The sequence below is a fragment of the Choloepus didactylus genome, chromosome 9, assembly GCF_015220235.1.
Source record: "Choloepus didactylus isolate mChoDid1 chromosome 9, mChoDid1.pri, whole genome shotgun sequence".
Lineage (NCBI taxonomy): Eukaryota > Metazoa > Chordata > Mammalia > Pilosa > Megalonychidae > Choloepus > Choloepus didactylus.
In genome coordinates this window covers 99667826-99739914 of record NC_051315.1, presented here as the reverse complement: position 1 = coordinate 99739914, position 72089 = coordinate 99667826, and the positions used below count along the sequence as shown (strand labels likewise).

At 40.1% G+C, this 72089-nt stretch overlaps 1 protein-coding gene and 1 long non-coding RNA gene across 2 annotated transcripts in view; one reads left to right on the top strand and one right to left on the bottom strand.

Moving 5' to 3' along the window:
* LOC119544713 overlaps positions 1-2717 on the top strand; it is a 5659-nt gene extending 2942 nt beyond the window's left edge. Inside the window, exons 2-3 of the long non-coding RNA XR_005218906.1 lie at positions 2035-2120; positions 2694-2717. This is a non-coding gene — a long non-coding RNA (uncharacterized LOC119544713). The remainder of the gene's footprint in view (positions 1-2034; positions 2121-2693) is intronic.
* A 27710-nt stretch (positions 2718-30427) lies between these two features.
* On the bottom strand, positions 30428-57450 carry CPO (carboxypeptidase O). The gene is given in 12 exon segments (XM_037850394.1): positions 30428-30652; positions 30655-30729; positions 31556-31632; positions 37456-37666; positions 39477-39526; positions 39528-39565; positions 40955-41028; positions 41031-41082; positions 43978-44082; positions 46545-46646; positions 51760-51859; positions 57383-57450. Coding segments are annotated over 12 exon segments (1125 nt in total). The 3' UTR covers positions 30428-30479.
* Between the last annotated feature and the right edge of the window lie 14639 nt (positions 57451-72089).

Genomic DNA, 72089 nt, shown 5'->3' with positions numbered 1-72089 from the left:
AGCTATTGCTTTCCTGGAAATCCATTATGGCCCTGTTCTGAATTTTATACCCATCATTTTGCTTGAAAACTCAAAGAAATGAAAAACCATAATTGTTTTGCTTATGTAATGGGAAACGGTCTTTGTATTTTATAATCAAAACTATACTTTCAGTGTGTGTGTCTTTGAGGGGTAATAATATTAACATGTTTTCGACACTTATTATATACTAGGCACTCATAAGCATCTTATATGCAACTTTATCCTCAACAACAATCATATGTGGTAGGAATGAGTGTTACCCTCTTTTAACAGAAGAGTAAGTAGAGGCACAAAGAGGCTAAATACCTTGCCTGAGATCCCATGGCAAATAAGTAGTAAAGTTGAAATTTGAAATATCCGAATTATACCCAAGGGCTAACCAGGTTGTGCCCTCTGACTCCCTGAGTCCAGTGATTACAAGCAGGACTGTTAAATCATGCTGTAGATCGCCCACCCACCACTAATCTACCAGGCCCCTGGTTGCACAATCCAGAGGGTCTTTCATACCTGGAGTTGTACAGCTGATGGCCTTATGACTCAAGTACTTTCTATAAAAAGGAACCCCTTAGAGAGCATGACTCTTTAGTGTAGCAGTCAACAACACATGTGGAATAAACCACAAAAATGTCACAATGAAATATGCAAATCACATAAGAAATAAATATCACCCACTGTGATCTGCACTGGCCTTGCAGCCCTTTCCTGTGTATTGACCTCACAGTTCTCAAGTTCAGAAAGCAAGGACAAGGGCTTAAATAAAAGCCCTCTGTGTTCTCATGGCTATAAAACCCTGGAAAGGTTCAGCTGAAGAGACTAGGTAAACCTGGAGGAATATTTTCTCTTCTCACCCGGAGTCATGAAATGTTAAAGTTGGCAGGAGCCTAGGAGGATATTTTACAGACAAGGCAACTGAAACCCAGGTGTAGGCACGGATGCCCCACCTAATGAACTGGTGAAGGCAGAGTTGAGTCTAGAGCCCAGGCCTTGCCATTCTCCAATACAATGTTCTTTACACAGCATCAGGGGCCTCATCTGGGCAGGAGTATCTGCTCAGAAGATGATCCCACTCTACCTTCTGGCTGCAGGAGCAGAAAGAGAGCAATGAGTACAGGAAGAAGAAACAGACAGTAGGAGAAGAATGATGACTCAATCACGAGCCAAAATACCAAGTTATAAAAAATAGATCTAACTTTTCCTCTTCTATTAGCACCCAAACTTTCATAGAAATTTCCAAGCTGTCTTTAGGAATGGGAAGCAAGGGTAAAAAGAGAATGTTATTTTATTTTGTTGGTTACATTTTAATGATTGGTGCCAAGAAGCTGAGGAATTAAATTGGGAGGGTCCTGAGGAGAACACACTCTGTACTCTACAGAACACCTCACTTGTTTCAGTACTTTGATAAGTCACCTGCAATTTGAAGTTCTTTCATGTATAATGTCTCATTGTCATAATTGTGCAGATTTTCCTAAGGTTATATAACTAAGTTCAGAGATAGGACTTGGAAATTGTGTTGTTCCCTGTGCATTTTCAGTGTTTCCTTCTATGGATCTGCAACCATCGAATAAAATATATCTAAATTTAAGGGAGAAGTAAGTATGGGGATGCAATTTGGAGTAGTGGAAAGAGCTGGGATATTCTACCCATAGACAAATGTAGGCTCACTAGCTATATGATTCTGGCCAGCCACTCAACTTTTCTAGAAATTCATTTTCTCATCTGCAAAGTAACAACAATATTATCTGCTTCATTGGACTAATAGAAGGATTAAATGTTCATCCTTTACATTATATAAAATGGTTTGCATGTAGTAAGTGTTCAATAAATGTTAGTGCTTGTTCTCTACAATTTACTGTGTTGACACTGAGAACATTCAAGTGTAACAAGAACAGAAAGATCTGTAACTCGTTAGGTCTAATAAAGATATCAACAGAAATACCTAACCATGACTGCAGAATGCCCTCTCTCCAGACCTCTCCATGTGTGATTTTTTGTTCTCTTTTTATGACTTCATAGATGTTCCTAATGTCATGCAGTAAAGCAGAATATGGCTCTTTAGCATTTCCCATCTCCCTGTGATTCCAGAATTAGAAATCATTCAGGTAAACTTTGTCTCTACTAATTTTGATATGCTAAGTTGGTATGTATATGGGTTTTAAAGAGAAAATAGTTGAAAGGAATAAATATTATAGATGGGCCCTTCTTCTGAGGGCATAGACTTTGGGACTCAATGTCAGTAACAGTCTCATGAGTTGAAGATTTTGGAAATTGGAAAACAGAGTTCCAAGAGGTTAAAGTTGTACATGTTAATGATAAAGCATAAATTGTAGTTAAGGATAAGGATTTCTTTTATGGATTTGAAACCACAGAAATGATCATAAATGGAAGGATCTAGTAAACTGCCAAGAATGAGTATAACCAAACTTAGAATAGAAGACTTTTGGTGTGGCTGTCCAGCTTCCACCTCCCCCCTTTTCTGAGAACTGTCCACCCATCGAAATGGGTGCGCTCTTGTAGCTAGAGTTGCACTGACATCTTTACTGGTCCCAGGTGATTGGATCAGAGAAGGACACCCCACCCAATCTGGACCAGTGAGATTCTCTCCTAAGGGTTTGGACCTAGGGTAGTAATCCGTTAGTTGGGAGCCATGCTAGCAGGAGATGATGTGGTTCTAGGGCTTGACTGGTGGTGTTCCACTGTGTGCAAAAGGAGCTGGTGTGAAGAGAGAGAGAAGTAAATGATATGGAGAGAGAAGTAGAGGCAAGTGTTCCCACAGTCCCAGGAAAATCGGCAATACCCTTACTGATCGCCCAGTCACTATCTCCTTTTCTGGAACCTCAGGTTAGTTGAATTCTCTGAGATAAACCTGGATCCCTTCAACAAATGCTCATTTTCACACATGCTAGTCTATTTCTGTTACAAAAAGTACTTTTGCTGAGGCCTTGTCTATGATTATTAAGTGGTTGAGATTATTACCCAGGCACCGTGTATTGGAATGTCTTCTTGGGAAGGATGGGTTTCTCATGCTGCAATTTGAGGCAGTGTGGCTACTGCCAGAGTACAGTGACACCAATCTCTTCATTTAAGTTCTCCTGCCATGTCATTCTATTTTCCCTTCCATGTACATGTACTACTCCACAACTAAACTGGAAGCTTCTATAGTGAGAATATTTCCTGATTCATCTTTTCATCCCCTGTAACACCTGGACTGTGATGGTTATTGAATTTGCTGATGGTTCTTATGTAAAACGAAAAGAAAAAAAAAAAACCTTTCTACTTCAATAGTTTTCCATTTGGGCAACACTTCTCTTGCCTCGATTTAGGAAATAATCACATTTCTTTCTTTTTCTGTTGTAACCAATCTCTCTTCTCAGCTTTGTGTCAATGAGGAGATAGGTTTATTTAGTTGGTAATTTCCACTGCAGAAAATCTTGGTCCCAGATTGCCCTGCAAAAGCAATATGTTCTGTTTTATTTTTATATTACATTATATTTATTTTAATTGCATTTTCCATCTGGTCGAAGACAGCATTAGGCACTGCACAAGGAGAAAAGAAACAAAGAGATATCTAACCATGTAATAACAGGGATTATTACTTTAAAAAATCATCTGGGGCACTGTAACCTCCAGGAATGAGGCAAATTCCATCACCCTCATGGTAGAGACTTCTAGGAAGATTTTGAAGAGAAAGAGAGATGAAAGGAAATGGGCTGAATCCTGACCTCCCCTGGAAGGCCGTGAGTGGACCCTTGTAACCAGCCCATACCTGGAAACAGTCCTAGGGCAGTGTGGGCCATAGTGCGAAATGATGCATGGAATCCTGAGCTCTCTTGAGCACTTTTCAAGTTTCCAAAGTAGTTTCAGGAAGACATTAATGCACACTTTCAATCAAATCATTTATTAATAAACTTTAGAAGAGATCCCATGGGAGAGGTCATTTTCTTCTCATTTCAGGAGATACTTCTGTGCAGCTTTGCTAACAAACAGTTGGAGATCTTCCAAATGAAGCTGATGGCACAGTGGTTTAGCGTACCAGCAACCAAGCCCTAACATCAGGTGCCTGCAATGGAAGGCTAGGTGCTTAGCATCCAGGTCAAGGTGCTTTGCAAGGGGGTAATCGGGGATGCTGAAATGTCTGTTCCTCCTTTTAAATCAGAACAAAACCTCAAGGGGAGGGTTTACACATGAAAGTATGCCAAAAAACGAGTGGGTGGTGACATTCCCTGACTGTAATCCATTCCTCCTCCCACTCCCTGCAGTCTATCACTTAGGATAGTTTATGTTTCAAAAAACAAAACCCATTTGAAACTGACTTAAGTATATAACGGAATGTACTGGTTCAATCTGAATGATTCAGGGGATGCAGGGCTTCAGGTGTGGTTCGATGCAAAGGTGCACCATATCTTCTGGGGTTTTAATGATCTGAGGGCCTTTTGTGATGATCTCAGGTACCAGCTCCTCTGGCTCCTCTTAATTTCAGAAATGGTCCCACAGCACCAAGCATCCTTCCCTAGTGTCAGTCAGAGGAAGAGAAAGCATCTTTCCTGGTCTTTAATAAGAGCATAAAAGCATTTTCCCCGACACTCCAAGGAAAAGTCTCCTTGGCTTGGGTCGTGTGCCCATCTCTAAGGCAATCAGTGTACCTGGGAAGGGGTGGATGGATTTTGCAGATCGGCTTAAGCCAGTCAGAGCTCACCCTCGGAATAGAGCAGTCACTCCTGCATTTTAAGCCTTAACTCCTGATTGCCTACCCCCACCCCGTCTCCTGGTAACCCATATTCTAGCTCCTGACTCATTTCCTTAATCTAATAATTTCAGTGAGCTCATACAATTAGTTGTCTTTCTGTGTCTGGCTTATTTCACTTAACAGGATGTCTTCAAGTTTTATCCATGTTGTCGCATGTATCAGAACTTCATTCCTTTTTATGGCTGAATAATATTCCATGTGTGTATATATACCACATTTTGTTTACCTGTTTGTCGATTGATGGACACTTGGGTTGGTTCCATCTTTTGGCAATTGTGATTAATGCTGCTATGAACATTGGTGTGCAAATAACTGTTGAAGTCTCTGCTTTCAATTTTGGGGGTATATACCTAGAAGTAGGATTGCCAGGGCATATGGTAATTCTATACTTAACTTTCTAGGAGCTGCCAAGCTGTCTTCCACAGCAGCTGCACCATTTTACATTCCCATAAGAAATGAATGTGTCCCTATTTCTTCACATTCTCTCCAACACTTGTAATTTTCCATTTTATTAATAGTAGCCATTCTAGTGGGTAGGAAATGGTATCTCATTGTGGTTTAGATTTGCATTTCCCTAATGGCTAATGATGTCGAATGTCTATTTATGTGGTTTTTGGCCATTCTTATATCTTCTTTGGGGAAATGCCTATTCAAGTCTTTTGTCCATTTTTTCTTGTTGAGTTGAAGGATTTCTTTAAATATTGTGGATATTAAGTCCTTATTGTATATGTGATTTCCAAATATTTCCTCCTGTTCTGCAGGTTGTCATTTTACTTTCATGTTAAAGTCCTTTGATGCACACAAATTTTTAATTTTAATGAGGACTCATTTATCGATTTTTTCTTTTGTTGCTTGTGCTTTGGGTGTGAAGTCTAAGAAACCATTGCTAATACCAAGTCCTGAAGATGCTTCCCCATATTTTCTTCTAGTAATTTTATAATTCTGGCTCTTATGTGTAGGTCTTTGACCCATTTTGAGTTAATTTTTGTATATGGTGTAAGATAGGTGTCCATCTTCATTTTTTGCATATGTAGATCTCATTTTTCCTGTACCATTTGTTGAATACACTATTCTTTCCCAATTGGGTGGTGTTTGCTTGCTTGTTAAAAATCAGTTGGCCATAAATGTGAGGGTTGATTTCTGAACTCTCAATCAGTTTCCATTGGTCTATGTCTATCCTTGCACCAGCACCATGCTGTTTTGATTACTATGGTTTTGTAATAAGGTTTGAGAACAGAAGTGTGAGTTCTCCAACTTCATTCCTTATTTTCAAGATTGTGCTGGTTATTTGGGAACCCACCCTTGCATAGAATTTGATGATTGGCTTTTCCATTTCTGTAAGGAAGGTTGTTAGAATTTTTATCGGGATTGCATTGAATCTGTAAATCCCTTTGGGTAGAAATGAAAGGAGGGACATTACTACCAACCACACAGAAATAAAAAGAATTTTAAGAGGATGCTATGAATAAATGTAATCCATGAACAGAGTGTCCTCCCATTTTTTAGGTCTTTTTTGCTTTCTTTTAGCAATGTTTTGTAGTTTTTTGTGTACAAGTCCCTTACATCCTTGGTTAGATTTAATCCCAGAGATTTGATTCTTTTAGTTGATATTGTAAATGGAGTTTTTTTTTTCTTCATTTCTTTTCCTAATTGTCCATTACTAGTGTGTAGAAGCACTATTGATTTTAGGGTGTTGCTGAATTCATTTATTAGCTCCAGGAGCTTTGTTGTGGATTTTTCAAGATTTTTTGAATGTACGATAATATCATCTACAAATACAGAAAGTTTTATACCTTTGTTTCCAATTTGGATGCCTTTTATTTATTTTTATTGTCCTGTTGCTCTGGCTAGAATTTCCAGTATAATGTCAAATAACAGTGGTGACAGTGGGCATCCCTGTCTTGTCTCTGATCTTAGATGGAAAGCTTTCACTCTCTCACCATTAAGTATAATGATAGCCATGGGTTTTTCATATATGCCCTTTATCATGTTGAAGAAGTTTCTTTCTCTTCCTAGTAGAGAGTAGTTTTATCAATAAAGGATGCTGAGTAGTTTTATCAATAAGGGATGCTGGATTTTGTCAAATGCCTTTTCTGAATCAATTGAGATGACCTTGTGTTTTTTTTTTCCTTCATTCTGTTTGTGTGGTATATTAAATTAATTGATTTTCTTATGTTAAATGATCCTTGCATACCTGGGATTAATCCCACTTGTTCATGGTGTATAATTCTTTTAATGTGCTGTTGGACTTGGTTTGATAGTATTTTGTTGAGGATTTTTACATTTATGTTTGTAAGAGATATTGATCTGTAATTTTCTTTGCTTGTGGTATCTTTATCATGCTTCATTATGAAGGTGACATTGGTCTTGAAGAATGAATTAGGGAGTGTTCCCTCCCCTTCAATTTTTTGGAAAAGTTTGAACAGGATTGGTGTTAATTCTTCTTGGAATGTTTGGTAAAATTCCCTTGTGAAACCATTTGGTCCTAGGCTTTTCTTTGTTGGGAGGTTTTTGATTACTGATGTAATCTCTTTACTAGTTATCAGTTTGTTGAGATCTATTTCTTCTTGAGTCAGTGTGAATAATTTGTGTGTTTCTATAAATTTGTCCATTTCATCTAAGTTATCTAATTTGTTGGTGTACAGTTATTCATAGTGTCCTCTTAAAATTCTTTTTATTTCTGTGTGGTTGGTAGTAATGTCCCTCCTTTCATTTCTGATTTTATCCACATCCTTTCTCTTTTGTTCTTTGTCAGTCTAGCTAAGGGTTTGTCAATTTTATTTATCTTTTCAAAGAATCAACTTTTAGTTATTTTGATTTTCTCTATAGTTTTTTAATTCTCTGTTTCATTTATCTCCACTCTACTCTTTGTAATTTCCTTCCTTCTGCTTGCTTAGATTAAGTTTGATCTTCTTTTTCTAGGTCCTCCAGTTGTGAGATTAGGTCTCTTATTTGAAATCTTTCTTCTTTTTTAATGTAAGCATTTAGAGCTATAAATTTCCCTCTCAGCACTGCCTTTGCTGCATCCTAAGTTTTGGTATGTTTTGTTTTCATTTTCAATCACCTCAAGATATTTCTTATTTGTTTTGTGATTTCTTCTTTGAGCCATTGGTTGTTTAAGAGTATGTAGTTTAATTTCCATATATTTGTGAATTTTCCAATTATCTCCATTTCTGATTTCTAGCTTTGTTCCATTGTGATCAGAGAAGTTACATTGCATGATTTCAAAATGTTTGAATTTATTGAGACTTGTTTTGTGATTTAACATATGGTCTATTCTGGAGAATGATCCATGTGCACTAGAGAATAAGGTCTGTTCTTCTGTTGGTGGATGAAGTGTTCTATATATTTCTGTTAGGTCTAGTTGGTGTATAGTATCACTCAAGTCTTCTATTTCCTGATTGATCTTTAGTCTATATGTTCTGTCCATTATTGAAAGTGGTGTATGAAAGTCTTGTACTCCTAATGACAACCATCTATTTCTCCCTTCAAATCTATCAATAGTTGCTTGGTATATTTTGGAGCTCTGCCATTAAGTGCATATATGTTTATAATTTTTACATCTTCTTGTTGAGTTGACCCTTTTATCAGTATATAAAGACCATTTTTGTCACTCATAAAAATTTTTGACTTAAAGTGTATGTTAACTGATACTGGTATAGCTACCCCAGTTCTCTTTTGGTTACTACTTGCATGGTATATTTTTTCCCATCATCCTTTCACTTTCAATTCTTGTGTCTTTCCTTTCAGTCTAGCATTATTGTAGAGTAGCTCTAGTGGTGATGGTCTCCCTCAGCTTCTGTTTATCTGGGAATATCTTAACTGTTGCCTGCTCTGAGAGTACAGGATGGGGGATGATAAACACCAAATGGAAAGAGCAATTTGCTGGTATTTACCATAATTTACCAGCCTCTTCTTCTCACTCTTCCCTGGATGCTGTACAGTGTTCTATTGAACTCTGGTGTTTTGATATAGTTTGATTCAATCAGTTCCTGCCTGTTTAATAGTTATTCTGGTGGAGGCACTGATTTCTAGAGCTTCCTACTCCACTATCTTCCCACAATTCCTAGGCTCTTTGCCCTTCCTTTGGATTCCCTCACTCCCTGACAGCTTTTCCCTGAAGAGCACACCCTCAATAAATTACATCCCCTGAATCTCTGTCTCAGGCTCTGGTTCCAGAGAGCTTGATGCACAGCAGAGGTCACTTGGCTTGCTTGGAAAGGGAAAAAGAACACAAACAAATAAATAAATGGAATGCAAGTTGGAGCCCTAGTTCCAGGTTTGATGAATTAAGGGTTACCCGGATTAGAAGGCAGTGAATTAATTAGGATTCTTTTGTTTCTAATAAGAGAAACACTCCTAAAATGAATTAAACATAAAAGGGAGTGTTTATTACAAAGATATGGCATGTCACAGAGGACCTAAGGACTGCAAGCAAGCCCCAATGAAAGCCTTTCACAGTACCCTCAGCAGCTGCTCCTCTCCTTCTCTCTCTCATATCTGCACCTGACTCATCATTTTCTTCTCCACTCCCAAACCATGTGGGGAAAACACAGTCATGTCAGAGCTCTGAATATTTCTCTCTCTTCCACTGAGGAGATTAGACTGTACTTCTTTGTCACAATTCCATGTTCATGGAGAAGGAACTCTGATTGGCCCATTTAGGTCAGGTAAGCCCTGGACCAATCGATCTTAGCCAGGGAGCAAAGATTTGCAGTGGATGTGGCACTGTAAAACCACATCCTGGGAGCCTGTCCTTGTGACAACATGAAAGATAGGACACGGTTCTCTGAGAAAGGCTGTTGGCAGACAATGTTGTAGTAGAGGCATACACTGACTCAAAAAAAAGGTTTTGCCATTTTAGCCCGCACTTATAAAAAATCAGAGATGGGGGGACAGAAGCTCTGGGAGGAGGTGGATCCTGTGCTCTGCACTTGTCACACCGAAGGTGTGTTCAGTTCTAGGTGCCATACTTTAAAGGCCTTAGAAACCCGAACTCAGGAAGTGGAGGAATGCATACTTATTTAGCACCTAATACTTGCAATGCACACAAATAGAGAGATTCAAAAATAAAGTCCTCGGGTTAGATGGGTTATCTGGAAATACAACCTTATGAGAAAGGGAACTGGGAATGTTTTGACTAGAGGAGGGAAGACCTAGAAGTAACAAGATAGCTGTGTTCAGATATTTGAGAAGCTGTCATGTGGAGGAGGATATAAGGCTGTTCTCTGCTGTTCCAGAGGGCAAAAGAAGTACACCAAGTGTCAAACAGAGGCAGATTTGAGCTGAATGGATTTTTCAACTTGCTAATGATTAGGTTGTCCCATGTGATGGAATAGGCTTGCTCCCCAAGTGGTGAGCCTCTGTAGTCCCTCGAAGTATCCAAGAAGAGATTGGAGGTTGACAATGGTAACACGAGTGACGATTTATTGAATACTCCCTACATGCCAGGTTCCATGATAGGTATTTTATATGCGCAATATCAAATCCTCACAATAATCCTGCAAGGCAGAGAAACCATTATTTCTATTGACAAATGCAGAACCTGGGGTCTAAAGGCGCATGCTTAAAATCACACTACTTATCAGTGGCAGAGCCTGGATTTGAACTCAAGTCTGTCTAATTCCAAAGTAGGGATGTTGCCAAGTAGATTCCTGCCTTAGAAGGAGGTTGGATTGGACAACTAATAAGGATTAGTAAAATTTGGCCTGTTTCTTCCCAGTGAAGTACATGATCTCTGAAATCTTTACCAAATATAGCATACCATTATTCGAAGTAGGAATTTTTTAGAAGACACCAGATGTTCTTCCTCAATGAGGTCAGAATAAAAGAAAATAGATCTATCAGTAAAGACTGGCTGGTTTAGACTGTAGTAATAAACAATTCCAAAATCTCAGTGGCTTAACCCAATAACTCCAGCAGGAGTTGGCAGGGGAGCTCTTCCCAATCAAGTCAAGGACTCTGGTTGACAGAGATTTTGTCTCTTCATGTGCTTGCATGAGTACAGCAGCAGCAGGTGGAAAGCATGGTATATTGCACAAATCTTCTGCCCAGAAGTGATGTACATCCCTTCCACCCACACTTTTTTGGCCAATGGAAGCACATGTTAACAACTAACTTCAAAGGAGTTGAAGAAGTGCCATCGCATCACCAGACCCTTGGAAAGCCATAAGTATTTGGAATTGCACTAATGATTTCCACAATAATAAAAATTCAGAGTTTATATTTAAATTATAAATATGATAGTCAAGAATTCCGAGAGGAAATTGCTGTGAGACTATCATTCCCTGAAAATTTGGGGGATAATAAATTAGGTCTCATCGTACAAATTTCCAGAAGATGAACCATATTAGTGGTTTTCCTATTGTTCCATGGAATGCCTCAGATACTTCCATAAGGGATTAAGGATGGGGTTACATATTCCCCTCCTTTTCTCTCAGCACCAGAACAACATTGCTTCCATCTGCTTTATTTGGTGTGTGTGTGTGTGTTCAATGGATTTTGGCCTCTCAACCTCTATTCCTCCTTTCCAATAGCACCCCAATTTCCATTTGAAGAATTACTTTCTTCATATTGTCTGTAACCTTCAAGATGTCCTGCCCACTGGCTGCAGAGTTACACCAGCCACCCAGGTACAGTCAAGCATGACTCAGGCTTACTGAATCACACTCTTTCTTCCTAGGTTTTAACCCTTAGGCCAGTTACAGGGGCAAAAGAAATAGAGTTCGTTCATTCATTGCCTCTTTGGTTCCTGCTCCCTTGTATACTCCAAGACTCATGCTTTTATCCTCCCTTCATTCTTCCGAGGGCCCATATCTTTCCAGTAAATTCCTTTATGCTTTAATTAGCTCATTAGTTCCTGTTGCCTATCACCAAAGAACTCTAAGTGATATAAGATTTCATTAAGATTTGGTTTTGCATTTCTTTGTTTTTGTTTTTATTTTTTTTTACAAAAGGTTCCACTGCTAAAATATTAAAGTTAGGACCAGATGACTTTAGATGTTGCTTCTAATCCTGTGCTTTTAAGCTTAGAAACCAACAACAGAACAAAATGCTTACCGCAGATGAGCCAACTGACTCAAGGCTAACATTACCACCGACAGGAACCACAAAACAAACCCAGGTCAGTAATATGTTCACATAAAAGATGTCTCAACATGTTTCCCACAGATCTGCCTGGCACTTGCCTGTGAAATTTAACTCTTTCTTAATATCTGAACATTTAAAAGTAGCCGGACTCAAGACAATACCCAAACTTGTGAGCACTGGGGTGTGTGAAGTTTTGTGAGCTGAATTCACACCATACATCTCTCCTATAATGGAGGAGAAAGACCATTGTCCCATGCACTTGCTGACTGATCGAAGTGCTTTTTACTTTTGTGACATTTCTGTAAAATGGTAACATTTTGGGTGAATATTTTTTATAATCCTGGTAACCACCTCATCAATCTTCCTGGATGATATTTATGAATTTAAATATGGCTAATGTTATAACATTCCTACCAGAAGATCAACAGGAACTACCTGGATTCACATATTTGAGCATCAGACAAGTGATTGATTTTTTTCAATTGGAACTTAAAACATAAAGCCATTTTTGGAAAATAATTTTATTTTAGAATTCATAAACATTGCAAGAAGTAAACAGAAATGACCAGTCAGATAAATGAAACAAGAATGAGCATAGCTTAAACCATGCATTCTTTTCTCTATGGCTGGCAATTGATGTCTCTTTGGGGCTAGTTCATGTCCTGGAATTCTATTTGTGTGTTCTGGGATGGCTAGCACTATGTAGGTTGCAGAGAGTTAGCATGCATCTCCTTTGTGATCTAACCAATGTCAGTTATTCTATTTATAGGCCTGTGCTGTCTCACAGTAAATGTTTATGTTTTCCTGATCATTTTCATCGCACCACGTCTCCATTGCATTCCTCTTGTAAGTTATTCTTTTACGATATTCTGATCATTTTGCTTGCATTCCCCAGAAGGATCTTTATTTTACGCCTGCCCTCTCCTGAACGTCCACCCTGAATGTCCACTGTTTCAGTCCTTCTCTCTGTCTCACTCTCCCTGCCCCCTCACTTGATTGATAATGTTCCCTTTGATCTACCACTGCCCATTCTAAGTGGCTCCGTTCAGCCCTCAGTGAATCCTTCCTCTTAAAAATGGGCATTGCTTCCTATTAGCCCAAGAAGTGGCTGGGTTCCTGCCAGGAAGGACTAGTCTCTTGGCAGAGGGCCATTGGGAAGGACATCCACCCTAGCACTCAAAACTGAATTTTATCTGTGAATTTTGTTTGTTTGCTTTGTTTTCTAACTTTAAAGCATCATCTGGCTGTAGCAAAGGCAGACTCATTTCAAGTGATATCACCAAAGCATAGCAACTCCACTTCTGTGTATCTACTGTCTGCTCTTCACAGGCTCCAAGTGGAGATTGCTCTTAGAATTAGGTAAGAGAGTAGATAAAGAGTTTCACAGAAAAAAAGGATTTGCAGGGAATACAGAACGAAGATCTAGTGGAAGAGGGTTATGGAATACAGGAAGCAAATTCCTCAAAAATTAAAGGGAAACCACATGCAGACTCTGGAAAGGTTCAGAGACATTTAAAGACTGCACTCTTTTTCTGTAAGTATTATTTTCCTTTGCACAGATTTCCCTCTCATAGCCGTATGGAATTCTCTGGCAATGTCCAAGGAGCTATAAACAAAAAATACAAATAAGAACCCTGTAAATAGAAATGTAGTCTCCCAAATTCTGAACAAATCTAGCAAGTTAATATGAGAGTACTGAAGAGTCACTGAAGTTCTCCTTGCCCTGATCTTATGGGGCTCTTGCCGTCCTATAAATGGCCCCACATAAATCAGGAACTCAGCCTCTTTCAGGGGAAAGACATTTGCTTACCTTCCCCTTCATTCCCCGTCCCTTGGTCTGTCCTGAGATGCCGTTTTCAGTTCCTGGGCATTATGGTATCTCTCTACCCCACCAACAATGCTGTCACAGAGTACATTTCCTACATGTGTGTCTTACACTGTGATTCTGGTTGATGACCCGTGTTCTCCTTTCTGCTTCTTCCTCTGTGGCCCCCATCACCCACATGTCGCTGCTCTCCTCGTGGCTTGGAAGCTGCGGCCAGCCTTGGGAACAGCTTGCCTCCCAGGGGAGAGACTGATTTGCTATGCTTTTCACCCTGAACAAGGAGACCTTTTATTTAAAAAGGGAAGATGTTTTATTTCCCCCTGAATTAGAATAATGAAATATTTCTTGTAAACCTGGAAATTAAAATGCAGACAATACATGTCCTTCAATTTCCTTTTATTGGTCTTTAGAGGAGAACCAGGAATGGTTGTAAATATGCATCAGGGTAGCTCCTGACTGGGAGGTATTGCAGCTCCGTTCACAGCAATGCCATGTGTCACTGTCTGATTTGTCTCCAGGAGCCCCCTCCAATTTCTCCCACTCTCCATCTCCCTTCCATCTCCCCACCCTGGTTACAGTGACTTTGAAACTGGTAAGAAGCATTCTGAGGTGACACTTGAGCAGCTGTGTGATCTGGAATGCATTATAATGTTATGTCTCAATTACACTATTCTTAGGTTGAAACAGAAGGCACTCACCTCCAGGATCCAGCCTTAGGGTGCACTGCCATCTCCTGGAAAACCCTCCATACACTGGACCTGCTGTCATCTCTTCTCCAGCTTCCCCAACAGAAAAGCCAGGAGTTGGTGGTGGACTTCTATCTTTAGAACCAAAGATCTGGGTGGCAGAGCAATCTTCCCCTGCCCCTTCAAATTGGAAAGCACCAATTCCTGAAGGAAATGAAAAGGTGTTGTATTGTCATCTTAATTAAAAACAAATAACTAGTTTGGGGAGGCCACTGGTGCCGAGAGCTGTGATCATTAGTCCCACCTTCTGCTCCCGAGGCTGGTAACAGACGCTGCTCACTGTAATTGAGTGGCTGGCACCAGTAGGATCCTGCCCTTGGGATCTCTGGAAGAAGCGGCAACCTTATTTACACCATTGGAGCAAAAGTCCAATGTAGGCAGAACACCGGAGTAGAGCCAGCCCTGAGCTCCTCAGCCATTTGCTCTCTGACGATTGTTTATTAATTCCCCCTTACTGGCGTCTTGGTATAACTACCATATTTTCAAAAAGCATCGAAGACACAGACAAGCACCTATAGGCTTCTATTTAAATTCGCAAGCATATGAAGGTCAGCATGTACAACCTGTGTCTTAGAGGCCCAGTGGAATTTTTAAAACACAGTTTACTGATTAGGTTAGGTTAATTGTCAGGTTTTGCTGGAAGAGCAAAGTACATCTGAAAAGATATCAGACTGATCATCATGAAAAAGGATGGTGTAACAGATTTCTCTACCAACAGCTTTCTTTTGAAATAACAAAAAGTAATCTTCATAAAGATAAACAAGAAAATATTCTCTTTAATTGATTTCAGTTAATTAACAATTGTTTAGATTCGATTTGTGTCCTTCTGAATCAGTAGTTCTTATCTTTTGGAAAGGAGGTTATAAACCCTTTGAAACTGTGGAAATCCAAAAGTGTATGTATTCTTCCCCCAGAAAAAAAATACATTCACATTTTTGTGTATTATTTAACAAAGTCCATGAAACCCCATCAACACCATTGCTAAAGCCAAACTGATCTTAACTGCCCTTAAGTAAATTAAAAATGCCTTTTGCAGCTAGACTTCTTTGCAAGCCTGAGTATGAATTTGGGGCATACTGGGTATTTGGGTGGGGAGAGGGTGCCCCAGGTGTATTTGCAAATCGGCAGGTCCCTGGGATTGGCACCTATACCGGTTTGTATATATTGTGTCTCCCAGAAAAAGCCATGTTCTTTGATGCAATCTTGTGGGGGCAGACATGTTAGTGTTGATTAAGTTGGAACATTTGGATTGTTTCCATGGAGATGCACCTCACCCAACTGTGAGTGATAACTCTGATTGGATAATTTCCATGGAGGTTGGCCCCACCCATTCAGCATGGGCCTTGATTATAAGAGACCTATATAAGCTCAGACAGAAGGAGTGAGCTTGCTACAGCCAAGAGGGACACTTTGAAGAACGCACAGGAGCTGAGAGAGAAGCTGCAGCTTACAAAGACATTTTGGAGATGGCCTTTGAAAGCAGTCTTTTGCTCTTGAGAAGCTAAGAGAGGAAAAACGCCCCAAGAGCAACTAAGAGTAACATTTTTGAGGAGCTGGATCCTAGAGAGGAACGTCCTGGGAGAAAGCCATTTTGAAACCAGAACTCTGGAGCAGATGCCAGCCACATGCCTTCCCAGCTAACAGAGGTTTTCCAGATACCATTGGCCATCCTCCAGTGAAGCATTACCAAACCGGAACAGCACCTATGAGAAATGTCCAGGGATATTTCCCTTTCTCACCCGTTTCCTGACCTCATCTTGGAAGTAGGTTTAAATGATCATCCTTTGAAAACTCTGGACTTTCAGAGGTGCACATCTGAAAAGCTTCTGTAACGCCTTGGTTAAGCCTGGCTCCAGGAAAACAAAGCTGAATCAAGGGTTCTGTCATGGAACCTATTTGGACCCATCCTTTGTCCTTACCCCTAGAGAAAAACCTTAATGAAAGCGATAGGGAAACACAGCCCTCCACGTGGCAGAAAGGTCAGACACCACCTCTTCCGACAATGCCGTGGTGGGAGTTCTGAAATCCTCCCAGGGGGCTCTAGTGTATAAAAATCAGGCAAATTTCATGGCACAAAGTCTGAAGTGAATCGTAAGAACTACATTAAAATAGCAATAAAATACTGATATACAGGATTCATTCTAGGTTGACAATCCCTTAACTTTGGATTCACATTTCTAACTAAAGACTTGTGTATTTGGCTCCCATTTTTGTCTTTTTCTTCAGATCTTGGAAGGGAACCTTTTGTCTTTCCTTCTGAATCTGTTGTCAGAGGCTATGTGGTCCTATGGGTATCATTACAATTCAAGCTTCCAAAAAAAATATTCTCCCTCCATCTTCTCTTCTTCTCCCTGGATCAGGTCATTGGGAACACATTCTTTTTTGTCTGTCTGAAAGGGATGGGAATCACATATGTATAGCATTTTTAAATTTTTTGAAGTTTAACATATTTAAACTTCATCTCATATAGCAGATGGGAAAACTGAAGCACACAGAGATAAACATAATGAACATAACCTCTTGGTACACAGTAATAGTAGTAACAGGTAAGTACTGGTTGGTTCTTGTGTATTAGCACTTTGTTTAGCACTTCATATGCATTGTCTCATTTATTCTCCCCAACAACTCTATTAAAAAGGTATAAGAATGAACCCTTCTTTTCAAGTAAGGAACCAAGTGAAGGTATCAGTTAACTATATTGATGCAACAATGCTGTGTAACAATCACAAATCCTCAAGGCATACAACAATAAGTACTTATTTAGGCCATGCATCTGTGGGTTGGCAGGAGTTGGCTGCTCCAAGCTGGACGCACCTGGAGCAGCTCTGTTCCTGTGTCTTCCATCCTTTGTAGACCAGTGGACTAGCTGAGGCATGTTTTCTCCATGGTGATGGTAGAGAGGCAAGCAGGAAAGTGGAAACACATGAAGTCACTTAAGCTTTTGGCTCGACATTAGCACATGGATACTTTCACTCACGTAAAATTAGCCAAAACAAGTCATGTGGGTGAGCCTAAAGTCAAGGAGTAGAGAAGTACACTCTTCCCAAGACAGAGCCATGGCAAAAGTGGAAGCAAGGAGGGTGAAGAACTGAAACCCACCCTAGCTAATGTATAGGGTTGGAATTTGAACCAAGACTGCCTGATTTCAAAACCCAAGTTCTTAACCACCGTGTTACATTAAAGGACTTAACAAAGGTTTACAGTTGTTATCTAAAAGCTCAGCTTGTCCTTCTGCAAATGGGTGGGTTAATGTGGACAAACAGATGAGATCAGGAGAGGAAAACTATGATGACAGAGGAAGAAATGGGACATGAGAAAGAGGAGGTGACTACAGAAATAACGCAATTGCCCAATGTTCATTATTTATAGAATACTTGCCTGTATTATACTTCACCATTTCAGAGCAAATACATAGAACTTTCCATTTCATCTTCTGAGAATCTGTATTAGCATGTGTCAAATGTTTTGAGACTTGAAGTAACTTTTGAGCAGTAATTTGGGAGATGTGTCCCATTGTAGTATCATGCATAACATTAGATAAGTCAAGGGCACTATGCTTTCTTTGAAGGTGCATGGGGACCAGAAACATCAGGGTCTGACCTCAAGAGGATTCACAGAAGAGGAAAACCAACCTTTATGAACCAGAGGAAGACAAATTGAAGGAAATGGGACAATTATTTAAGATGATGTTTGAGGACAAATGAGATTGGAATAAAATAACACAGGTTATGGTTAAAGAGTAGATGGCTGGACATGTTAGAAATCTTTGCTTTCCAGGGGAAGGATGATATATTTTCTGCAACTTTGGACCTCAACGTGGAGCCAGATTGCTGGTATCAGGAATAGATTATCTCATGGGAGGGTGATCCTTGTCACTCGCCAGCAAGAAGCCAGTAAGAGTTGGAGAAGAGGTCATTGCAAAAACAGATGACTGGGAGACTGCCCTGATCATGATGGTGAAATGAAATGCTTCAAGCCTCTGTCCCCCAATAGAAGCTTTGAACAACCAGCAAGAACTGGCAAAAGATCTTTCCCAAATCTCCAGAAAATAGTTAAAGGACTGCAGTAATGGGAAAGAAAAAGGATACTTAAAAGCAGTAGGATCTTGTGGTACTCTGGCTGGCCCCTCTCCCATCCCACACCAACATGGCACAGAGCTGGTCCATGCTTCCAGTGTGGATCCCTGGTCCTGGTTTTGAAGGGAGAAGACTAACCCTCATGTACATACTGGGAGCACATACGTCTGGCCCAATCTGTCTGGTGTTGACCTGAGGGACTCACCATCCCAGAACTTACCTTGACATGGAAGACGGCTCATAGAGCTCTCCTATAGGGAGGCCCCTAAGCAGACCAATATACATATTGCAGGAGTCCCAGAAGGAGAAGAAAGAGAGAAAGGGGCAGAGAGAATATTCAAAGAAATAATGGCTAAAAATGTCCCAAATTTAATGAAAGACATGAATATACGCATCCAAGACACTCAATGAACTCCAAACAGGATAAACTCAAATAGACCCACACCATAGCATATTATAATCAAATAAAGAATGCCAAAAAGAGTTCTGAAAGCTGCAAGGGAAAAGCAATGTGTCACATACAATGGAGCTTTGATAAGATGAAGTGCCAATTTCTCATTGGAAATCATGGAGGCAAGAAGGCAGTGGGAAGACATATTTAAAGTGCTGAAAGCAAAAAATTGCCAACCAAGAATTCTCTATCTGGCAAAAATGTCTTTCAAAAATGAGGGATAGATTAAGACAGTCCCAGTAAAACAAAAACTGAGGGAGTTCAACACCACTAGACTGGCTCTACTGGAGATGCTAAAGGGAGTTCAGTAGTTTGAATGGAAAGGACAACAGATAATAAATGGAAGCCACATGAAGAAATAAAGATCTCCCATGAGGGTAATGACTTGGGTAAATATAAATACCAGTACTATCATATTTTGGGTTTGTAACTTCACTTACTACTTCCTACAGAATCTAAAAGAAAATGCAAAAAAAATTGATGATAAATCAGTGGTTTTGAACTCGATGTATAAACATGTAATTTGTGTCAAGAATTACATAAAGGAGGGGTACGGAGGGGTCTAGGAACATACTTTGTGTATATTTTTGAAGTTAAGTTAGTATCAAAGCAATGAAGATTATTATAGATTTAGGATGTTAAATTTAAACCCCATGGTTACTACAAAGAAAATATTGGAGACCATGCAAGCTCATAAAGACAGAAATTAGAGTACAGGTTGCCAGGGGTGAAGGGCAGGGTGAATGGGTAGTTAATGCATATGGTTGTAGGGTTTCTGTTTGGGGAGATGGAAAAGTTCTAGTAATGGAAGTTGGTGAGGGTACTGCAATATTGCGAATGTGATTAATCCCATTGAATGGTATGTTTGGGAGTGGTTGAGATGGGAAAGTTTATGTTGTATGTATATTCCCACAATAAAAAAAGAAAGAGAAACTAAAGAGGCAATGACAATTAAATGCAATACGCAATCCTGGATGACATCTAACAAGAGAGGAGAAAAGGCTCAAAGAGACATTATTGGGACATATGAAAAAATTGGACTGTAGATTGTCCAATATATCAACGTTAAATTTCTTGAACTTGATAACTACACTTGGGGTGGTTACATAGGTGAGTATCCTTGTTCTTAGGAAATGTACATGACTATATTGGGTGTTCGAGAAGCATGATGTATATGACCTACACTCAAGTGTTGAGAAAATGGATGGATAGCTAGCTTGCTAGATAGACAGAATGATATGGCAAGTTTGGCAAAACATTAAAATTGGTGAATCTGGCATCTGGGGGGATAGGGATATGTTGGAGCTCTCTGTATGGGGTTTGCATTATTTTTTTAACTATCATGTAAGTTTGAAAGTAATTCCAAATAAAATGTTGGGAGAGGGAGCAGGAGGGGAGGAGGAGGGAAAGGGGTGTGTGTGACCGACTCCCCAGCTGTCTATTATCTTCCCATTGGATTTATGAGATTCCCCCCTTCCCTCTCTTTGGGGAGTGATCTATTTGGATAACCTGAGATAATGATCCTGTTCTCCATATCCTTTTTTTCCTAATCTGAAATAATATTTAAGGAAAAAATGACAACCTGTTCTTTGCTCTCACTGGACCTGTGTTTGCCCCATGGCTGTAATACAGAAACCTGTTTTATAGAGGGGAAGCAGAAGAGAGCCCATAGAGGACCAGAAGTTTCTTCCGTGTCAGCCAAGGAAAAACCCAATAATGAGGAAAGGGACAACTGAAGATTCTTTCCAAAGGAGAGAGACAATCTGCCTCATCCTGGCAACATCAGAGAGGCTTGGCTCTCAGAGGAAGGGCAGAGGCCCAGCAGGCAGCCAAGGTGTGGGGGACCACTGCCCAGCGCATTTTGTAATGAATCTCTCATCCATACTCTGCCTTGCCCCCCACCCCCCAACCCCCAGCTCCAACGCCAGGGGTCTCTCTTGAGGGGCAAACTCTTCTTCAGTGATGCCATTATGAGGAATCTTACTGATCCTAGAATAACAGGAAGATGAGAAACCAGAGCTTGATGAGGGAATTTGGGGAAAATTTGGTCGTTAACAATCACATCAGACACATACCCTGGGCAAGGCAAGTCAGCATCGAGGAGGAGAGCTGGGCGGTCAATATACTTAAGAGTGATTGACTTTTCAATATTACTCTGTGGAAAGAGTTCCCTTCCTGTATTTCAGAGTTTCCCATAAGAGCTGGGGCTGTGGTAATAAACATAGCTAGGCTTAACTCCTCACATTTATTGAGCCTTTACTCTGTGGCTGAGGGAGGTGGGCTAGGGTGGGCAAGTTGTTTGGGCCTGGAAAATCAACAACATTCAAAGATTTTTACAAATATTAACTTGCTTCATCCTCCAACAACTATATGAGGTAGGTCTTCATTTTGTCAATTAGGAAGTTGAAACACAAACAGATTCAGTTACTTGCCCCAGGTTCACAGCCGAGAAGTAACCAAGGTGAGCTTTGAACGCAGAAAGTGGGGCTCCAGAATTTTTGCCCTTAACATTGCCCGATAGTGTCTCACATACACAAAACCAGGGAATGGTCCATGAGAATAATTACCCGAAGAATTTAAGAACACAGAGACATTGTTGTTACAATTAAGTGGACACTGAGTAAAAGGGACTTTGGCTTTGATTTGGGGGAGCCTGAACCTAATATTGGATGCATGCCAGCACACAGTGCAGGAAATATATCTTTTTGCTCGTTTTTTGAATATTTGGTACTCTGAATCTGTTAGGGTGAATCTGAGGCTTGTGCACTTTTCTTGGTATAGTCCTGCCCTTTTCCTGGCACACTGGCATTCTTCCAGTGTGAGCATCCTGATTTTATTCCTCCACTTTCAATCTATGTGGTTTGGGGGAGCTGGACTATGAGTAGGCAAGTGACGCAGGCCTGGGCAAGCAGCATACTCTAGCCCACTGTCCCAAGAGGCCCATTCAGTCCCTATTTATTGGAACTCTTAGAAAAGAGAAGCATGTTTTCTCCCGAGTTGCCGAAAGGAGAGGATGCAGGCCTGGAGATGCTATGAGGGTCACTTTGCCCCCAAATGAGAAGAGCCTGCTTAATAAAACCAGCAGAAAACAAAAGCTTATGCAAAATTATAATCACTAAGCCCTGATAACATTCTTGAAACTCGTGGATTCTTCAGTTCCTGAATTCCCTCTGGACCTCTTGGTTATCTGAACCAATTCCCTTTTTTGGTTTAAGACAGATTTTTCTGGGTTCCATTCCCTTATGTCCAAAGAATCCCCTCTAATGCACCTCTGGGTCCTTGGAAGCAGACCACCCCACAGTTCTTAGGAACTCCATTCCTGCCACAGCAGGGCCTGGGGATAAACTCCTGACACCTGGGACAGCAGCCGGAATCAGATGCTTGATTTTTCTGAAAGGCGACAACCCAGAGACAACTGGGTCTTTCTTGACTGAAGATTTAATTCCAGCCTCTTGTTCTCTACTCTGAAGGAGGGCTTGTTCAGGCGTATGCCCTCCTCCACCCCTCATGTTCCCCACCCGCTCTCCATCCTCACACCCCGAATCCCGCATGCTGACCCATTAGGTTATTTTTAACTACCGAAGCACAATTGAGTAGAAAGTCCATGGCTATTACTGGGATCTCAGATTGAAGAATATGTCTGGCATGGACCATAGACCATTTCCAAGTTCTGCTCAGCCTTGAAGACAGCTAGGTGAAACCTCCCCTAGCACCTTCCTCTCCCCAGCTGAGTGCAAACGGCTTCTTTGCTCAGTTAGCTCCTTGCACGTGGTCTTCATTTTAGTACTTATTATGTGAAGTGTTTGTTTAATTTCATATATTTTGAACTAGACTTTAGGATACTTGAGGGAAGAGACTTTTATCTTTTCACCTTTTACCCCATTTACTCAATAAATAACTCAAGATGCCTCTGTTTATATAGTGGCAACTTTATCCTAATTATGAGTAAAGTTCTCTAGTCCAGTGGTTCCCAAAGTGTGGTTCCAGACCTTAGCATCACCTGGGAACTTGTCAGCAATTTTTACCCCAAAGTGACTGAATTAGAAACCCTGAGGTGGGGCATAACAATCTATGTTTTAACAAGCCTTCCAGATGATTCTGATGTGTGCTAATGTTAGAGAACCAGTGTTCTAGCACGTATAGTCCCAGGACCAACAGTAATCAGCATTACCTGGGAGCTGCTTAAAAATGTAAAATTTCATTACCAACCACAGATCTATTTATGTGGCCCAAGAATTTCTGTCTTAACAAACTTTCCAGGTGATTTGTGTACTCTAAAGCAGTACTTCTCAAATTTTCATATGCATCCAATTATCCAGCCATCTTGTTAAAATGCAAGTTCTGATGTTGAAGAATTTGCATTTCTAACAAGCTCCCAGGTGAAGCTGATGCTATTGGTCTGTGGACCCCAATCCCAGAGAGGAAATGGAAAGGGCCTTCAGAATTGCAGAGAAATTGTGAGGAGAGAGGCATCGCCAGACCCACGTCCCTTCTTCTCCTAAATCAGGCAATTCTGTTCTAATCTGATTTATATATCGGATTTATATATCTTATGTATTTCTATATATACACACACATATAAGATATATCTGTATATATATATGATATATGTGTATACATATATAAGATATGTGTGTGTATATATATATATATATATATATATATATATATATCTCTTATTATTATGCTTCAAGGTAAATTTTAATTTAAAAAAAAAAAAGAGTTCCACTGCAAAGCAAATCTTTTAAGCAACTGCCTTACAGAAAAGAGTCAACCTTTAAAGTGATAGACTCACAAACCTAATTATAAAGCAAATGTCATAAGGTAAATTAGCATATGTACAAGAGGAAACTGGTGGATATTACATCTTTGACTTTTTAAAAGCTTTTACCAAGTTTCCATATTGAATGAAGTTTTGTAACAAATTATGGTGAGATTACAACAAAGGTTGCTTGTGACTACAGACCTGATTTAAAGACAGAAAAGAAACCTTAAGTTTCAAATGAACTTCCAAATGGCAATTCTGCATTTCCTACTTCCTATTTGCAACCAAATGGCTTGTTATTTTCCCCTATTGCTCCCCTTTCTGACTTTTATGAATTTATAAATCCATTTTCAGCATTGGTCTATTACACCTCCCTAGGTAGGGATGTAACACATATGACTTAAGACAAGTTCTCAAGATCTCAAGATACCACAGTTTTTCTAATCAGCCACTCACAGTAATTTCAACCCTCCTTTTTTCACACTTCTGTACTCAAATGGACCCCACATTGAATCTTTCTGGGCAACGTCTCTGATCTCTTTCCTTTTGTTTCCCTTTCTAGAGCCACCAACTCAACTTTGGTCCCTTTCAATGTGTGTGTGCATAGTATGATAGTTTCTGAACTGTTTTGCCTCAGATTTCTTGCCTCCAACTGCCTCACTCTTAATTCATCCTTCCAGACTAATCTTCAGACAACACTTGCTTCATTTACTCTCCCTATACAGAAGTACTGATGCTCCCCAAAGCATACAAGATAAGATCTAAACTCCTGCTGGGCATTCAGGCCCTTTAAAACCCGGATCCCAACCTGCCTCACCTTTGTAGGATTCTCCACCTCATCAGCTGGATTTCTGTGGGTTCAACCCCATGAATACACATTACTCTTTGCCTCCTCTGTGTCTCTGTGGTTGCTTTTGCACTCCCAATATAAAGAGAAAGAACAGTGTTCATCTCTGATTTGCACCATTATTTTGGCACTGACTTTCACAAATGCACTTTTAAAAGATAAAAAATTCTCAGAAAATCGTAACAAGAGCTCCATGAGAAAAGAATACTCAGGTAGGATAGGAGTTAATACACCCACTATTAAAAGCTCTTTGGAGCTTTATTTTTTATTATTATTTTAAATGAATGAACTCTTAAAAAGAAATAAAATTCCCTTTTCAGAGTAGTTAAGAAAAGAGTATGCAGTTTTGATTAGGCAAAGTGGAAAACAGTAATAAGTGGCTATTATTTTCTTATAAAGTCTTGTCGTAACATCAAATAGTTCAAAATTTGCAAGCCCATAATGGCTAATCTGTACCATCAAGATGAGGTCCACTGGAAATGCATATGTATGCACAAAGTAAAAGTCTTATCTGAATTAAGATTCCACATGTTCTAGAATGATAACTTCTTTCTGTCCATACACATTTGTAATTCTCAGGCATATTCTGAATATGAAATAATAATAATACTTTTATTAAAGGTCATTTTAGCAAATTAAGAATTTATTATTTTTGGTAATACTTCCAAAGGGAGCTGTCTTATGTTGGGTTCTGCAGAGGCAGTCCCAGAAGTGAGGATTCATGTGAAAGTGCTATTTAAGGAGTTGTTCCCCAAGAGAAACTGGTAAAGGAGTGGGGAGAGCAGGACAGAACAAGGGAGGAAGCCAAGCAAGGGTGACAATCAGGGAAAGCCCTCTGGAGGGTAACTAAAGCTTTACCCCACAGGATCTGTGGAACATAAGTTACACCTCAGAGTTTTCCCCAACTCAAGCAAGGCAAAGAAAGTGAGCTTCTACACAACTGGAACCATCAGAGCTACCCCCAGAGCAGGGCATGGGGGTTCCTGGTAGTAGAAGTAACCCTCAGACACTGCCAGGTCTCTGTGACTGCAGCTGCAATAGATGCTGTAGCCCAAGGGAAGGTGTCAGAGGAGTAGTCACGTAGGTGCCAGCTGTTGGAGGTAAAATGTGCATCAAAGATGAAGGGGGATGCACAGCAACAGTACAAGGGACATTAAGACCTGTGGATGAAGCACTGACCGTGTCTACCAGAGGGTACTTCTGAAATCCTAGAATCAGGAAATTTTTATCCCAATAAATGATTTGATGAATCAACAGTTATTAAGAACTGTGTGACCATGGGCATATTACTTAATTTCATTTTTGTCTTGGTTTTTTCATCAAATAAATAAAAGTTACCAACTCATAGGACTCTTATGAGTATTATGTGAGGTAATTATACACATGAAGTTTTTACATGACTACACATAGTAATAGAATTAATACTTATTAATTTTACTTTTTATAAAACTCCTTTGTAGTTAGTATTGCAATTTTACATGCTTGGGCAATGAGCTTCTCTTAGTTCCATAATAAATTTATGTCACATTCAAATTATACACATAAGATAAGAATAACATTGAGGTGAGATGAAAAATATATTTTCAGTACTATTTCAGGAGATTGGTAAACTGCGTAAAAAAAAAAAGAAGGGAAATAGGGACTTGGTCATATACAGTGGAAACAAAAATAGAACTGATTTTGATGCCGCAATAGAAAAAAAATTAGAACTAGATGCTTGGATACCATCTGAATTTATCATTTTGCACCACTGTAAACTTCAAATTCACTTGTAAGTCAAGAAGACCTAGACCCTTTGTAGGAATAGATATGGGAAAATGTACCAGCATAGTTCAGTAGGAGGAAAGAAATAGTAACAGAAAATGCAGTGTATTCAAATTGTACAAAAGAATAAGAGAAAAGCTTCATGGAGATACTTTTATCAGTTGAGATAATATTAAGTTGAATCATATAAAATAACCAATAGTTGGTCTTTTTTGATGCATAAAACAGTAACTTCACATGATTCAACCTAATATACAAAGCCTGCTCAGAGGCAATCTCCTACAAACCTCTCATTCTCCTACACATCTTGCTGGCTGTCTAAGAATGCAAAGCCATGACCACTCTTTACTGGGGTCATTTCTCAGGGTTGATGGATAAGGTAAATGTTTCCCTTTCTCTAGAACAAAGAGCAGATATTCCCACTGCTTAGCATATAAGCAGTGGATTACTCAAGCTCAGGTTTCCTTTCTGTAACACAACCCACTGCATATGCTAGCATCATCTGGACTCTATATATATCACCCCCTTGCAACCTGGGAGCGAGGGGAACCAGTGTAAACGTTCTGAGGTGCATGCTGCTGAATGTGTCAGGAGTAGTAATGTTCTTTGTCTCTAACCCAGGAGTCTCATGTCTTCTGCTAATGTCCATGAAACACTAATAGGCCAAATTCTTAGCTGTTAAATAGGGTAAAATCAAATCCCAGAGCTAATAAAGTCACAAGACAAGATACTTTCAAGATTGCATTAGTTGCATCAATTGTGAAGTCTTCCCAAATTGTTATCACTTAAGACCAGGAAGTTGAATGCTGCCTTAAGAAAGATCGATGTGGTCATTCATCATGTTTCTCTCCATGCTCTTAGGATCCTTTCACAGGAAGTAAAAAACGTTCAGCAGAAGTAAAAAGCATGTCATGACCTCCAGTCCCCCATATACTCAGGGACATGTGAAGCCCCCTAAGCAACAATCCACATGGGAGGTTTCAGGCAAGCTGATTGAGTTTTCATCTGTTCCCTTCCAATTAACTTCATTCTACCATGAGCTTGATCTTTAGGTATAAATTGATCTCTGTAGATCAATTATAGTACTATTATAGTCCTCGGAGGTCTGAAATGTAAAAAGCCAGCCCTCAAAACTAAGACACAGGCTAGATTAAAGCTGATAACCTTTGTCTCTAGGCGCAGCTCTCCTGCTTCCTTCTTGAATGTGGCATTGGGTGGTCATATTAGTTTTCTTCCTTCCTAGCCTGACCATTGATGAAACCCAACCATTTTCTCCTGACAATGCCACAATTGTAGAGTAAGTATTTTTATGTAAATAGCTGCTCTCTGATTCATTAAGGCCTATTGACCCTGACATTTTCCTTTCTGACCCTTATCAGCCACAAACTAATAAAACATGAAGAAATAAAGAGGATACAGATAAGCAATAAAAGAATTACAACCAAGAAGTGAATTGTGACTGTGACCAACAAGGAAATTTGGAAATGGGTGACTGAACACCCAAAGATGCCCTGTCAGCCGGTCACAGCTACAGCATTTGTTCAATGCTTGACAAGCACTAAGCACCATTTCAAGGTGTCACATAGAGACACAGAGGAAATGACAGTCATAGCCACTACTTTGAGCATTTACAATTAATAGACAAGATAGCATAATTAAATGCCTGTAGCTCCATAAACACACAATCTGGCTCTTGCTTACCTCTCCACTTGCTCTTTCTTTCTTTCATAGCATGTATCACAAGCCGTAACTATTTAGTTTATTTATTTGTATTTATGATATACTATGGTTCCCCCAGAGCTGAGATTCACCTGGTATGCAGCAGTGTTGCCATTCCAATTATTTATGGCTGCCACTTCTGATCTCACCCACTGGAATGTAAATCAAGAGGACAGAGACTATGTCCATCTTATTCACCATTGTAATCACAGAGCCTAGGACAATGCACCTAGTAGATTCTCAATAAGTATCTTTGAAAGAAAGAAAGAATGAATGAATGAATGAGTGAGTGAATGAATAAATAAATAAATAAAACCAGCAACAGCTATTGACAGAGATTATATAACTTATCTTCTGAGTGTTGCAAGGAACTCAGTAACACACAAAAAAGGGAGAGCCTGGTTCAAAGACACAAGCAAAATTTGCAAAGAATTTAGGTGAGTAGTAATGTCTAGACCCCAGGGCAGGGAAACTATTCCTACCTCATTTTTCCTAGCGAATACTGAGGTCTACAATTAGAAAACATTAGTAGAACACAAAACGCCCTATCAGGATCTCAACATGTGCCCTTTAATAGAAGATTGCAAGAATATTGGGGTTCTTCCCATACTCAGAGACTTTTCAAGGTTTTAAGCTGGATAGGATAATAACAATCTAGTTGACTCCCCTCATTTTATAGTTGCACTATCTGAACCATAAAGTTGAACCAACCACTGAAGTCCAAGGAGGTTACATTAAACACCAGGTAGAGTAATTGCATTGATGGCCACCATTCTTCATTCCACATTGTGTTCCCCCCCCACCCCCTTGACTGAGTTCAGCCGTGTGGCTTTGTTTGGCCAATGGTGTTATGGGGTGAATCATGACCTGCACAAAGACATGTTCAAGTCCTAACTCCCAGACTATGGAGGTGAATTCATTTGCAAATAGGACTTTTTTAAGGATATTATTAGTTAAGATGAGTTCTTAAAAGCAGAGGAAATTTGGAAACAGGCAGGAGGAGACAGGTGGGGAGAGAGATGGCCAAGTGATAGAAGTAGACACTGAGCTATGGATTGCTGGCAAGCCACCACCAGAAGACTACAGACTTGAGAGAAAGTATGGCACTGTCCACAACTTCATTTGGACGTCTAGTCTCCAAAACTGTGAGACAATAAATTCCTGTTGTTTAAGCCAACTAGTTGGTAGCACTTTGTTACAGAAGCCCTGGCAAACCAAGACAAAGAGGACATTAGCAAATATGATGCAAGCAGAGGTTTGAAAAGTGCTTGCACATTGGGACTTGCTTTCTGGTGGCTCTTTCTCCTCCAGCATAGCCATGAGAACATGCTGGAGGACAAGACACATGGGGGCACATGCATAGTTCCTCTTCTCACCTGAGGCCATCCTACACCAGAAGACAGGAGCCAAACCCTAGTGTGAGCCCAGCCAAGATCAACCAGCTGACTGGAAACTACCATAGATCACAAGAGACCATAGCCAAGATCAGCAGAAACTCCTAGCTGACTGTTCTAGTTTGCTAATGCTGCCGGAATGCAAAACACCAGAAATGGATCGGCTTTTATAAAGGGGATATATTTGGTTACAAAGTTACAGTCTTAAGGTCATAAAGTGTCTATCAACAAATGGCATTGATGGCCAATGGCATCCAGAAAACCTCTGTTAGCTGGGAAGGCACGTGGCTGGCATCTGCTCCAAGTTCTAGTTTCAAAATGGCTTTCTCCCAGGACGCTCCTCTCTAGGCCACAGCTCCTCTTCAAAATGTCACTCTCAGTTGCTCTTGGGGCATTTGTCCTCTCTTAGCTTCTCCAAAACAAGAGTCTGCTTTCAGCAGCCATCTTCAAACTGTCTCTCATCTGCAGCTCCTCTCTCAGCTCCTGTGCATTCTTCAAAGTGTCCCTCTTGGCTGTAGCAAGCTCTCTCCTTCTGTCTGAGCTTATATAGTGCTCCAGCAATTTAATTCAGACCCACCCTGAATGGGCAGAGCAAGACCTCCATGGGAACTATCCAATCAAAGTCATCACCCATAGTTGAGTGGGGCACATCTCCATGGAAACACTCAAAGAATTATAATCTAATCAACACTGATATATCTGCCTACACAAGATTATATCAAAGATAATGGCATCTGGGAGGAAATAATATTTTCAAACTGGCACACCGACCTATAGATTCAATGCACTTCTGAGTTTTAGAGTGGTTTGGTTTGTAGTATTAGCATAGCAATAGATAACTAATACAGTACTCTTTTAAGGTTAACACAAGTTAATTACCAGTAAAATAAACATTAAAATGCAAGCATCATTCTTCTTTATTATAATAGAAAGTATTTTTAGTTAAATCATTTGATTCTTATACAACCACAGATAAATGCCTTCCTTACAACCGCATCCTAAGTCACTGGGGTACAGCAGGCCTGGGTTGGATAATCTTTAGTGTAAAGAAATGAAGGGCATTAGCAGGCCCAGAACTACAGTGGTAGCTGTGACCTTCCCGGCACTGTTTGAGTGCCAGTATTTCTTGAACACATCATTCAGGACAGGGAGCACAGCTTCCAGAATCTCCTCACAGGTGGGCTGGATCTGATCTTCTGGCAGAACAAACCATGTGCACCATTGTCCCTTAGCCCAAACATGTATAAGAAGGGGATCCCAGTGTCTCTTGATGTCCCTGATAAGGCATCTATGAATGAAAACAGGACGGCAGAGTTAAAACTCATACTTCAAAAGGACAGAGTTCTGAAGCCATTTCAGTTTCAATCCAGTAAAATAAATAAATCTTCCAGGTTAGGGTCTCATGGATAGCTGTCTCCCCATGCCCCACTGATATTAAGCCCTTGTGGGGCAGGGACTGTGTCTTATCCATCCTCTCCATCCCTCACATTACGTAGCACTGTGCCTGGCACATAGATTTGGTTAAAGTTTATCTGCTGAATCAAAAACAAGGCAAACAAATAAAGCAAAGCAAAAGCGAACTGACTTATATAAAGGAACAGAATCAAAACGATCAAAGGGAAAACACGTATGCAAGTATTATCTAGACGAGCCTCAGGAAAATGGAGGGGTGGTGTTTGGAGAAGGGAGAAAGCAGGATACTCTCCTTTCTCCTAAATTCTTTTCTTTTAGATCCTTTCTCCAAGCCCTACCCTGCTGTGCTATCTTAGCCCAATGGGTCCTCTGGGAACTGAATCAACTGACCAAGGGTCACCAGATAATATCTTTTTGTTAACTCCCGTGCCTTCTAAATTGCTAGCTCTTTATAACTGAAGCCAGGGGAAGTTCTGGGCTGAGCCAGTGAATTATTTTTCCCTCTTAGCTCACAACTTATCTCCAGAGAGCATAATTCTGGATTTGTAGAGACACCCTTTTATCCTTGGTCATTTTTATTTGTACAACTCCTTGTTGATTCCAGGAACACTTCTATCTTTCTCCAGCCCACATGCCTCCCCAAGGTCCACTGACTTCTTTTGTGCCTTAGTTACTATTGAAGAGGCAAAAAAGATACTTACATAAAATATCTGCACTTGATCCAACCCTATAATTGGTTCCATGCTTTCCTTTCAATGCATTTGCTGCCTTCGTCCAGCTTGCATCTATTGGTAGGAAATGCAAAGCCAGATAATCTAATGCTAAAATAAACCCAACAATCCAGAGGATTTGGTATTTTGTCCAGATAAACCTCTGGAGTTCCAGAGTTTCCAGCTTCCTATTGGACATGCACACCTAGGTAGCCTGTTGGTATTCAGACTTAACACACTCAAATCCAATTTCATCTCTCCCACTAATAAGACTATTCTGACTTTCATATTTCTGACCTATCATGCTTCCCCAAGCGTAATCCCACATTCATCTTTGACTCTCCTTTCACAACTCCCCACTCTCAAACGGTTACCAAGTTCCATTTCCAGTGTCATCACCTTAGTTCAGATTCGTTACCTCTGAACTGGACTGTTGTCCTCTTCTAATAAGTTTCCCTTCCTCTCAGCAACCTTCATTCAAATCGATCCTATCTGGCTTCCAGGTTAACTTTTGTAGACTAGAGCTGTCATCGTGATCCCACAGAAAAGCCTAAAAGTCTCAGTTGTCCACTGAATAAAGTACAAACCTTTCAGCCTAGTTTTTGAGATCCTGTACTGTATGGTCTTAACTCACCTGTGGTAGGATAAAAAAAAAATGGCCCCCCAAAATATAGTCACTTCCTAATCCTTGGAACCTGTGTGTATTACCTTATATGTCAAAAGAGTAAGTATTGCCATATATGGAAAAAAACGTGATTAAATTACAGATCTTAAAAGGAGGAGCATGTCCTATATCATCCAGATGGACCCTAATGCCATCACATGTACCCACAGGAGAGAGCAGCAGAGGGAGATTAGACAGAGAAAGAAGATGAGGCAATGTCACCATGGAGGCAGAGATTGGAGTGATGTGACATAGTCACAAGTCAAGGAACGCCAACAGCACCAGAAGCTGGGAGAGACAAGGAATGGAATCACCCCTAGAGCCCCCAGAGGGAGTGCAGCCTGCCAACATCTTGATTCCGGCCTCCAGAACCATGGGAGAATAAGCTTCTATTGTTTTAAGCCACCCAGTTAGTGGTAAGTTGTTACAGCGGGCACAGGAAACTAATACACCACCTTTCCAACCTCATAGTCTCTGCATCCGCCCTAGAGTACTGCCACGCTCAAGTTCTCCCACTGTTCCCTAGACGTGCCTCATGTGCCTCAAACTCTCCATCTTTGCCCAGGATATCCCCTCTACCTGGGCTGCCTCACGTCTTCTCTCTGCTTGTTAAAAATCCACCCAACCCCCTGACGGTGTGATTCTGAAAACCTTGTGGATCACACTCCCTTTATCCAGTGTATGGATGGATGAGTAGAAAAATGGTGACAAAAACTAAATGAAAAATGGAGTGGGGGGGATGATTTGGGTGTTCTTTTTTACTTTTATTTTTTATTCTTATTTTTACTTTTTCTGGTATAAGGAAAATGTTCAAAAAATAGATTGGGGTGATGAATGCACAACTACTGTGAATGATTGATTATACACCATGGATGACTATATGATATGTGAATAGATCTCAATAAAACTGAATTTAAAAAAAAAAATCTGCCCACCCTCAAAGAACTTTCTCAAAGGACAACTTCTCCACAAGGCCTTTCCATCATCCTAACAGGATTCTCTCTCTCCCCACTTTGAAACACCCATAGCTCTTTTTTTCACCCCCTTATTTTACCTTGTTTTATAGGTATTTGATATTATCTCTCGTAGGCTCATAGAATTTCAGAGCTAGAAGTTACACCCTTCCCCATACCCACCACCAAGCCACCTTACTATACTGAAAAACCTCGGCCTTGCTTTTTCCAGAACCTTTCCCGAGATTAGAGTCACTAACTGAGGTCCAATTTTATTGGCTGTGTTTTATGACCTTCTGATAGATCTCCTCACTTACCCTTGTGACAGGACTTCTAAGTACTCCCCACCCCAGGGTCCCCAATGCTTTCTCTACCCACCTGATGGTATATTGCACTATTTCCCCTCAGATTCTAAGCAAACACCTCCAAAATTCCCCTGCCCATTGCAGCTCTAGACTAGGATCCACAATTGCTTTACCCCTCAGGACAGCACGATGTGGGGGTCTCCCCTGACTACACTTGCAGGAGGGTCAGCTCTGCTAACTCCTGACCAGCAGACTGACATTGTTTTAGATCCTTCTCTCATTTCCTTGCTCTGCTGAGCCCAGCTGAATCCTAAGGTGTGGCAGAGTGGGGCTTGGGTAGAGTGGGGCAGGCACAGTGACATTCGGAAGGAAGACTCTGAAAGGTAGTACATGTCAGGGAACAGGGGGTCACATGCAGCAGATATTGGAAGCATCCTTAGAGCATCTGGAGCTTTCTGTGTGAGACTAAGATAAAAGAAAAAAAAAAAAAAAACATTAAATTGAACATATTTGCCAGTTTTTTTGCCTCATGCTTCTTCACTACTGAGAATTATTTCTTTGGCTATTCAGCTTTTCTCTCTCTACCTGAAAAGAGGTCTGAGTTTGCCAGCTCAGTTCCTGGGCTTGTGTTGTCCAGAGTTGAAATAATGGATAGAAAGGGCTAAAGAAATGCAAGGAATAAAGCTGGTTTAATCATTTACATTGGCAAGACGTACAAGGCCTGTTTGTAGAAAGAAGAAGAAAACGTAAGAGGGAGGGGAGAATCAGAAAGGGGATTTCTGAGAGAGAAATTTTAGTAAGAAATTGAGAGTCAGGAGTGGAGAGAAAGAATTAAAATTAGCTTCCATGTGTGAGTTAAAGCAAGAGGCCTGGGAAACAGTTGTTGTGACTTATCAACCATACCCCCTTTTGAAATTCTTTCAGTGTCTCTAGTAGAGATCTGGCTTGCTTTTAATTATTATTAATGCCCGTATGTTTCATTGACTGGAACTCCATGCTAACTGGGCCAAGTCAGGCCTTGGCTTTCATTTGGGTTACATGGATCAACCCTGGACTACATTTTCCATCCAAACGGTTCCCTGAGTTTATTTTTCCTTCCTGCAGCTCACCGCAGCCAACTACTCCTTCCCACACCAGCCTCTACTTATTTTGTCCCTTATATTTCCTGGCCGTGGGGTGGGAAACAATCTCCCCAGTTTTCCCCTTCTTTATTGACACATGGTTTTTGAATTTTCTTTTTTAAGATTCCACTAGCAATTACTATGGGGAATTATATGAGTGAGAAACAATACATGTGAGATGGACATATGTGATCCTTAGCCTACAGGTCCGTTCTGAGAGGATGACACAGACATCCCCTTGACTTCTGACTTTGACTGCTATTTCTGGGGGTGATGCTCCTGCCTATCCCTCTGGCACTTATGACACCACACTGCAAGGCCATGAAGAGCCAATTTCTCTGCAGCCCTTCTCAGAATAAAGATGCTTTCCAGTCCAAAAAATAAATATCCCTTTGCCAGTATTACATAATTTACATTGCTAATGCCCTCCAGGTTGGTTAACAATTCTTTCGCTGGGCCCAGAGAATTTCCTATAGGCATATCTTCAAAGGTAGGTACCCGAAAGGATGACTAGGCCCTGGAGTGTGTGTGTGTGCATGTGTGTGTCAGAGAGGGAGGGGTGGAGGAGATGGGGTTAGGGATGAGGTACTGGGGTTGATAGAGAACGAATGTCAGCATCTTAAAAAATTAGCCTTATTATAGCTATGCTAAATTCTAGAACAGTTTAGGTAGGGGTTGTATATAGTTATGTTCCCCTACATAGTGATTGCCAACTTGACCATAAGGCAGTATAATATTTACCATGATATCTAGAAATTTGGGGTTTTGTAGATTTATAGAAATTAATTACTAGTCTCCAGTGCTTGTGAATAATACTAGAAACGGGAACCTCCTTGGACAGCTGGTTTGATCCTGTGTCTTTGTGTACTCTACCAAATCCTACACTCAAGAACCTAAAAGCACGGCTAGCTAGCTTCAATAAGGTTGATACATGGTAGCAAAATTTTTACACTATATTTGCATTGAAAGGTCTTGGACATAAATATTTGTGCTAACTCTTCAGCTCCTGTGACAGTAAGAAATACAGAATTGAAGCAATCTATCTCAGATCAATTCACCAATTTCTGCAAATAGTATGAAAGAGTTGCCAGTAATTTCCTGCTTAGAGTTACCTTCCATTGTCCCAGGTCATGTGGGTGCACTGCTCTAACCAGACAGCCAGTCAGCTGCACAATGCCCTCTAACTTTTGAATACAAACCTTGCAAAATGGTCACACAGTAAGTGTTCTCCTGAACCAAAAAGGAAATGAAGTTCCCAAGAAAAATACTGAGTTACTACCGTCCTCTTTTTACTCTTGGTGGAAGGCCCTCTTCTTTCAAAGATCTATAATAGCCTTTCTGTGGCAATTCATTTGTGTTGTTCACAAATCCCTTTAGACAGAAAGTAAACATCTACTGCACATATCACAGAAACTGAGGGATTAGGGGAGTTCTTGGCTTCTCAACTGAAATCTGTGTTTCTGCAGCCTTCTCTATGGAAAGATGGAACTTCTGGGGCTCAGAAATGAGGAAATAACGCGGCACTGTTGATTGTGTATCTAAATTGATAAAGGCTCCCGTAGTTGCAAACTCCACTGCCTTGCTTTCCTAGCTAATAGAGGCAGTGTGAGGTATGGAATGAATGTTACTTTTGGAGTCTGAAGACATGAGCTCCAGCCCAATCTCCACCATTTACTGTCCATAGGAGTTTGGGAAATTTATTTAACTCAAGGTCTCAGTTTCTACATCTCCAAAATGGGCTTATTATATCATCATGAGGGTCAAAGGAGAGAATGACTGCAAAATACCTCTGTGAATTGTAAAGTTCTAGGCAAATGTTACTTATTTATACATCTTGCAAGATTATCAGGTAGTACAAGTGATCTTGGAGCAAGAAACGAAAAAAAAAAAAAAAAAATGCAAGAAAGATACAGGAGTGCTGCCAGACAATTTTTACTCCTGGGGGAAAGGACTCCTTCCAGCAATGATCTAGAGTAGTTTTGTTTTGCTGCCCAGGCCTGTGTTGTATGTGTCATGTTCTAGTGGAGAGGGACAAGAGGTGAAACAGAACTGACAGGTCATCTAGCCTCAGTGATCTTAGAGCTAGCTTGGCCCCTGGTCTATCCCAGCAGTTTCTGATAATGAAGAGTTAATTTGAAGAAATGAAAAGATAACAAATTTTACAAAAATTCTAAATATATCATCCTTTTGATTTGTGCCTATTGTTCTCAGTATTTACAAAAGGGTGAAGAGCCCAGTCTTCAGCAATTCTGCCCACCTGTGCTTTGCTAAACACAGCTTTGAAGAAGGTCTCGGGATGAGAAAAAACACAGTTTCCCTGCCCCAGCTTGCATTTTTCTGTTATTTCCCCTTAAGAAGAATCAGAAGCAGAAACTGGAGGAAGAGTTTAGAAGAAAATAAAGCATCGTGCTTAGCAGAGAAGAGAGCAGATATTATTCAGCTGCGTTATTTTAGATATGCCATATTCCACTAACAGCTGGCAAGTTCTTTACAGCACGGTTCAAAAGCTGTAATTGCTGAACAGAGCTTCAAGAGAATTTACAGAAATGAAAGCGCATTCCTGCAGATTATTAACATAATAATCTCATTTATATTATAGGCGAATACCTAAGACGTCTCCCAACTTGACACTTTTCGAAACAGGTAGTTAATTAATGTGGGTAAAGCAGCATTTAACCTGAAACCTTCCCAGCAGGCGTCAGGCGTAGTGCAAAACGCAGGAGAAAGAAAATAACGAGGAGCAGTGAGAACAAAGAGGGGAGGGGCTGGAGCCAAAATCTTGGAAACAGAAATCAGGGAAAGGAAGGCAGGGGTCCTAGTGAAACTTCTCTAGCGGCCTTGGTGCTACGGTTTTACCAGTTCTTCATGGTTACCTGATTTGTTTTGAGTGTAGCCATAAGGAATGAGAATGAGCTGCACGTAAGCGTGTATGGTTGGGAAGCACAAACTGTTCTCCTCCTTGCTCTCTAAAAAGCTAGACATGGTTTTAGTCTCTGGTTCAGACACTGGTCTTGTCCCACAGAATGTTAAATCCTGGCCGTTTTTAGATGCACCAACACCTGGAACACACAGGAAACCACAAAGAAGGCGACATGATCATGACCCAGGGCAAGGAGTCACCCTTGCTCAGGCCATCTGTGGATGTAATCAGGGATCACCCTTTCTTGTCCCAGTTGGTCCTGGCTCACTGGAGGAGAATCATTCAAGGAGGAACTCAGGAAAGCAGGGGGCTGATGTTTGAATTTAGAAACAAAATCCAAGCTTGCATGGCCCAGGAAGGACACAAAATGAAATGGTATTTTCAGTAATCTTTTATTTGCAGTTTCCAAACCTGTTTGATGGGCCCTAAAACAAATAGTTGGGATCTAGTTCTTATGGTTCCTAGGTCACGCTCCAGCATAGCGGTATTGGTATTGGTATTGGTATCTCTCTCTCTCTCTCTCTCTCTCTCTCTCATTGTTTTACTCTTGAGTCTCATTAGGACTGTTTTGCAAGGACATAAGTGGCCCTCCTCATTAATAATAATGAAGATTACTGCTTGAGCCCCTCCTTACATATTAAGCCCTGGGTTCAGCCCCTCTTCCAGGTTGTCTCCTTGAGTGCTCACAACAGCCTGTTGATAAAGTGGTATTACCATGGCCCCCATTTTACATAAGAGAAAACTGAAGCAGAGAGATGAAGCAATTTTCCCAAGGCCACACAGCTACCAAGTCTGGATTTTAATCCTTGCCATCTGGTTTTCAAACAGACTGCTTTTTTTTTTTTTTTTTTTTTCCTTCTCAAACACTTTATTTTACTTTTTTCTTTTTCTTTTTTTTAATCTTCATTTTATTGAGATATATTCACATACCACACAGTCATACAAAACAAATTGTACTTTCGATTGTTTACAGTACCATTACATAGTTGTACATTCATCACCTAAATCAATCCCTGACACCTTCATTAGCACACACACAAAAATAACAAAAATAATAGAGTGAAAAAGAGCAATTGAAGTAAAAAAGAACACTGGGTACCTTTGTCTGTTTGTTTCCTTCCCCTGTTTTTCTACTCATCCATCCATAAACTAGACAAAGTGGAGTTTGGTCCTTATGGCTTTCCCAATCCCATTGTCACCCCTCATAAGCTACATTTTTATACAACTGTCTTCGAGATTCATGGGTTCTGGGTTGTAGTTTGATAGTTTCAGGTATCCACCACCAGCTACCCCAATTCTTTGGAACCTAAAAAGGGTTGTCTAAAGTGTGCATAAGAGTGCCCACCAGAGTGACCTCTCGGCTCGTTTTGGAATCTCTCTGCCACTGAAGCTTATTTCATTTCCTTTCACATCCCCCTTTTGGTCAAGAAGATGTTCTCCGTCCCACGATGCCGGGTCTACATTCCTCCCCGGAACTGACTGCTTTTAACCATCCCTGCCTCTTTATTTGCTTTCAAATCATTGGGCATGTTGGATTCAGCTGCATGAAAAGTCCTTACGGAAAGTTTGTCCTGTTTACTGCCTCCCCCACCATACCTCTATAAAATAACCTGCAATGATAATTCTCCAATTTCTCTTTTCTCTATGACAACTCATATATTTAGAAATAAAGTGATGGATTTCAAATACATACACACTAGTTTCAGTCTCTTTGCCCTGTTTATCCAACTTCACTGAAGGGAACCTTGCATCTGAGTGTTGGTGGTTCTTACTGAATAGACAATAGCATCCTTTTGGAGGAAATAAAACTGGTCAGGAAGCCTAGCGAAAGCTGTATGAAATTAGATGTTTATTCTAAAAAATTAAACCCCTTGTAATTCATTCACCTCTTTCTTTGCTTCTCTGCTCTGTTGTATATTAATCAATTCGTCTACTAAATATGTACTTACTACACCAGGATGCATTGAAATTTCGATGGAGATCTGTTCCAAAACATGTCATTATTATGGGATGAACGGGATTTTCTCCAAAGACGATCCTGCAACAGAGGAATAGAGAATGTTGCCATTCTGAGGTTTCATAAATCACAGTATTGGGATTATAGGTGGTCCTCAAACATGAGAGATGTTTCATAGGGTTGTCTGTCTGGAAACATTACTCAACTTGCCCATGTAATTTTTAGTCTTGCGGATGTGCTAGTAGTGCCCAATAACAGGAACATCGGTGCAACCAAAAGTGTACATGCATGTAAACAATCAAATTGGAGGAGGTAGTTTGGCTTTTTCTTAACAAGTGGATTAGCAGTGTCTTGTGGACATGTGCTGCTTAGTCAGAGAAAGTCATTTCTTAGGTTCAAGTGATGCAGGAGAAAGCCATTTCTTAGGTTCAAGTGATGCAGGATGAAAGGAAAATAGCACGGCAGATGGAAAAAGGCTGTTCCAGGTGCATTAGGGCTCTGCACATTTCTGGAAGCAGAAGACTGATGGATGGAGCTGAGGATAAAGACAAGTTTCACCAGACAGGCACAGAGGGAGAAGCTTGATTCAAACATCAGGCCAGCAGGGCTTTCCGTAGAAAAGGGTCCCACAAAGGGCCTTTGAGGGAGTAATGGAGAAGGGAAAGGAATTAATACACTCTAGGAATCAGGAACCAATAGTAAAATGATATGCTTTAGAAACCTTTTTAAGAGAAAGTTGTCTACTAAATAAAAAGACTTTATGAGATGTTCCCCACCTGTAAGAATAATGACATTGAAAAATGAAGGCCAGTTTCATATTAATACATCATTTATTTCTCCTCATGCTTCTAGAACTGATTTCAGATGGATACAGATTTATGAATTTTATAACAATATGATTCCAATAGGGTGGCAGTCAATTCATAAACTTGAATTTAAAGAGATGGAGGAGGAAAAAAGTTGTGAAGTCTGTCTGGAAAATTGGGAATGACAAAACAACAACAACAACAAAACATATGCCTGAATGTGGGTAAAGGGGGAAGTTTTGGGTGGTATATATGCTACCAGAATTAAAAAACAAACAAACAAACAAACAAACCATAGGACTATACAACACAAACAATGAACCCTAATGTAAACTACGGAACTATCGTTCAGAGTACAATTAAAATATTCTCTCATTAATTGCAAAAAAGGCATCACATTAATACAAAATTTTAATGGGAACTCTGTAGTTCTTCATGATTTTTCTGTAACCCTACAACTTCTCTAACAAAAACAAAAAACAAAAACAGATACTGGAATTCAACTCTAAAAAAGCCTCAGGCCTCCTAAATCCTAAACTTCACTTAAATTGTCAGCTTAAAAAAAAAAGGTGATTTTCATCCCAAATAAAGTTTCTTTACTTATGTGACACAAAAGGAAAAATGAATCTGAGTTGAACTTTGATTCATGAGCTCTTCTGAGGACCAAATTTAATGTACTCTCAATTGTCCAAGTGTAGATATAACCATTTATGTTAAGAACTGGAAGCACATAGAATCCAGGTTCCTAACAAATCTGATTATCCTTGCATCGTCTTTGTAGTTTTGTAGAATCTGGAAATTTGAAAAAAAGAAATATTTGGAATGATCCTGGGAAAAGGTCTGTTCACTCTTAAATTTCTAACAATTTTAACTTAATTATAAAAAGTGACTGTATATTCCACCCCCAACCCCAAACCCTGCCTCAATGGTCTTATTCTTTATCATAGTGGTTTTCAAACATTGGCATGCATCAGAAGCACCAGGACTTGTTGAAATGCAGACTTCTGGGCTTCATTTCCTCTCGTCCAAGTTTATAATTCACTAGGTCTGAGGTGGAGCCAACAAATTTGCATTTCCAACAAGTTCCAGGTTGAGGGTGATGCTGCTGGCCCAAGGAACCACACTTTGAGAACTACCACTTTGTGGGGTTCCTTATGTGTGACTTGCTGAAAAGACTGAAAAAAAAATTTTTTATATTTCTTTTAAGGTTTTCTTATTTCCTTCAAAGGAGGAATACAGATAGTATATAAAAACTCATTGTGCTAGGCACTTCCCATATGCTAAATCTGCACAACAGATCTATGAAGTACTCATTTCATTCTCCTTTTACAGTTGAAAAACTGGGGATTCTAGTATTAAAAATTTGCCAAAGATTATTAGAAAGAGGCAGAGCCAGGTTTTAAACTCACCTTTGACTCCTAAGTCTTCATTTAGAGATGTTTAATTTCCAAGAACAGAATTTTGATGCACAAGTAAGAAATCAGGATATCTGACTCAGTCTGCAATGAAGCTGTTCATGAATTCCATTTCACTTGGGTGAAAGGGTAGTTCAGTAAAGAGTTGCATTATCAGCACATGAAAGAAGCTCTAAATAGCTAAGAAGTGGCAGGTAGGGAACTTCCTCAACGTGATAAAGTTTTCACAGCAAACATCATACTTAAGAGTGAAGTACTGAAAGCTTTTCCCCTAAGATCAGGAACAGAAAAGGATGTCCACTTTCATGACTGCTATTCAACATTGTGTTATAAATTCTAGCCAGAGCAATTAGGCAAGAAAAAGAAATGAAAATTATCCAAATTAGAAAAGAAAAAGTAAAACCATCTCTATTCACAGATGACATTCTTCTTCTATGTAGAAAATCCAGAAGGAAACTACTAGAACAAATAAATGAATTCAGCAAAGTTACCAGGTATAAGATAAACACACAAAGGTCAATTGTTTGTCTGTACCTTAGCAATGAACAATCAAAAAGGAAATTAAGGAAACAATTCCATTAGTAATAGAATCTAAGAGAATAAAACATCTAGAAATAAATTTAACTGAGAAGACTTGTACATTGAAAACTATAAAACGTTGCCGAAAGAGATTAAAGAAGGCATAAAAATGGCAAGACATCTCATGATTATGGATTGAAAGAGTTAATATTGTTAAAGTTTCAATACTACCAAAGTAATCTACAGATTTGATACTATGTCTATCAAAATTCCAGAAGTCTTTTTTGCAGAAATGGAAAAGCTGATCCTCAAATTTGTATGGAACTGCAAGGGGCCCTGAATAGTGAAAACAAATTTGAAAAAGAAAAACAAGTTGGAGGAAACACTCTCTGATTACAAAACTTAACTACAAAGAAACAGTAATCAAAATAGTGTGGTACTGGCATAAAGATAGACATACAGAACAAAGGAATAGAATTGGAAGTCCAGAAACAGACCTACACATCTATGGCCAACTGAGTTTTGACAAAGATGCAATGTACATGCAATGGGAAAGAAATACCCTCTGTACTAAATGGTGCTGGAAAACCTGCATGTCCACATGCAAAAAGAACGAAGTTAGACCCCTACCTCATATCATATAAAAACTCAACTCAAAATAGACCAAGGACCTAAATATAAGAGCTAAAGCCATAAAAGTCTTAGGAGACAACATAAGGGCAAAGCTTCATGACTTTGGATTCAACAATGAATTACTAGATATGACACCAAAAGCAGGAGCAACAAAATAAAAAAATAAATTTCACTTTATCAAAATCAAAATCTTTCATGTATCAAAGGACATCATTATGAAAGTGAAAAGACAATCTATATAATTAGATAAAATAGTAGCAAATCATATATCTGATAAGGACTTAAGACTCAGATTATGTAAAGTACATTTACAACTGAATAACAAAGAGACAAACAACCTAATTTAAAAATAGGCAAAGGATTGAACAGTTTTCTAAAGAGGATATTCAAATGGCTAACAAGCAGATGCTCAACATCATTAGTCATTAGGGAAATGCAAATCAAAACTATAACAAGATACCACTTCACACTCATAGGGATGACTATTATTTTTGAAAAACAAAAAAATATTAAGTGTTGGAGAGGATGCAGAGAAATTGCAACCCTCTTGCATTGTTGTTGGGAGTGTAAATGGTGCAGCCACTATAGAAATCTAAATATAGAATTACCATATGACCCTGAAATTCCACTCTTAGGTATATAACCAAAGAAATTGAAAACAAAGACTCAAACAGATACTTATACACAATGTTTGTAGCAGCATTATTCACAATTGCCAAAAGGTGGAAACAATCCAAATGCCCATCAACATATGAATGGATAAACAAAATGGTGCACACACACAATGGGATACTATTCAGCTGTAAGAAGGAATGAAGTTCTGAGATATGCTGCAACATAGATAGACCTTGAAAACATTATACTGAGTGAAATAAGCAAGGCACATAAGGACAAATAATATATTATTTCATTTATATGAAATATCTAAAAATAGCAAATCTGTAGAGACAGAAAATAGATTAGAAATTACCAGGGAAGCGGGGAAGCAAGAGTTGTTGCTTGGTAGGTATGGAGTTTGAAATTTTGGAAGTTACAAATATAATAATTAATTTAAAAAAAAAAGAAGTAGCAGGCTTTTTCTAGGGTGAATTGCCATTATAAGGAAGTTAAAGGCACTTACTTCTTTCACTAACCATTGGCAAAAAGCTGGGGCAGTCCATTTCCTGGCATGAATCCCACAGTCCAGCCAAATGATCCTCTTGGGGTTATTTGATGGTTGGCTGATCTACAGAGGATATCCGGCTCCATTACCAAACAATAACTTACTATCATAAACCACTAACGTTATCAGCAAAGTTATCAGGTATTTTATTTTCCTAGCAGTCCCCTTCTTACTCTGCTATGTGGTTGCAAGCAGGAAGCAAGGACATTAAGAGAAACACCCACCAATATTATCTTTTCCTCAGATCCTCGTGCCCTCCTGCTACAGCTACCTTGCTTGTAATTCTTAGGACCATGTGCTGGCTCCCACATCACCTATCCAAAGTCTCATTTTCCCTACACCCCAAATTATTCTCTAATTATTAATGAAAGCATAGTCCCCACCCCTAATCTACAAGCTAAAAGGTGAAATCTCTATGAGCCTTATAGAACCTTAATCTACAGGGTTCACCCAGCGAGATAAAGTACACAAAGGGTAACTTCAAGAATCAATTTAGTTAAAAAGGAATCCTAGTCTTTACCTAAATTTCTGGAAACTGTGAAGGAATACAAATATATAATCTCTTGCAAGACTTCTTAAATTTCCCTTGCCCTTAGAAACTCCTCCACTTCCAGCAAACCTAGTCTTTTTTCCTCTCTCCCTATTTATTATTCATGTCCATCAGTTCAGCCTTACTCCAGCAAGAAAGATCTGTTCTCTTTCAGAGGGGTGGGGTAGATAGGAATTAATACACAAATATGGATTTTCTTTGGTCAAGTAGAGGCTGTAAATGCACCAATGTTTGTAACAGCCATGTCTGTTTTGGATTTTATGTGGCCTGGGCCAGTACCATTCATTGAAAGCCTTGATAGCTGGGCCGGTGGAGGCTCTCTCCCTCTATATGAGAAACTTAAAACTTGAGATAAATATAGGGCTTGATCCATCATATTTAAGGAATTTTCTGCTTTGAGCCTCACACATTTTCAGACCTGCAAGCACAATTCCTAATCTACCTGTTATCTTAATCTCTCTTATAATTGTCCCCTTTCATGAGTACACGTATATTAGTTATATGTTTATCTTTATTGCCTCCTTATTATGTACTCAGTCTATTCTTTACATGTGTTCCAGGCAAAGGATAGTCAGATGTCTCTCTCTGCCTGAATAAGCTTAAAGTTTCTTGGTCTATGGAAAAATTATGTAAGCAGGTGCCCCATGCTCAATCAATCAATCAGTCATTTAATCCCTAGGTAAATTCTATTTCAGAGCCAAAAGATTGGTTTGCAATTGTAGATGACTCTGAAAATTGAGGATGTCCTTTTTAATCAATATGTCTACGGTAAGTAATGGGAGGGCAGTTAACTTAGTAATGCTAGTGCTTAATGCCAAACCATTTTGGCAGTGGTTCTTGAAGTGGCCCCAGATTAGCAGTATCAACATTACCTGGGAATGTGTTAGAAACACACTGTGGTACTACAACTAGAGCATCCATCAGAATGACCTGGAAGAGTGCTTATTAAAACACAGATTGCTGGGTTCCACCCCCAGGGTTTGTGATTCAGTAGCCATGCGGTGGGACCAGAGAATGTGCCTTTCTAACAAATCCCCAGGTGATGCTGATCAGTGGTTGTCAACCCTGGCTACATAAGAGGATCACCGGTGGAGTTTTAAAGCATCCTATTGCCTGAGCCCCATCCTAGAACTATTAAATCAGAATTTCTGTGGGCAGAGCCCAGCCATCAATACTACTTGGCAGCTGCCCAGGCAATTTTAATGTGTGGCCAGGATTGAAAAGGAATTTGGCCCCAAACACTTTTCAACATGTCACATGCAAAAGGTGAAGTGCAGCCTGGAGATCAAGCTACTGTCCTGCCTGTGTTACTATTTGGCTGTGTGACCTTGTTCTAGATAATTTACTTCTCTGGTCTTTGTTTCCTCAACCATAAAATGAAGGAGTTAAGTTGTCCGTGGTTTAAAAAAAAATTGTTTTGGAAAAGAACAATATCTACCAAAAAACTCAAACTACTGATGGAAACATGAACAGGGGAATTTCTCCTTACCCAATTCCTCCATTCCCACCCTAAAGGAGGGATCAGGCATTCATAGACAACAGTTTGAAAACCACTTAACTAGAACTTCTAAGGTCCTGTCCAGCCCCAATGTCCTTGATCCTAAATTGCTCAGTCTTGGTGGGGATGAGGGAGGCACAGCATGGAAAAAACTAAGGAATGAGCCCTTCCTCTTCCATGACTTACTGTTTTAAACTTCTACCCCCATCATCCACCCATCCATTCAAATTCTCTTTACCCCAGAACTCGATTCCACTTGGATAATTAGGGCTTAAACATCTGCAAGTTTTGACTTTTAAGAGCCCAGATAGGGGTGGAAAAGGCAGACTTTCTGTGTTAACTCTTCTAACCCTTTTCCACATTTCTGACTAGAGCCCCCGAATAGTAAAAGGAATCCTTGGATGGAGAGGGAGACACTCCCTGATCCCCCCTTTACCACCCCCATCAAGTAAGGTCATTCTCAGCCTTCTCACTAACCTTCAAATAATGCATGGGCCAGGTCTCACAGGTCATGAGGAGGAAATGCTGGGTCACCACTTCCTTGTACTTCTCACTTATCTGGTTTAGCCAGTGATAGATCTGAAACCACAGAGAGGACAGTGGCTAACAATAAGATCCTTTGTGTGCCTTGGCTTAAGATAACTGCTTCTTCGCTAAGATACTGAACTCTGTATTCTTTGCTCTAGATTGCCACATCTGTGCGGTAAACAAAATAGGAAACTAAAACGATAGACAATTACCCTTTCCATTCTTTAAAGATTTACTCTGCCACCACAGCTTAGGGCACCCCATTGAACTTTTTTTTTTTTTTTTTTTCCATTTTTATTGAGATTCTTCAGATACCATACAATTATCCAAAGATCCAAAGTGTACAATCACTTGCCCCTGGGTACCCTCATACAGCTGTGCATCCATCACACTTAATTTTTGTTCAATTTTTAGAAACTTTTCATTACTCCAGACAAGAAATAAAGTGAAAGATGAAAAAAGAAAAACAGAAAAGGAAACTCTAAACCTCCCCTATCCCTAACCAACACCCCTCAGTTGTTGACTCCTAGTATTGATATAGTACATTTGTTACTGTTTATGAAAAAATGTTGAACTACTACTAACTGTAGTATATAGGTTGTAATAGGTATATAGTTCTTCCCTATATGCCCCTCTATTATTAACTTCCAATTGTATTGTCATACATTTGTTCTGGTTCATGAAGTGATTTCTAGTATTTGTACAGTTGATCATGGACATTGCCCACCATAGGATTCAGTTTTATACATTTCCATCTTTTGACCTCCAACTTTCCTTCTGGTGACATATATGACTCTGAGCTTCCCCTTTCCACCTCATTCACACACCATTCAGTGCTGTTAGTTATTCTCACATCTTGCTACCAACATCCCTGTTCACTTCCAAACATTTAAGTTCATCCTAATTGAACATTCTGCTCATACTAAGCAAGAGCATCTACATTTCTTCCACAAGGCAGGAGGGAGAGTCAAAGAAGGTAGAGAGGCAAAAGAAAGAGGAAACAAAAAAATGACAGCTAGGAAGCAGTAAAAGGAAAAATAACCTTAAATCAAAGTAGAATGAAGAATCAGACAATACCACCAATGTCAAGTGTCTAACATGCCTCCCCTATCCCCCCCTCTTATCTGCATTCACCTTGGTATATCACCTTTGTTACATTAAAGGAAGCATAATACAATGATTCTATTAGTTACAGTCTCTAGTTTATGCTGATTGCATCCCTCCCCCAATGCCTCCCCATTTTTAACACCTTGCAAGGTTGACATTTGCTTGTTCTCCCTCGTAAAAGAACATATTTGTACATTTTATCACAATTGTTGAATACTCTAGATTTCACCAAGTTACACAGTCCCAGTTGTTATCTTTCCTCCTTTCTTGTGGTGTCTCACATGCTCCCCACCTTCCTCTCTCAACCGTATTCATAGTTACCTTTGTTCAGTGTACTTACATTGTTGTGCTACCATCTCCCAAAATTGTGTTCCAAACCACGCACTCCTGTCTTCTATCACCCTGTAGTGCTCTCTTTAGTATTTCCTGTAGGGCAGGAGTCTTGTTCACAAAGTCTCTCATTGTCTGTTTGTCAGAAAATATTTTGAGCTCTCCCTCATATTTGAAGGACAGCTTTGCTGGATACAGGATTCTTGGTTGGTGGTTTTTCTCTTTCAGTATCTTAAATATATCACACCACTTCCTTCTTGCCTCCATGGTTTCTGCTGAGAGATCCGCACATAGTCTTATTAAGCTTCCTTTGTATGTAATGGATTGCTTTTCTCTTGCTGCTTTCAGGATTCTCTCTTTGTCTTTGACATTTGATAATCTGATTATTCAGTGTCTTGGCGTAGGCCTATTCATATCTCTTCTGTTTGGAGTACGCTGCGCTTCTTGGATCTGTAATTTTATGTCTTTCATAAGAGATGGGAAATTTTCGTTAATTATTTCCTCTATTATTGCTTCTGCCCCCTTTCCCTTCTCTTCTCCTTCTGGGACACCAATGATACCTACATTATTGTACTTTGTTTCATCCTTGAGTTCCCGGAGACGTTGCTCATATTTTTCCATTCTTTTCTCCATCTGCTCCTTTGCGTGTAGGCTTTCAGGTGTTTTGTTCTCCAGTTCCTGAGTTTTCTTCTGCCTCTTGAGATCTGCTGTTGTATGTTTCCATTGTGTCTTTCATCTCTTGTGTTGTGCCTTTCATTTCCATAGATTCTACTAGTAGGTTTTTTGAACTTTTGATTTCTGCCGTATACATGTCCAGTGCTTCCTTTACAGCCTCTATCTCTTTTGCAATATCTTCTCTAAACTTTTTGAATTGATTTAGCATTAGTTGTTTAAATTCCTGTATCTCAGTTGAAGTGTACGTTTGTTCCTTTGACTGGGCCATAACTTTGTTTTTCTTAGTGTAGGTTGTAATTTTCTGTTGTCTAGGCATGGTTTCCTTGGTTATCCAAATCAGGTTTTCCCAGACCAGAACAGGCTCAGGTTCCAGAGGGAAGAAATATTCAGTATCTGGTTTCCCTGCGGGTGTGTCTTAGAAAATTGCTCCACCCTTTGATGCCTTGGGTCACTGTGCTTTTCTGCCCAGCAGGTGACGCCTGTTAGCCTATAATTCTTGACTGGTGTGAGGAGGTGTGGCTGTGTTCCCCCAGGCTCTGGGGTCTGGTTCTGAATGGAAAGGGCCCCACCCCTTTCCTCCAAGAGAAGACAGACCCCTCAGGTGGAGGCCATTAGCATTTCAATGGTCTCACTCTCTGCTTGTGGTGTCTCCACCCTTCCCAGAGTCACAGCCCTGGAAACTGAAAATGACTGGGGCTTTCTCCACTGAGCCGAAAAAGAAACAGATAGTCCCCTTCAGACCCAGTCCAAGGCAACCCTCCGGCTCTCCCAGGTCAGTTGTCACCCAAAGCCTCTGTCCGTTTTTTGGGGCTGCATACCTGTAGTGAGCAGTTCACACTTGCTACTTAAAACCCCAGTTGGAGCTCAGCTGAGCTGTATTCGCTTGCTGGGAGAGAGCTTCTCTGTGGCACCACGTGGCTCTGCGGCTCGGGCTATGGGGGAGGGGGTCTCCCGACCTGGTTCCGCATGTTTTACTTACAGATTTTATGCTGTGTTCTCGGGCATTCCTCCCAATTCAGGTTGGTGTATGATGAATGGATGGTCTCGTTTGTCCCCCCCCGCAGTTATTCTGGATTATTTACTAGTTGTTTCTGTTTTTTTGTAGTTGTTCCAGGGGGACTACTTAGCTTCCACTCCTCTCTATGCCGCCATCTTGCCCCTCGCTTATCCCCATTGAACTTTAACAATAGAGTTATCGAGAATTAACAATTTCAGTAACTCACTGAAAACACGCCAGAAACGTTCTATAACATCACACTTTCCAAAATGACTACCAGACTTCACTTCCGTGTAGCACCAATCATGCCAGGAATTTCAGGTCAGGCTTGTTTTGTGGGTTCTTCTTCAGTCTTTATGGATCCTGACAGTACACTTTGCTCATGTTCATGGGTTCAAGAAGAGAGAAGAACTAGCTATGCTCTTCACAGAACATGCCAGCAGAAGTTTCTAAACCAAGCCCAAATTTATCATTTTGATACAACTGAGTAGACCTGAATAGACGCTGATTTAACTGCAAGTCTTATACCATGTCTTACACTTTTACCTGTTTAAGTCAACTACTTGGGGTTCTGAAAAGATGAATGGAATAAGAGCATTCCAACACAAAAGAAATATTAAGACAGATTCACCAGCAGGTCATAGAATGCCCCCTACACTCAATTTCTATATAGTCAAAATCTCTGAATGACAAGTAATGTTAAATAATAATAATAAACTTGGAATAACAATGATCCTATTTCAAAATTTCTGTATCTTGGTTGAGATTCATTTAGCAAGGGGTATCTATAGATAAAATGTAGTATTATAATAGCAATAATACCTAAGTGAGGTATATTCAATTCAGTTTTGTCAACTGAAGAGAATAACTCACCATATGGATATCAAGTGTGCTTCTGTGCTGGGACTGGGTCAGATACAAATCTCTTAAACCTGGGAAAGCTACAAACAGTGAGTAGCAGCAGCAGCTATTATTTATTTATTACCTAATCAGTAGCAGTCAGTGCTTTATAGAGTTTATTTCATTTGCCTCTCCCAACAATGAAACAATGATGGAAGATAAGTACTACTATTTCTATTTTACAGATGAGGAAACTACAGATCAGAGAGGTTAAATGCCTTGGTCAAGATCACCCAGCAAGTGGTCAAGCCTGGTTTGAACCCACCTCTGATGTCACAGGCTAAGCTCCCCATGGACTATTTTGGACCTTGTTCAAAATAATGGAATCTTCTATTCTTTTGCATAACTGTAACAGAGAAAGACTAAATCCTTTCTTGTACTCTTTGAAAAAAAATTCTGGAAAAACAGTATATTCCCTAATTCTGAGAGTGTAAATTGGTAAAGCATGTTTGTAGGGTAACTTGCCTGTTTATATAAAAAATTTAAGCATACATATCATTTAACCCAGCAATTCTATTTTTAGAAATTCATAACTTAAAAATGTTTTGCCTAAGAATGTCAAGATATATATTTATATTATATACACACACACACTTATGCATATATAATAACTAACTTTTCACAGCATCCAGTTTTGAAAATCAGCAAACTTAACTTGGTAGCAACATAAAATTTCTTTGAAAAAAGTTTTCCCCTCTTAAAAATTTTGCCTGTTCCCCTGCTTCCTAACATTTGCAACTAAATATGATTCACTCAGAAAGCTTCTCCACCCCATGTCCCCACATCCACATACAAACTGACTCTGCCCTGCTTAAACCTGCTGGGGACTTGATAAACAAGAGTAAAGGTTAATTCTGGTTCACGTTCAAACAAACAGAACTGTCTCATTGAGATAGTCTTTTCCTCCTTTTTCTTAATTTACTTTTTTATTTCATATCACCAGGTTGGTTTTTTGTTTTTTTCTTTTTTTAACTTCAGTTGTGGTTGGGGGTGGGGGGTTGGATTGAGGGAATTCCTTGAACTCAATGCACAGGTCAATCTCAACCCCACCTTTGAGCCTCTCTAATCCGTGGATGCTAAGAGTAAACCATGCCTCTCCCACCCTAAAGGGGCTGTGAGTGCCAACAAACTCCCCCCACATGCATCCTTGCTCACCTCCCCAGCAGAATGGCATCTGCTATAGTTATAGGGCTCCAGGCTCCTCCATGGACTCACTGTCTTAACCACAACCTCTTGTCTCTGCTGTGACAGAAAACTGCAATGGAAAGAAAGTAGAACAAAAGCAGTGAAGGAACCAGGCACCTTGTGAGGATTGGCAGATTGATGAAGAAGATGGTCGAAAGCAATGTGCCCAGGATTTGGAGGACAAGGGCCCATGCTGGAGTCTTGGCTCTGTCACTTACCAACTGTGAGACTTTGGGCCAATCACTGGGCCACTTGGAGCTATAGTTTCTTCACCTGTAAGGGGAGGACACTCATTACAACCTCTCAGGAAGCTGGGATAATTCAACAAGATTTTGTACATAAAAATACTTCTAAATTTCTAAAAGATATAATAGCTAAGCTTTACTGAACTAAAACTTATTATAAGACAGGCACTATTCTAAGCACTTTAGCACCTTAAATCTCATTTGCTTCTCTCCAAAATCTGGAGAAAGGTATACTCTTCTTATCCCTATTTTAGAGATGAAGAAACTGAGTTCCAGTGAGATTACCTTTGAGATTTAAACGCTGGCAGTCTGACTGAAGACCTTGAAATTTTAATCTGTGTATTGCATATTGTGCCGGTTTGAATGCATTATGTCCCCCAGAAAAAGCCATATTCTTTGATGCAGTCTTGTGGGGCAGATGTATCAGTGCTAATTAGATTGGAATCCTTTGAGTGTTTCCATGGAGATGTGACCCACCCAACTGTAGGTGATAATTCTGATGAGATAGTTTCCATGGAGGCATGGCCCCACCCATTCAGCGTGGGCCTTGATTACTAGAGCACTATAAGCTCAGACAGAAGGAGGGAGCTTGCTATAGCCAAGAGGGACACTTAGAAGAACGCACTGGGACGGAGAGAGGAGCTTCAGCTTATAGAAACATTTTGGAGATGGCCTTTGAAAGCAGACTTTTGCTCCAGAGAAGCTAAGAGAGGACAAATGCCCCAAGAGCAACTAAGAGTGACATTTTTGAGGAACTGAAGCCTAGAGAGGAATGTCCTGGGAGAAAGCCATTTTGAAACCAGAACTTGGAGCAGACGCCAGCCACGTGCCTTCCCAGCTAACAGGTTTTCCAGACACAATTGGCCATCCTCCAGTGAAGGTACTGATTGTTGATGTGTTACCTTGGACACTTTATGGCCTTAAGACTGTAACTGTGTAACCAAATAAATCCCCTTTTATAAAAGCCAATCCATTTCTGGTGTTTCGCATTCTGACAGCATTGGCAAACTAGAACACATATAAAGGTAGCAACTAATATTTATGTAATGGCTTATCTTTTAACAGTTTAATAAAACTATTCATTTATAAATATCCTTTATACTAGATATTGCACTAACACAGAAGAGAATGCATTCATGCACATTAAATTGTTTTGTTCTCATTATAACCCTGTGAAGCATTATTATCCGTGTTTTATAAATGAGCAAACTGAGAAATTACGTAATTTGCAGTCACATAGCTAGTACTTTGTCTCCAAACTACACAAACATTTGATGAATGTTTTAGTTCCTCGGCTGAAAGGCTTTATTTAAGCAAGAATTTTTTTTTATTGTGAGCACATGATAACTGATCATTCATTTACTCAACAAATATTTACTTAGTGATGACTATGTTCATGGCACTGGAGTGGGAGATTTTGGAGACACTGGAGTATAAGCGTTGGGCAGTGACCCTGCACTGCAAGAAAATGGTTAGAGACCTAATTAGCTAAACTTTCAAATTTAGGAGCCATTGGAAGTGCTTTCCTAAGGCCGTTGTAATTATTTCAATGATTTTTATTTATTTTTCCTCATTTTTTTCCTGAACATTCATGATATATCTGCTCTTTCCATCTGTAAAATGGGAAGAATACCAGTACCTTCACAAAGGATTCTTAGAAGCATGAAATAACCAAATTTGTGCTGAACAATTAGCACAATTTCGGACACATAGTCAATGCTTAATAAATGTTAAAACTCAGTGGTTCAAAGAAAGGAAAATACCTATTATCTTCAATGCTGTTAAAAATAAAAATTGAACAGAGAATAATTTAGCCATCCAATTGATATTATCCTCAAACAATGCCAAACTACAAAATGCTTTGAAACAATTAATTAAAGCTCAAGCTACATTCATAATATCTAGATAACTCCAATAACCGGATTCACTAAATTTTAATTTTTTTTACCTATTTCATTTAGCACCATGACTATTCTAATGGAAATCAATTTCATGTACAATTCCACTATTTCATTGCTTGGAGGTACAATTATTATTGCTAATTGTTACTAATATTAATAACAATGTGAATTAAACAGAAGCTGTTTGTACTCAAAATTGTAAATGTTGTATTACATTGTTGAGTTAGGTTTACCTTACTTATCTTGTCCAAATGAAAAATTAATGATATAGAATTGTCTAAATGATTAGTTAAAACAATGAAAATGAATTTTTAGAAGGAGATTAAAAGAAACATATGTTATTAAAATTGTAACAGTTGGGAAGGAATATGTTTCTCCATGTCTGTGGGGACCCAGGACCTGGATCCCCTCCCCTCCTTAGTGATTTCATGTAGCTGACTGCTTGACTGGGACAGACCTAAAAGTCATTAGACCTCCCCAGTGTTGAGAATATTTATAATTGGCAGCAAATTTTCAAGCCAACCCCCAATGCTCAAATGTCAGGGGTTCACCCTACATTCCATCTCTCAATGATCAGTTTCCAAGCAGCACATGGAAGGAATGGTCCATCTATTACATGAAAAAGTGAACTGTCTGGGGATTTGAGTGAAAGTCCCTGATATTCAAAGTGTTTATCATTTTTATACAAAATTAAAACACAATAATTAAACTTCAGAAACTCAAATACTGAGTTCAAGTGAATGTTTATACTTAGAAAAGGCTGTTCCCTGTTTCTAGGCAATTTCTTGGGTGATGCATAATACTATGCAGAAAGGGAAGGGAAAAACTGGCTACTGCCCCAAATTATGACCAGTCTCATCTCACTGATCAGGTAAAGATATTACTGTACTCTGTGTATTCTTTTTGAACAGGAATTAGTAAATGTTTACCTAAGAGAAGGATCCCTTGGGGTACATTACTAGTAAATACGACACATCAAAGATTATCTGAAGGAATTTTGACTAGAATATATAAAAAAGCAAAAATATAATGAATATTAAAACAAATTTTGTATTTTAAATAGTAAAGAAACAGGTATGTGAATATTTCATGATGACAAGCTTTTGGTTCTGCCTACAAAATTAATATGTACTTACAGTGGAAAATCTAGAAAGCACAGAGGGGAGAAAAAGGAGGAGAGGAATAGAAAAGAGAAGGAAGGAATAATCCTCAATAATCCCTCCTCCCTGAGTTCACCATTGTTGATGCCTGACCCTATTTTTTCTTAAACACAGTATGGATTATATCTCTGTATAATTTTATATTCACTCCTTTCACTCCTTTGTATTCTTTATTCTATCAGAGACATTCCCTCAAACCAATGAAAATTCTTTGTAAATATTGTTTTAATGACTGCATAATATTTGATAAGTATATATTACATAGCATAATTTATTATATATTGTTTTCTATGCAGGATATTAAAGCTGTTCCACCACAACACCCCTTTTTTTGGATAGTATAAGTAATTCTGGAGATAGTAACTTTTTGCATAAATCTTTGTCCTCATATCTGATTATTTCCTTGAACTATGTTCTAGGAAGAAGAACTAGTAGGTCAAAGAAGATCATTTTCAAGGCATTTTGATTCATATTCTAAATCTCAAATGATTACGCAGACTTATACTTTTACTGAGAGTATAAAATATGTATTAGAGAGACCATCTTCCTAAGTGCTCAAGAGAAAAATTATCAATGTTTGTAATCTTTGTTAATTTTGGATTTTCTAGATTATCATCACATATACTCTTGTACTCTAGTAAAACTCTTTCCATATTTTAGTTTATTTCCCAAATATGGATTTCCAGAAACAGGAGTATTCAGTCAAAGGATGTGAAAGTCTTGATTAAGCAGCTTAATTTATTTCCAGTCCAAGTCCTGTGAAATACATGGCTCCTTATCTCTAATTTATGAGGGATCTCAGAAAGGAAAAAAAATGAATGCAGAATCTACTTGATACCAAGGAAACTAAAAGAAAAATGAGAATGAAATGTCGAAATAGGTTTCTGGCACCACATGGATGCTGGATCCTCTGTATATATCTGAAATCAGACTGTGAAGCCAAGGGACAAGTTGAAGTCACACAGGAGCAAAAATTGGAATGGATTTCTCTGTTCTGTGAGGGCAAGTTCATTGCCAGAGAGGAAACACCTATTATAATCACACATGCTTGATGAATTAAGCCCAAATGTGCTAAATAATGAACTATGTCTGAACCAAGGGAAAATATCCATTATGTGGAAACTACACACAGGGTGCATGCACACATGCAAACACATAGTTTAATATATATTATATATTTAGAGAAGTTGCAATTCACTAAGGGGAAAACCACAAAAATGGGCAAATGACATGAAGAGGCAAGTCAAAAATGATCCATTTCATATCCCAATTCATAAAAGAGAACACACCAAGGGATTGGCTCCCTCAATCAAGATAAGTCAGTTAGTAGAAGCTTCAATTCTAAAAGAATAAAATGAGTAATAAACAAGACAAGATAGTCAGCCATATTAGAAATCAACAAAATGCAAAATGCAAAACAGTAGGTAGTTTTTACTTGTCAAATTGCCAAACCCGAAGTACTTTCATACACTGCTGTTGGAAGTTTTCTAGAGGGCAATTGGCAATGTGTAGCAAGACCCTTAAATTTTTCTCAGCTTCTGACCCCCAAATTCTACTTCTTATAATTTGTATTAAGGAAATAATCAAATATATGCAAAACTTTTGGAGATGTTGCTCATCATAGTCTTATTTCTAAACATGACAAAGTAGATATGAACTAAATGTTAACAATGGTAACAACAACAAATGTTAACAGTGATGAAATATTATTAGCAACTGCAATATTTTTTAAATGAATTATGACTGCCATAAAATTTTCCACCATATAATTTAACTGCAACCGGCAATGGTATCCTTTACTTAATGATCTATATCTATCTATATCTGTCTTATCTATTTATCTATCTAATCTTTCTATCCAAAAGCATTAATAGGAATTATCCCTAGGTGAAGCAACTGGTAGTCTTACACATTTTATTCTTAATATGTCTTTGAATACTTCTATAGGTAATTCTTAATAATTAAAATAATGTTCTTTACCAGTTGAGAAATGATAAAAATGTGGGAAATGGAATTTTTATTATAATTTCCTTTCTTCACTCATGAAACATGATGTATGTATTGGTATTTGTCATACCTTTTGCTAAGAAATATTTGTTAGATATGTTTTCATTTATTCAAATATTATTAGAGTAATTTCCAATGATCAATCTTTATTAATCTCATTTAAAGGTAGTGTGTATGGGTAGGGAGGAGAGAAAATTTATCTGCTTAGATCTTGAAAAAAGCTTTCCATTTGGACAATCTAAATCATTATGGTCAGCCCCTTTTCCCAATTCACACTCACCCATCATATCCCAGTCCCCCAGGAACCAGCACCTCCAGGGGGTAAAGGGTCCAAAGCAGAGGCTTCATTTTTCTGCAGGGAGAGCTAGAAAACCCTGAGCCTCTCCTGCAGTGAATCAAGTGTCTCTGAGAATGAATCAAAGGGCTGGCTTCCACAATTAAGATAAGATCAAGATAAGTCAGTTAGCAGAAGCCTCCACATAAACCAACTTGAGCAGTTGCTTCATTGACTCCATCTCGTCCTTAGAACAGCTCTTTTTAACAATGGAAAACATTTTACCACACAATTTTTCATTTCTCCTCTAAACCAAATTTACACACACTCTTGATTCCACCAAGTCCAGAAAGAAATTGCTCCCCAATATAAAGTACCCCCTGCCCAAGTACTTCTAGGAATCTCTGTCACCAGCACGCAAGAGTCAACCACTCCTGCTGTTTCTTCCACAGCTCTGCTGGGCAAAATGGCTGTTGTGTTGGCCGCTCTGGTGACAGTAGGCATGGTCATTATTCAGAATTTCCCCTTCCCTCAACAATTGAAGATTCCACTAAGGGTCTTCTCTTGCCCGTAGACTTCTGATGAACCACATCACAGGCTTCTCACACAAACCCAGGTCTCTCCAAATATCAGCAGTGGAACCAGTTCAAGTCCTTTCCCCAAAGGATTTTTAGACTCCCCTCTCTCACATAAAGGCTTCTATCTGACAGCCCACCACCACATTTTCAGACAAGCCCCTGTGTCTCAAATGGTAAAAGCAAAGGCTCTAGTTAAGGTTGCTGCTAAATCTTATTAAATGAGTAAAGCAAATTTTAGAGCTGAGCAAGTAGAGGATCCAAACTGAGCCCAGATAAAGAGGGCAGCATGTGCAGCAGCCCTATGGAAGAAACGAGCTTGGTGTGTTTGAGGAACTAGAAGAAAGCCAGTGTTCCTGGGAGTGAGGGAGAGTGAAAGAAGGTGACATCGAACTACACAAGGGCAAATCTTGTAGAGACCACAGGCCATAGTTTGGACTCTGGATTCTGTTCTAAGAAATCACTGGGAAGGTTTTTGTTTTACATTTCCAAAGATTTCTCGGGCTGCTGTGTAGAGTGGGCAGTAGAGGGGCAAGAATGGAAATAGGAAGACCAGTTGGGAGGGTATTTAGCCCTCCAGGGAAGAGATGCTGGGGCCTCAGGCCAGCTGGTCATGGCAACATGGTGGGAAGGGGTCACGCTGATTTTAGAAGCAGACCTAACAGACTCGCTTATGGAATGAATTTGAAGTGTATCCAGGTGCAGAGACATGGCAACCACCTTGGCAGATCTTACTCTAAGGTGATCTAACTCTAATGGAGCTGGATTTTGCCATGTGCATTCCAAAGAGGGACAGTGTGATATAGGAGCTCAGGATGTCTTTCCATTCTCCTGCTAATTGGACTAGGACTAAGACGAGCTCAGGGTTGAGGGAACACATAAAGCCTAAATAGAAAGCAAGACTAGAATAGGCTTTTTCCCCTGACAGATATGTAATTCCATGCAGTTATTCTGAAGCAAAATAACTGTTCATTAATAAAAATTAAAAATACACAAAAGTGTAGTCAAATAATACATACAAATTGTTAGTATAAACATGTAGATAATTTATAAAATATGTTGTGAGGACATCTGGCATAACTACACAGGGTTTTCCAAACAGTAACTGGCAGATAATTGGATTTTTCTCAATCCTCTTGTCCAATTTCACTGTAATATGCAGTCTCCTGCCAACCCTGCTGACCAAAAATTATTCTTCTGAAACCTTATGGAATGCTGGTAGTAACCTAGAACACTCAGAGCCAATGCAGTGGAAACGTGGGCTCCTCACTAACAAGGGTGAATTATTATCACACCTTTTCTGATGATTAGATTATTTCTCATCGTTATACTTCATAGCTTTCTAGTTAGTTATCTCAACAGAATTTATTCACAATAATATAAGGCTTTTTCATTATTGCTGTTTTATAGTTCCTAGAGCAGCAAAATTTATTCTCAACTCTATTATTACAATATTCAAATTCTAGTGGAATTCTTGTTTTTATTTGATTGTATTTTAAAGCTATAACAATAAAATTTACTCCCAAAAATATGACTGCAGGTTTTACGCTCTTTAAACTATTTGATAGAATGCCTAAAAACATATGTGGTTCTTTAAACCACATGAGAGAAGGCCTGACAAAAAGAAACACTGTTCTTGGGAAAAAAAGGTGGGGGGCGGGGGGTGGAGGTGGGTTGGAATTGGTTCCCATTATGGTGAGACCTAAGTTCTTTGCTAGAGGAAGTCCTAGGAAGAAATAAATAAAAAGAACTTAGAGACTGCTGGCTTAGAAAATTAAATTCTAATTGGCAGAAATGTTTGTTTAAAAAAATAAACCTCTTTTATTAACTGCCAAGTCCTAAACATTTTTACCATCTTCATCCTCCAAAATAATATGCCCTCAAACTGATGCCCATGATTTCTCCAGATTCACGTTTGCAAGGCTGGTTCCAATTTTGGTTGTAAAGAGACTACAACAAGATATTTTCATCAAAGGCCAAAGCCGTTTTGAAGGTGGACAGCTTCGGGGACTTCAGAATTGGAAGGACATAGCCATGTCAGCTCGCCATCTCTGCAGCTTCTTAGTTGCTCTCATTGACCCTGAACCCAAAGGGCAATGAACCTCATCACTAACACCACTTCCCACGCATCTTTTATGCTTGGAACACTAAGGCAAAGGAACTGGAACATGAATTATGGTTCGTCAAGTGGAGCAAATTACCAGTGGGGTTCAGGTAAAAGGTATGTCCGTCTAGAAGAAATTAGGGTGCATGTAAGGAGTTGGTCTCAGATGGATGATAGGTTGAATAATGGCCACAAGCAGGGATGGAGGTAGATTGGGTGGAGATACAGGTTGGTTGACACACAAAATTTAGGGCCTTAATAGCAGAAGAGGCAAAATCTAGATTTGGTTTCTGAGGCAGCACCAAGGTCAGTTCTTATTCTGGCAGTAACTTCAGCAGATTGCTGCTATCATCTAAAGCAATGGATGGATGGATGGATGGATGGATGGATGGGTGGATGGATGGATGATCTGTCTCCATGTTCCCATTATATGGCACAAATCCACTGGGTTAGATCTAGCTTCTCACATATACAGCTAGGTGCTTAGCTTGCTGTGACCGCCTATGTCCCTTTGCCCTGCTGTGGTCACTGTGGAAGTGCACTGCATCAACCCACCTTCAAGAGAGAAACTGCTGCCAACTTCTGGCTGTGGGTACCTTCAGGAGCTGACTCAGGTTGCAGGACAAGACCCTGGGTTTCTTGGACATCCCTCAGCCAGTAACTGAGCACAGCAGTGGCACAAGGGCTCACCATTTCTGGACTCCTGTGTGAGCAATACTCTTGGAGCTACACTATGGTCTGAAGCTCTTCCTACCCAATCCTCCTTCCTTCCTTCCGTCTCCCTCCCTTTTCCTGCTCCCTTTCACCTTTATCTTCACAAGCATTACCCCATATATCTCTTGCACTTCCAATTCCATCTTGGCATCTGCATCTCAGAGGACTCAGCCAACACACCAGCCAGTTTCTAGGACAAATGAAAGTAAATGAATATGATTGCGAGCGAATCATGGGGATCTTTCTGGACTTTGTTGATAATAAGATGTGGAGATAAAATTGATGTTTGAAAGTAACAATGACAATCCTACATGGTCAGGCCTTAGCAGGCTCCCCGAACACAGCCAGCAGGCTGAAGCCACAAAAAGTGATCTGCTAGCTAAATAGCACACCACACAAGTTCGCTTAAAAGAAGAGGGGGTAGAAGTTTTCTGTCTCACTCTTGCTTGCCTTGACTAATGTGTTCACAGTACTGTGTGGCAGGGCCCTTCACCTTTTGTGAAGATAATGAACTTTGCTCTTTTCCTTGTGCTAAAGTATATTCCTTTTAGGTCATCAAGGGAAAGAAGGGTAGCAGGGAAGGAATGCACACTCTCAAGTGCCAGGAGAGGTGGAAGGAGGAAGAGGAGACTGGAGAGGTCCGAGAGAGATGCCTGAGATTCCTCCAGAAAACCCAGAAAACTTCCTGGGGGTGGGGTGGAGGTGGATATCACCCAGGATTGGTAAGGGCAATTAGATTGGGAATTAGGTAACTGGGTGCATTTCTGGCCCTTTCCAAGTTGGACAGCATCTCATTCAGCATCAGCTACCATCCAGTTTTCAAAAAGAACACTTCTCATGTATCACTCTAAAACGTGATAAAGAGGGGCATCATTTGAGGACTCTGTTCCCATCTATCTCTCATGTATTTGAAGAGAATGCAGCACACTTAGAACAAGCTTCCTTCCCTTCTCTGGATTTTGCTCCAGGTTCACTGCCCTGCACTGATTCTAATCCTGGTTCCACCATTTATCAGCCATGTTGACTTTGAGCAAACCGTACTTGTCTTCCTACTTAAAAAAATTGTAACTATCCTGAATCCCACTCAGGGTTTTCGGGTGAGGTAATGTATGTAAAAGTTCTCAGTGACCTGTAACTAGACTGTAGCTCTACACAGGGTTACTCCAACATGAGACCACACAGTACCAAAGAGAAAAAACAAACTTCCTAAACAGAAAAATGTGTAACTCTTTCCTCTTTTACCATGAAATGCTTTAATGAAAAGTTTACCAGAGGATTTTCCAAAGAACAGATGTCTGAAATGCAGCATCTGTTTTAAATGAGCTAGATTTTAGCCACTAAAATCAACTGAACATAATCTCGTAATCCTAGCATTCTGTTTATAAAATAACATTTTTCAGCATAATTGACTTTGTATCTAAAAATATCCTAAATTTAACATAATTCCTATATTCCAATTCATTTATAAATTAACCCTACATCTCTAAAATAAAACATACTTTATTTCATAAGATGATATTAATTTACACACAGAAAAGCAATTGCTATTAAAATTATTATGGGATTTAACAAACACAACTGTATTTAAAAAGTTCAACCCTACACTTACACACCGAGACCACCCAGATTTTCACATGACTCCTGTTTGTTATTTCTGTATAAGGAAATGATATTGTCAATGGAGGGCAGATGTCCCTTATACTCAGTTTTCCTATATCCTGTTTGCTTCCGTTAGCATTTCCTGAACTCCTAGCAGGATGCCATGTAACTCTGATGGGAAGTTGTTTAAAAATTTAAAGTAGGTTACAAACAAAGTTTATAGGGTTGTTACTCTGTCCCATACATTGTGTTTTCATGCTCAAACACCATTTACATGGTAGGATCTACTATCAACCCCAATTTTCAGAAAAGGACACTGAGTCAAGGAGAAGTCTTCATTGGCCATGCTACCTAAAACCAAAAGTGTAAAATCAAAACGCGGTCCAGAAACCAGCAGTATCATCACCACCTGGGTGCTGGGCCCATCTCAGACCTAGTGAATCTGTACTCCGTTTTAACAGTATCCCCAGGTGACTCACTTTGGGTTAACTTTGTATCCATTTGCTCATAGAGCTCCCTGGTTGCTTCATCAGCATTTCCTTAGCAGCACAGCAGAATGTCACCTGACAACCACTACACTTGCTCTTCTCTCAGCCTGGAACATTCTTCTTCCAGATACAATGACTGGCTCTCTCATTCCGTTCATCAGATTGAGGGTAGGGACTTTGCTTTGACCATCTCATTTATTCCCAGTCCCTAGAGCATAACTTGGCACATAGTACGTATGTGGTAAATGTTTACTAAATGAGTAAATACTGTTTTCATAATTATACAGTGTCATAGCAACAGTAAAAGTTATCCGTAAGCACCCACCCCTAGTCAAGCTTTTCTTTATTTGTTTTCTCTTACCAGCAAGTCACGGAAGCAGCTCAAGCAAGTCATTTAGTCTGTCTGAACAATTTGTTTCCTCATCTGTAAAACAAGGGTGAAAATACCTGTCTCATCTTCTGGTGAAGGTTAAACTTAAACAGAGATCACATGTAAATTTCCTAGCCCACTAGTTCACAAACTTGGTTTCCTTTGGAATCTGGAGAACTTTCCCTCATATCCCACTCTCCAGACAAATTAAATTAGAATTTCTCTGGATGGGGCCCAGGCAGCAATGTTTTTACATTTCCACATGATTCTAATGGGCAGGCAGGTGTGAGAACCTCTGGCACCCTTTGCCACCTGACGACCACTACACTTGCTCTTCTCTCAGCCTGGAACATTCTTCTTCCAGATACAATGACTGGCTCTCTCATTCTGTTCATCAGATTGAGGGTAGGGACTCTGCTTTGACCATCTCATTTATTCTGTGTTGTAGATAGCAAATACTTTTCTCCTATACACGTATTATCAATGAGCCATATCTCTCTGAACAGACTACACTGATTTCCACTGCATCTCGTCTCAGGTTGTATGCCCCCAATCCTAGTTGCAAGCTCTGTGTCCATATTCTCCAGGCTTTCTGAAATCCTACATATGAAGATACACCTTCTCTCTGAAGTCATTTTTGCTACTTCAAACCTGATCTCCTTCTTCTCTTGAGATGTGATGGCAACTTGAAGCTTCTATCATATATCTTTTGTGTGTAGTTTGCAGCTGGTTCATGTGTGTCAAATTGGCATATCTGGATAACATAGTGGCAGGGCTGGAGAGGAAAGTGCTAGACACTATAAAAGGGTAATTTGTTTAAAACATAAAATCTTGACTCTCATATAAAATGAACATATGTTAAAGATTTTATTGGATCCCCTTACTTAATGAGGGACACTGTAAGATGTTACAATCAATTCAAAAGAAGACAAAGAACCATAAATGTATAGGCAACAAGGAATGTTAAAATGAATTTACAATAGATGCAAAATTAAATCATTGCATTACACTGGACACTGATTCATTTGCATTTCCATGGTCAAGAATCATTTGCATTATTAGTTTTCCATAATGTAAGAGTTGTAAAATAGGTCAAAGACAATGAAAAGCAGAGATAACCCTGTATGGTGCTCTAGATAATGTCTAGTTTTTCCACTGTAGATAAACTTTTTGGTCCATTTCAGAGCCTTTCGCAATTTTTCCTGATAGCACTCAGTATTTTTATGATTTATCAATAGGTTCTTGTTGGGACAGACAGAATAGTTTGACAAAAATCAAGTAGGAGACCTCACATAGGAAATGGATTGACATTAATTCAGTTGATGGCATCCTCGAATAACTGCAGCCAAGGTAAAGTCAAAAGCCAAGCTTTATCTGGGATAGCCCAGACCCTAGAGATGTCTACACAAATTTTCCTGATAAGAAGGTCAAATTTCCAGTGTTACTTGGAAAGGCATTTCTTTTGTCATCAAGTTGGCCAAGCTGGGAAGTCAGGAGAGAGGGAAATACACTAAGAAGCTTGTCCAGGTCTGTGAGCAGGAAAGAAAGGCCTCATGTTTTTTGTGCATATACTCCCTCACCTGAAAGGTAATTACTTTTGTCCTTGTTTTACCAATGACAAAACTGAAATTCAGACAAGCAATGGGTTTTTCTGTTTTTATTTTTTTTATTTTTTATTGAGATTGTTCACATACCATACAATTATCCAAAGGTCCAAAATGTATAGTCAATTGCCCACGGTACCATCATACAGCTGTGCATCCATCAACACAATTAATTTTTTTTTTTCCATTTTTAGAACATTTTCATTACTCCAGAAAAGAAATAAAGACAAAAAAAGGAAACTCAAATCCTCCCATACCCTTAACCACCTCCCCTCCATTATTGATTCATAGTATTGGTATAATAGATTTGTTGCTGTTGATGAAAGAATGTTAAAATACTAACTGTAGTATATAGTTTGCAGTATGTGTATTTTTTTCCTAAATGCCCCTCTATTATTAACTTCTAGTTATAGTGTCATATGTTTGTTCTAGTTCATGAGAGAGATTTCTAATATTTGTACAGTTAGTCAGGGACATTGTCCACCACAAGATTCACTGCTTTATTCATTCCCATCTTTTAATCTCCAACTTCCCTTCTAGTGACATACTTGACTCTGAGCTTCCCCTTTCCACCACATTCAAGCACCATTCAGCACTATTAGTTATTCTCACAATGTACTACCATCACCTTTGTCCATTTCCAAACATTTAAGTTCACCCTAGTTGAACATTCTGCTCATAATACGCAACCCCTCCCCATTCTTTAGCCTCGTTCTATATCCTGGTAACTTATATTTTATGTCTATGAGTTTACATATTATAATTAGTTCATATCAGTGGGACTCTGCAGTATTTGTCCTTATGTGTCTATCATATTTCACTCGATATAGTGCCCTCAAGTTTTCTTCATCAACCCATTTTTTTTTAAGATGGTTTTGTTCACACACCATACATTCCATCCTAAGTAAACAATCGATGGTTCCCTGTTGTATTAGTTAGGGTTCTCCTTGGAAACAATCAATGAGAGATGTCTCTGATTATCAAATTGTAAAAGTGACTCACGCAACTGCGGGCACGCACGAGTCCAAATTCTGCAGAGCCGTCAACAAACTGTCAACTCCAAGGAAGACGTCCGATGAACTCCTCGGGAAACGAACCGGCAACTTCGATGAGCTCCCCAGGAAATGCTTCACTGAGCAGCCAAAGAAGAAGTGAAGGTTCTCTAACCGTCTGGCTTATAAGCTTCCAACTGATCACCCGGACCAAATCCAGCCAATTGCATTCTCTCATTGTGGAAGGCACGCCCCTTGATGAGTCATCAGTTAGCCACAGTCAATTGACTGATGATCCAACAAACCAGCCTGTTGGTTTATTAACCAGCCTCAAATATCCTCACAGCAATCGTCAGGCCAGTGCCCGCTTGACCAGACAGGTAGGCCACCTAGCCAAGTTGACACATGAACCCAACCATCACAGTCCACCCCTTATCAACTTGGCAGTTGTACACATCACCTAAAACCATACCTTCAAAGTGAACGTTACAGCTTATGCCATATGATAAGGGAATAAGACAGAGAAGAAAGCAAAAATATTTGCTTTACAGACAAATACAAACATAATCATAACAAAACAAGGAGGAATTATTCATGTCATCATAGTCCTCGTTTCTGTAACTGGTCACGTGGCCGTAGTTCATATTTATCACGACCTTCTTCCACTACCCATTCCATGTTCCCTTTACCCTCAGCAAGCACTTCAGCTGGCCATGGTTCTTTGCCTGGTGGGGTGACCCAAACCTTCATTCCTGAAGTTTCTTGGCCATTGGTAGTCCTGCCTGGATTGGGTTGTTGCAGTTTTCCATTGACTTGAATCACGGGGCATGGTAGTACTAAGAGACACCCTAGGGGATCTCCTGTATTCCAGGAAAACTCTTCTTTACTTCCATTGTGTAGTTGCAGTGCTATTTCCCCTTGATAGTCAGGATCAATCACCCCAGCAAGTACAGTAATCCCTTTACTTGCCTGTTGATTCAGAGGCATAAGAAGCCCAAAGTGGCCAGGTGGCAGTCTTAACTTCCAGTTCAATGGGATTATTGTTGTGTTTCCTGGTGGAAGCACTCCTCCTTTTGGAACCAAGACCTGTAACCAGCAGAGCTTAAACTTGCAGGGACAGGAAGCAAAAATTTCCCTAGTGGATCACTAGGAGTGATAGTGAGTGGTGCCACTCCTGTTTCCATCCCTTGATTCCTGGACCCATGAATCCTGGCTATGGGAGAAACAGCACCAAAGAGTGGACACTGATTCAGAGCATACACAGCCTCCTGGAGAACACTGCCCCAGCCCTGCAAGGTATTGCCACCTAGTTGGCGCCGTAATTGAGTCTTCAATAGGCCATTCCACCGTTCTATCAACCCAGCTGCTTCTGGATGATGGAGAACATGGTAAGACCACAGAATTCCATGAGCATGTGCCCATCCCCTCACTTCATTTGCTGTGAAGTTGGTTCCTTGGTCCGAAGCAATGCTGTGTGGAATACCATGACAGTGGATGAGGCATTCTGTAAGTCCACGTATCGTAGTTTTGGCAGAAGCATGTCGTGCAGGGAAGGCAAAGCCATATCCAGAGTATGTGTCTATTCCAGTAAGAACAAATCGCTGCCCTTTCCATGATGGAAGTGGTCTGATGTAATCAACCTGCCACCAGGTAGCAGGCTGATCACCGCAAGGAATGGTGCCATATCAGGGACTGAGTGTGGGTCTCTGCTGCTGGCAAATTGGACACTCAGCAGTGGCTGTGGCCAGGTCAGCCTTGGTGAGTGGAAATCCATGTTGCTGAGCCCATGCATAACCTCCATCCCTACCACCATGACCACTTTGTTCATGAGCCCATTGGGCAATGACAGGAGTTACTGGGGAAAGAGGCTGGTTGGTATCCACCAAACGGGTCATTTTATCCACTTGGTTATTAAAACCTTCTGCTGAAGTCACCCTCTGGTGAGCATTCACATGGGACACAAATATCTTCATGTTGTTTGCCCACTCAGAAAGTTCTATCCACATACCCCTTCCCCAGACTTCTTTGTCACCAATCTTTCAATCATGTTCCTTCCAAGTCCCTGACCATCCAGCCAAACCATTAGCAACAGCCCAGGAATCAGTATGCAGATGCACCTCTGGCCAGTTCTCCTTCCAAGCAAAGTGAACAACCAGGTGCACTGCTCGAAGTTCTGCCCACTGGGAGGATTTCCCCTCACCACTGTCCTTCAGGGATATCCCAGAAAGGGGCTGCAGTGCTGCAGCTGTCCACTTTTGGGTGGTGTCTGCATATCATGCAGAACCATCTGTAAACCAGGCCCCAGTCTTGTCTTCCTCAGTCAACTGACTGTCAGGAACTCCCCAAGATGCCATAGCTGTGGGCTAGGAAAGAGAAGGTAAGGTGGAAGGAGTGGGGGCCATGAGCATTTGGGCCACTTCCTCATGTAACTTACTTGTACCTTCAGGACCTGCTCGAGCTCTATCTCGTATATACCATTTCCATTTTATGATGGAGTGCTGCTGTGCACGCCCAACTTTATGGCTTGGTGGGTCAGACAACACCCAGCTCATGATAGGTAACTCAGGTCTCATGGTAACTTGGTGGCCCATGGTTAAGCGTTCTGTCTCTACTAAGGCCCAGTAGCAGGCAAACAGCTGTTTCTCAAATGGAGAGTAGTTATCTGCAGAGGATGGTAAGGCTTTACTCCAAAATCCTAAGGGCCTGCGTTGTGATTCTCCTATAGGAGCCTGCCAAAGGCTCCAAACAGCATCTCTATTTGCCACTGACACTTCCAGCACCATTGGGTCAGCTGGATCATATGGTCCAAGTGGCAGAGCAGCTTGCACAGCAGACTGGACCTGTCACAGAGCCTCATCTTGCTCCGGTCCCCACTCAAAACTAGAAGCTTTTCTAGTCACTCGGTAAATGGGCCAGAGTAGCACACCTAAATAAGGAATATGTTGTCTCCAAAACCCAAAGAAGCCAACTAAGTGTTGTGCCTCTTTTTTGGTTGTAGGAGGGGCCAGATGCAGCAGCTTATCCTTCACCTTAGAAGGAATATCTCGACAGGCCCCACACCACTGGACACCTAGAAATTTTACTGAGGTGGAAGGCCCCTGTATTTATCTCCCACCCTCTGCCACGCAAATACCTTACCAACAAATCTAGAGTAGTTGCTACTTCTTGCTCACTAGGTCCAATCAACATGATATCATCAATATAATGGACCAGTGTGATGTCTTGTGGGAGGGAGAAATGATCAAGATCCCTGCGGACAATATTATGACATAGGGCTGGAGAGTTGATATAACCCTGAGGCAGCACAGTGAATGTAAACTGCTGGCCTTGCCAGCTGAATGCAAACTGTTTCTGGTGGTCCTTGCTGACAGCAATTGAGAAAAAAGCATTTGCCAGATCAATAGCTGCATACCAGGTACCAGGGGATGTGTTGATTTGCTCAAGCAATGATACCACATCTGGGACAGCAGCTACAATTGGAGTCACCACCTGGTTAAGCTTACGATAATCCACAGTCATCCTCCAAGACCCATCTGTTTTCTGCACAGGCCAAATAGGAGAGTTGAATGGGGTGTGGCGGGAATCACCACCCCTGCATCCTTCAAGTCCTTAAGAGTGGCATTAATCTCTGCAATCCCTCCAGGAATCCGGTATTGCTTTTGGTTCACTATTTTGCTAGGCAGGGGCAGTTCTAGTGGCTTCCACTTGGCCTTTCCCACCATAATAGCCCTCACTCCAGGAGTCAGGGAACCAATGTGAGGATTCTGCCAGTTGCTGAGTATGTCTATTCCAATTATGCATTCCGGCACTGGGGAAATAACCACAGAATGGGTCCGGGGACCCACTGGACCCACTGTGAGACGGACCTGGGCTAAAACTCCATCAATCACCTGACCTCCATAAGCCCCAACTCTGACTGGTGGACCAGAGTGACATTTTGGGTCTCCGGGAATTAATGTCACTTCTGACCCAGTGTCTAATAATCCACGAAATATCTGATCATTTCATTTTCCCCAGTGCACATTCACCCTGGTAAAAGGCCGTAGATCCCCCTGGGGAAGGCTGGAAGGAAGATTGACAGTATAAATTTTTGGCAGTGTGACAGGGTCCTTCTCCAAGGGTACCCGGCCTTCCCTTCATTCAAGGGGCTCTGGATCTGTAAACCGTCTCAAGTCTGGGAATTGATTAAGGGGCCATGACTCTCTGTTTTTGTAATTCAAGGGAGACTTTTGTTCATGTGACCTAGAATTCTTCTGCTTATATAGTTCAAACAAGAATTTAGTCGATTGCCCATCTATTTTACTACTTGGTACTCCATGATCCACTAGCCAACGCCATAAGTCTCTGCGAGTCATATTATTTTGATTGCTGCTTTGAGCCTGTTTTCCATTATGATAGCCATGTCCACCTTGTCTGTGGTGATTAACTGCAGCCACTTGGCTTCTGCTGACTCAGGACCTGATTATCCCCATTGTGTTTAAGGATTCCAGTTCAGTGACAGCAGTTCCTACAGTAATATCTGACCTACAGAGAAGGGCGACTACAGAGCTCTTCAGGGATGATGGAGCTAATTTCACAAATTTATTCCTTACAGTCCTGGTAAAAGGTGTGTCCTCTGGACATTCCAAGGCTGTGTGAGCAGGTCTTCCATGATAAATCCACTCTAACATTCCAATCTCTCTAAGCCTTTGAATCCCCTCCTCCACATTGTACCAGGGCAGTTCTGGCATTTCAACCTCTGGTAATGCCGGCCACCTTTTGATCCATGTTTCAGCCAGCCACCCAAACAAACTGTTAACACCCTTTCTAACCCCTCGAGCTACAACACTGAATGCAGAATCTCTGCTTAGTGGGCCCATATCAGTAAATTCAGCCTGATCCAACCTTATATTCCTTCCACCATTATCCCACACTCTCAATATCCATTCCCCCACGTATTCCCCTGGTTTCTGTCTGTATAAATTGGAAAACTCATACAGTTCTTTTGGAGTATAGCGTGCTTCCTCATGGGTCACACTTTGTGCCTCACCCTTTGGGGCTTGTTGGGACTTGAGCCTAGTTATAGGTCTTTAAGCAAAAACTGGTGGTGGGGGTGGGTCATGAAAAGAATTAGAATTATCTCTCAAGCCATTCACCTCAGGGCACTCTGTTGCATTTTCATCTCTTAAAACAGGATTAATCTCTCCAGACAAGAGTGAGGGCTGCTTCCTCAGGGGAGGTGATTACAGGATTAGCAGGCATTGAAGGGTTAATCTCCTTAGGTGGGGGTTGGGTGGCAGGCTCCTTAGGGCAGACTGGAGGCAGAGAAGCTGTTTCCCCAGGACAGCCCTCTACAGGTAAATCTAACAATGACCCAGCAGAATCCAGGGTTCCAATGTCCTCACTGTCATTATTATCAATCCATATGTCCCCATCCCAAGTTTCTGGATCCCATTCTTTTCCAATCAATGCCTTTACTTTAACAGCAGACACCCTGAGAGGTTGAGATTTTAGTTTACGCTGTAAATGTGCTACTCGCACAATGAGAGACTGCGTCTGATTTTCAGAAACCTCCAGTCTGTGGGCACAGGATATAAGATTTTCTTTCAGGACACAGATGGAACCCTTTACATCTGTCATACGGCGTTCAAGTTTTGAATTTGAAGCCTTTAGCTCATCCCTTTCTCTTACAACTGTATCCAAAGTATCTAAGAGCAGCCAGCCAACATCATTATACCTCTTAATACTGCAAAACTCCGTGAAAGTTTCGAAAACACCCAGAGCCTCACTTCGTACTAGAGTACAATTAGGAGAATCAAATGGTGCTATTTTGCGTATTTCCTTTGCCAACTCCTGCCATGGACTGTCAGTGCCCTCTTGATTATTGGAAATAGAGTCATTAGTGCCTCTGAATCTAATCAGAGTAGAAAACAAATTGTAAAAGCCCATTTTAAGATTCCGTTTCTCAAAAACCACTCCTGGTACCAGTTGTATTAGTTAGGGTTCTCCTTGGAAACAGAATCAATGAGAGATGTCTCTGATTATCAAATTGTAAAAGTGACTCACGCAACTGCGGGCACGCACGAGTCCAAATTCTGCAGAGCCGTCACCAAACTGTCAACTCCAAGGAAGACGTCCGACGAACTCCTCGGGAAACGAACCAACAACTTTGACGAACTCCTCAGGAAACGAACCGGCAACTTCGATGAGCTCCCCAGGAAATGCTTCACTGAGCAGCCGAAGAAGAAGTGAAGGTTCTCTAACCGTCTGGCTTATAAGCTTCCAACT